Here is a 72,089-nt window from a genome sequence, read left to right on the forward strand (position 1 = left end):
TATGAATAAACGTGACTCTTGAGTTTTGACAACACATATATGATACATGGATAGGCAACACCAGGCCACCCAATAGGTATAAGAAAACATGATGACTTGGATATACCTAAACCAGTAGAACGCAAAATTCGATGTAAATAATCTAAAAAATCTTATCAATCTTCTCTGTGCATACTTTTTTAAAAAAAAATAGAAATAGATATTCTCTAATTTTATTGCATATTTGTTAAGGAAAAAATCTGCCACCACAAATCAGGACATAAAGTTTGCATGTGAATCAAAAATAATATGATCCAAATTATTACATTGTGTTTTCCAATTTCTTAATTACATAAATATATCACATAGCTAGACATAAGTTGTAACAGAATGGTTATTAAATGAAGATGAAATAGCCAATTAGACATCTTGGGTGTGTGTGTGCATATATATATATATATATATAAAAGGTTCGGTGGCACATGCATTGGTGTATGTATTGCACAGGTGAATGTTTTTAAAACTTGAAGGTTGTTTTAGGAAAAAAAAAGCCTGCTTTGAAAAGTGAAGAGATCTTGAATTATTTATGAAATAATTTAAAGAACTATATAATTACTTGCCCCTTTTCAATATTTTTAAAAAAGAAGAGAACTTGAATTACTTTCTAGAATGATAAAAATGAAAAGGCTTTAAATCACGCTGTGGAATATGATATAACAAAAATTGACGATATTTTAAATAAATAAAGAATTACAAAAAAAATGTAAAGCAGAAACGCAAAACTATTTTAGACGTCAAACTCAAGAAAATAGAAGTTCATCATTCATTTTAGCAGGACATGGGCATTGAAAAAAAAAAACATATGCATAAAGGTATAGGATAACATACCTAAAATCGGCTTTTTCTTTATTATATTCCAGCATATTGAAAGTATAATTTTTTTCTTAAAAAATAATTGATATATGAGGCTATGCATCTTTTTATAATCTCAGCATAATTGCCCCATTTTTTCCCATCTCAAATTTTATTTTAATAATATCATTTATAATATAAGTGTATCAAATTTTTTATAACATATGTATATCAAATTCATACTAATGAATATTTATTAATTAGCATTAAAGTTATACTAAAAAGAATAAATGTTTTGGTTTTTGAAAGTACACCTTGTATGTTGCACAATAGTTTAACACCTACTTATTATCAAACATCCAAACAACTGACTAACACGGAATGAGACTTGACGATCATGATGCTTCACATTAGGAGTTTTTTTTATTATTTTTAAAGTAAGCTAAGGCGGGATTCAAAATTAGTTCATTCACGTTGTAGGTTTTCTTTTTAGCACTACAACAATGGCAAATTAAAGAATCAATTAATGTTCCCCAAACCAAAAGTATATTTGCAAAAGATAATAGGGACTTCAACTAAAATACATCATCTTTCATATAAACAAATATTTCTTTATGCCATAAGATTTTTTTTTCCTGAAGTTATGCGTTCAGCTTTCTTATTATAATTAAGTAAAATATACTTGCAATATACTTTAATTTATGACTTTGTACAATTTATTCTGATCAATAAATGATAACAGTATATTTTTTAAAATACATTGTAATAAACAAATATTTTTTTAACAAACTAAACGCATGAATGAATGTTTTCTGGGATGAAATTTTTTTGAAAATGCCCCCGGGGGCTATGAAACTCAAGTTTTCAATAAGATAAATACTCTGGTGTTTGAAGAACTTATTGTTCTAACTTCTTTTTTTTAATCATTACTAAAGGGAATTCTAAATCAATGTTTTATTTCGTAAATTCATAAAATAATATTTTTCATTCTAATACCTTTTTTTATACAATATGGACATTAAAGTATCTCAGTATTAACATGACAATGCCCCATCTTATTGTTATTCTCCATTGATGAGTCATGAGTCTACCCGTGCATAGGTTACGGTGTTTAAATAACGTTTAAATTATAAAAATAATTTTTTGGTTGGCACATCTAAAAGACCATGGAAATGCCTTTCACATGAGATACTCTGGTAGGTTAAATTTGCTAACATTATTCTGTGATTTCTTTTTCTATTGATTTTTAATAACTGTTAATGTACCAATAACTATTAATTTTCTTCAAAAATAAAAAAACAAAGAATGTGATTGCTCAAGCTTTTCAATTATTAAAAATTCTAATTTTTAATATTAAATCATTTAGTAGAGAAATTTATTCGTTTATTAAATTTATTAGCTCTGTTTCGGCAATTTTCTTGCCAATATTTATTGATTCACTAGTTCATTAATTGAATAATGATACAGGTTCAAATTTGTTGCCATTATGCGGTGGTGTTCATTTATTAATCGGTTATTAAATCTATGAGCATTGCTTCCACAAATTAATGGAACTACTCGGTTTTTTTACTATTGATAAATTGTTAATTATTACTGGACTAATGATTATAAAGTGGTAAGATGGATTGTTAGTTGATCACCCAGAATGTAATCTGTAAACTTATTCATAAAAGAAACAGATTAAATATACTTTAAATTTTTTGTGGTGAAATATAGTTTAAATTTTACTATTGTACAATTGTTAACTTTTTTTTTTTCAAAAAATAGATAGGTACACAGAAATTCCTTTTTTTTTTTTTTGGTGAGGAATGCATGCCCTGTGACAATGTACTGCGAAAGGCATTCGATTTTTTTTTTTTAAATTATCGGATACCTTATTATTTAAAGCGAAACTTACAGTAAAATAGTTTGCAATAAATACTTTGATCCTTTTTTTTTTTTTAAATAACCTCCGTCCTATATTTTACTATAAGTGTAGATAAATCAGTGATAAATCTCATAATAAAAAATAACTATATTTTTAAAATACATACTAACAAATGAGGTTTTTGGATAGAGGAAAAGTAAAACTTTTTTTTTTTGTTACACATATGTATCTTACTATTGGAAGCAATCTTATTCGAGATACTGTCAAGCACTAAATATGGGCACTTCTTCCAGCAGGAATTTGAACCTTGGTTCATCACGTTGTGAAAATTAGTCTCTTATGTTAGATTCAACCCCTATTAGTAAATGAAACTTTCTTTAGTTAAAATGGAACCACAAGTTTATGCAGTGAAAATTAGAATTTTACATCCAAGCATATGCACCTCCTGTAAATCTCATAATTGTTATCTACTAATGGGTCATCACATGCAACGCATGGGGTATAGTATCTAGTTAACTATAAAGTAATGGGTAAAAGTGTATTCAATATCCCGATTTTTTCTTTTTAGGGTAAAGGTGCAATTTTAACCCTCAACTTATTTTTTAGGTGCATCTAGGACCTTGATCTTTTTAAGAGTGCAATTTTGCACTTGATCTATTTATTTTGGTGCAACTCTACTCATTAGTAACGGTGGCTCTAAACGCTGTTAACACATAGGCATTTTTTTGGAAAAAAAATTCCACATCAGAAGGGGATCTGGTTGACGTATAATAATTGGGATTAAAATTTCTGCATCCTAATTTATTTAGAGGTTACCCAAAAACTGAAAATAAACCTAGAATTTGTCTTTGTGCGCCACTTTGGAAAAACCAAAACTTTACTTGCCATTGTTTATGCGACTTGAAGATTAGCATCCGAAGAAGGAGAAGGTGACAAATTTCAGTGAGCCAAGTTGTCTTGGTTGGGAAAGGCAAGAACTGATTTGCGAGATGTGCTATTGTTTTCATTCTATGGTCCCACAGTAAGAATTGGTTTGTTAAAGGGGATTTCATAATCAGAAAATGTTAGGAGATGTGAATCTAGGAGATGATGTGGAGTGGGACGAAGATGATATGGCCAACTATGTGTCAGTTGATAAAAATGATATGGTGCTCCATGTGTTGATGAACGAAGACGATATGGATGGCGTCGATTACTTCGATGACGAGGTAGGGACGAAGCAGCATCAAAGAATAGGACATGAAATTCAATATACTGGTAAGACTCATATAGTGTAAAGAATTTCTAAAGTAGTTTTAGCATGATAATCAATTGCTGTGATCTGAAGTGGATGAATTTCTGAAATAAGATGGGATTCTAATGTTATCTGTAGTTATCGTAAAAGTGGAAATGCTGGATAAACTGAGTTTTCTGTGTAGTAATATAAGGGACTTAAAGAGAAAAAGGAAGAAGACTGGGAGGAGGATCACTAACTTCATATTGTTATTACTATTGAATAGGAAATTTTATTATGGTAAAAGAGAATGCTTCCCACTACTACATTTTCTTATTAAATAAATCATGTATTTTTTTTTGGCAGTTTAACATATACCATTTAGAATTAAAACTGAGCCGTAGTGTTTATGAATAGCATGGCTTCATACATACTGATTTACACACACGCATTGATGATTACGCAAAAACGATCTCAATTGTGGCGTGAAATTTAATTTTTGTCTGCTACTATACTGGCCATTATGTCTAGCTAAATATAAAATTTGTTTATGCCATTTATAAAATTTGATGAATTCGAATGATAAGTTTTTATTTTTTGTAATGCTATATTGGCCTCTCTTTGATTTTGATAAACTAAGGAAAAAAAATATAATTTGCACTTTTTTTTCTTGTAGTAGATGACCAATTCTCCACTTGTAGTGAGGATGGAGATGGTGAGGAGGAAGAGTCAATAAATGAAGAATGTGAAAGTGAGGAGGGAGAGTCAGGAAGTGAGGAGCTTGAATATGAAGAGGAAGAGTCAATAATAAGTGAAGAATCTGAAAGTGATGAGAAGGAATTAGTGAGGCTTGGTGACAATCATGGATCAAATAAACGACCATTCTTCATGTTACACATGACATTTGCCAATGTTCAAGAAATTAGGAGGGCCATTAACCAATATACTATTGTAGAAGGGGTTAAATGGAGAATTAAAAAGAGCGAGTCCTCAAGAATTAGAGTTATCTGTGAAGAGGGTTGTCCTTTTGTTTTTTATGCTGCAAAAGAGAGGGATAACTTTGGATTGAAGGTTAAAACTCTATGTTATGAGCATAAATGCCTTAGAGTTTAGAAGAACCCAAGAGCTAATGTGAAGTGGTTAGCTGGGCACTTTAAAAGCAAGATTCAGGAAAGCCCACAATACAAAATAAGTGATATGAAAAAGGATGTAGAAGCTAAGTTTAAACTACATATAAGCATCCATAAATGCAAGCGAGCAAAGAAGTTGATAATGGAGGAAATGGAAGGAAGCTATAAGGATGAGTTCACAAATTTAGAAGCTTATTGCAATGAGTTGAGAACTTCAAATCCAGGGTTGGATGCTACTGTTGAGGTGAGCAAAGAAGAGTTAGAAAATGGGAAGAGAGTATTTAGGAGAATGTATGTATGCTTTAATGCTTGTAAGGTATGTTCAATGTCCTTTTTTTCTTTTTCTTTTTTTATAACAACTAATTGTAAATAAATTTGATCAATGCCATTTTTGATTTTTCATTCTTGATGTATAGGTTGGATGGAAGGTTGGTTGCAGACCATTTATTGGGATTGATGGTACCTTTTTAAAAGGTAAAGGAAGAGGTATTCTTCTCATTGCAATAGGGATTGATGCAAATGACTCAGTATATCTAATTGCATTTGGATTGACTCAACAAGAAAATAAAGTAAATTGGAAATCGTTTTTCCAATAGCTTAAGCAGTCACTAGATCTTAGGGATGGATCAAAAGTGATATTAATGTCTGATATGCAAAAAGTAGTGCTACTCAATTTATAAACTTTCATTTTATCATATTATAGTTCTAATTGAGTCTTTATTTTCTAGGGATTACATTTGGCTGTTGAAGAGGTTTTACCTCAGTCTAAGCACCGGTTATGTGCTAGACATATTTACACACATTGGAGCAAACGGTGGAGGGGACGTGAGCTGCAGAAAAAATTCTTCTCTTGTGCATGGAGCACCTTTGAAGAATAGTTTAAAGACAACTTAGAACAACTAGGAGGGTTGAGTAGACCAGCAGTCCAAGCAGTTTTGTCTTACAATCCACCACAGTAGGTGAGAGCCTATTTCAGTAATAGGCATCAAACATGGACAATAGATAATAACTGTAGTGAGAGCTTGAATGCATGGATATACGAATATAGGTATCTTCCTGTTATTCATATGTTTGAAGGGATAAGAGAAAAATTAATGATTAAATGGGCTGACAGTGATAAAATTGTGCAAAAGTGGAAGAATGATTTTAGCCCAAAGTGTATTGAATTGTTTGAAACAAATAGGCAATTAGCAGTACGATGTAGAGCTGTTTTTAATGAGGATGATGGGTATGAAGTTGAAGAGGGGTCAAATAGACATACTATGTTTCTAAGTAGGAAGTTGTGTAGTTGTAGGGCATGGGAATTAACTGGAATTCTTTGTCAACATGCAATTTATGCATTTTATAATGAAAAAATTGAACCTAGCAGTCACATATCAAAATACTATCACAAAGCCTCCTACATTGCGAGCTATGACATGAAATTTCAACCAGTTAGGTGTAAACAATTTTGGGATATAGAGAATTTTCAACCTATGGACCCCCCACCAATGTGTAAATTTCCTGGAAGACCGAGGAAGAAAAGGCAGAGAACTGAAGAAGCAAGCAGGAGAAAGAACAAAGGTATTGCTCAACAAAATGCTTCACTTGAACAGTTTGCAACACCAAACCCAACAATTGAAAAGTTGGCCAAGTCAAGTTCAACTATGCACTATATGTATGCAAGAAGGGCACAACAAACTAACATGTAAGGATGTAAGTATGCCCTCCAAAATTATATTTTTCACATGTGATGTCTCGTTGAATCTCAGTGTAGATGATACATAATTTGTCTTCAATGCAGTGTCCTCCATCAACAAGCACTGATAGTATAGGAAAGAAAAGAGGAAGGCCTAAGAAAGCTAGTGCCAATTCTAGTCAACAGAGTCACCAACTCAAGATGCACAATGTCAACCAATTACATGAAAGCCTAAATTCCAAGAAAGGGGTTCCTTCAAGAAGAGAGCAGAATGTGGCCTGGGTGTTAGACTTGACTTGCAAACTGGAGGAGTTGTGTTAAATGTAAGTGGATATTGTGTTATACATGCGAATGATTTTTGTCTTCCATAAATTTGATACATGCATGCTTTTTGGTTATTGATTTCTATCTCTCTAATTAGTAGCCCATTTTGTAATGACTAGTTTTTCTTCTATCTTTGCCTTGTAGTGACCTGTTTCTATTCTATTGCTTCATTGTGCTTACTATCAATCCAAGAAATGTCTAGCAATGAAGTATATGTTCACTTATCCTATTTTCTTTTTCTAGCCTGGAATGCCATCCGAGATAGTAATCGAAGAGGGGAATATTGAAGAGCACATGGAACATTATGTAGATCCTGAGATACGTTATCCTATTCCAAATGAGAGGAAATTAAGGAAGAGCTACCATCCAAAAGTTCAACAAAGGAGAATTGCATTTGTTGGTGATGGTTCCATTGTCTTACAACCAAGTCAGCTTCCATTCAACCCACCAGGCCTAAGATGGATGGGACAATCATGTTTGACTACTTCACAATTACAAGCCCAAAGGCAGAAGATGTTGGTTTGCAGATAGCTAACTCAAAAAGTGCTGGCATATAGGCCTACTTTTTAGTATATTTTGGTCTCAACAATGTGAATTTCAAGCTGTTAATTATGGTACTTAGAGTCTGATGAATATATTTTAGCAAAATGTGAAGACCGTATATTTTGATATCATAGAAATCATCTATTATCTTTTTGGTCCATCTATTATGTCATTTTTATGGGACATGACCATATGTTACGTGAATGAATGAGACCTTATCTTACATGAATGAATGACTATTATTATCATGTCCATGTTACAAGCTATACCTTGACAAATTAGAGAATATGCTACTTTTGACAAGACTTGAAATTTTTTATCTTAATTAAATTTGCCAATTGTTTTTCTACAATTAATTAACTTTAAAATTTATTAATTTAATCCTTGCTTTCTCCAGTTGGTTTTAAAACTCACATATTTAATTGAACATGTGGAAAAAAAATACCACATAAAATTATATATATACCATATATGTAAAAAAAAAAAAAGATCAAAAGGTATATATTTCATATATAAGAAAGATATACCCTCACAAGTTAAACCCCACATTGTCATTATGTGACTCTTTAATGGTAAAACCTTAACAAATACATTTCCCACCAAATTAAACCAGCCTTACTAATATAAAAAGCAAATAGTCCTCAAGTCATTTGTACTGATACAATTACTTCCCTCCAAACCAGTTTATTGCGGCAATTTCTTCAAATGATGTTGCAATAGACAAACTATTCTTCAAATTGAAATATAACATGACGGCAACCTTAACATAGGTGCAAAATCAGTACATTTGGAACTCCAATTTCATACCTTACATAAAATTTCATTACATGACAAATCTAATAACTACATCAGCACTTTGCAGCCAAAAAACAAGAAGACTACATCAGCACTTTGTGACCCAAAAAAAGAAGACTACATCAGCACTTTCTTCAAAAATATACATATGAGAATAAACCATGATAAGAAGATAGCAACTATGAGCATTTTAATTTTGGCTTCTTCTTCCTACTTTCGGCTACCACCTCCAGCTTGACATATCTCCTCTCCATCTTTTTCACCACTTGATATATGCGACATACATTTGCACCCCAAGCCGCCCACCAAGGAGCAAACAAGTTGCAAAAATAACACCTTCTTCGACTTGCATACTGCATCTCTACTCCGACTTGCCTCACTAAAAGAAACTCTTCTTCTGCCTAATGCCATCGAAGATGAGTTTGATTCACCCATCGAAATTCATTTGCAATGACCCATAGATGATGCGCATTCTATTTTAGTGGTGGTAGTATTTTCCATTTATCATTGTCTTTGATCACTGCTGCACTACTCAAATTGCTTTTAGGTTTTCAGTCACTTCTCTTCTTCACATTTCGTTCTCTTCTGGGTGTTTCTTTTTTTGGTCAATAACCTAACACTTAATCCAATTAGATATTATGTGTCACCGTAATGCCTATGTGGAATTTCCCCCCCAAAAGAATGCCTACGTGTTAACAAGGTTTAGAGCCACAGTTACTAATGGGTAGAGTTGCACCAAAATAAATAGATTAAGGATAAAATTGCACATCCAAAAAGATCAAGGTGATAAGTGCACCTAAAAAAATAAGATGAGGGTCAAAATTGCACATTTACCCTTTTTCTTATGGTGCACCCAACACCCTCATCTTATTTTCTAGTGCATAGTAAAAAAAAAGCTCACGGTATTGAATGGATTATAAAAACGACTAAGGTCTTGAATACACCTTTACCATAAAATAATTAGTATCATAATAATATAATAAAATCATAAATAAAGACCCTGCAATGTGAAAGACCAAAACAAACCCCTATGCCTGTGGTGCAGAAGGCACCATCCAACCCAACCACAGCTCTTGCTTTGTAGGGAACTACCTTCCTTCCCTGTTGTTGATTGTAGCTCTTAGTTTACTCTCAGTGTACAATAAACCCCAAAATTTTCTCCCTTTACCTTCTCAAAAACCTACTTTTATCAGGTAGATTTTTTGCCTTTCTGACTGATCTAATGGCTAATAAAGAGTTTCAAGTCCCACCAATGGTCTTTAAATCGGGCGCAAACTCCATGAACGACAAGGTTGGTTTCCCGCAGCAGCGGGTTCCTACGGCACCATTTCAATCTCGCTTGTTGATGGTGGTGATGACAATCGCGAACTTATAGCGTTTGCGTCTTTCTAAATTTACACTCTGCTTTCACTTTTTATCAGAAGGCTAGCCTTTGTTCTTTGGAAAGGGATATGATGTCATAACACTGTTTCTCGAGCCTTGGAGATACCCCAACTATAGGCTTGGCTTGCAGTATTTGTGTGATTGAAGCATGTATCATGCTTCTATTTTATTTTCTTATCTAACCTTTCTTATTGATTTCTAATTGTCCATTCTCGATCTTCCAATTATGGTAGTGCCTTGTATGGTGTGAGTTGACAAGTTAAACAATTTCAAGATTAAGAGCATGTTTGGATAAATTCAAATCATATTTTGAAAAATAGCTTTTAAGAAAACGTGATTTTAAGAATAGATTTTGAAATGATAGATTTTATAAAAAAGTGATTTTGATAAAATGAGAATGTTTGGATAGTTGTTATCAGAAGCACTTTTTAATGTACAAATTACCAAAAAGTACTTAAATTAATATAATAATTACATAAAAGATAGATTTTAATTTATAATTTCATTTGAAGTAATAAATTTGTTAATAATTTTTTTGCCAATATAATAAATGAAATACAAAATTATAATTAATTAATTGTTAGTATGTGTATATATATTTATAAAATATAAAAGCTGTGATTTGTTATATTTTATTTGTTATTTGCAGAGTTGAGTGTTGAATTTGTTGTCTAAGCTAAAGTGTCTTATGCTTTGAAGCTTCTTCCACAACCAGGCGATGACGGAAAGGCCAAAAGGAAGAGATTAACTTAGTAGATAATAAAATGAGGATAAATTATTGATAATGTTGGTACATCTAGCTTAGGTTTAATATATTTGAACTATGCCATAGCTACCTGTATGGGTCTCATCAGAAGGTTGGTGGCCATGTCAGAGTTGGAAGACATTGTTTTGGTTTTGTAGATTGAAGATGAAGCTCCCTTGAGTAAATTAAATTCCTTCTCTTTTCAAGATCGTACTTTTGTAGATTATTGACTATTTAATAGATAGATATTGTTTAGGTATTATGTTCATATGATGATCTAGAAATGCTGGTGACAAGGAAATATTAAGAGGATAGAACATATTAATAAAAACCGATTGTTGTCAAAGCACTTCAGGTTTTTTGTTATTTGGCTCACCATTATTGTAATTTTCCTTAGTACTGTTATAACTGCAGACTTGTCAGCAACATGACATGACAACATGGAAATGTTGGTATTTTGTTTATGGGCAAAACAATATTAACATTTTGTATTTATCACTTCTAAATGATAACAATGTCAATCTATTTAATATTTTGAAGTTAATGAGAAACTCAATCATAGTCTTGTGATTTCGCTTACCAAACTTGTTAGTTGACTTACCATTCTTGTCATTTCGCTATGAAATGTGGAAATAATAATGACTTTTCATAAAACATAATGTTATCATAAACCCAATCGCAGGCTTGTCATTTTGCTTACCTAACTTGTGATTTGTCTTACCATTCTTGTCATTTTGATATGAAATATGGAAATAATGGCAACTTGTCATGAAATTTAATTTCATGAAAAACTCAATGACACACTTATTATTTCACTTAACACATTTGTCATTTGGCTATGTAATGTGGAAATAATGATAATTTCTTAGTAAGCTCATTTCATGAGAAACCTAATGACAACACTTGTTATTTCGCTTAACCACATTTCTACTAAAACTAAGGTTACTATGAATAGCTTTTCAATACTTGTCGTTTTTCATACTAAACTTGTCATTTCCTACACTTAACATGTCATTTGTAAATAAATTATGAAAATAATACCAATTTCTGTCAAAATTTAAGTTAATATGAATAGTTGTTTAACACTTGTTATTTCACATACTAGACTTATCATGTGCAAATAAATTGTTGAAATGCTGCCAATTTCTGCTAAGACTTAAGTTAACGTGATTAGTTTTTCAACATTTGTTATTTCCCATGCTAGACTTGTAATTTTCCATACTAGACTTGTCATTCGCAAATAAATTATGGAAATGCTACCAATTTTTGCTAAAACTTAAGTTAATATGAATAGTTTTTCAACATTTGTCATTTCTCATGCTAGACTTGTCATTTCTTGTACTAAACTTGTCATTCATAAATAAATTGTGGAAATAATGTCAATTTCTACTAAAACTTAAGTTGATATGAACACCTTTCTAATACTTGTTATTTCTCATACTAGACTTGTCATTTTTCATACTAGACTTGTCATTTGCAGTGATTTAACTGATGTAATTTCGTTGACTTATCTTTGTATCAGCAATGATTCTAATTCTTAGATATCATTTACTTTTTCATCGTGCATAATTACTTTATTTCTGCTATATACAATAGTAGTTTTTGATTTGAGTTGTGATGAGCCAGAAGTTGGTCTTTCAAGCATGAGTGGAGATTTTGTTCCATAAGTAATAGATATATACTATATTAGAATGAGATTATGGACTAAGGAAAGATTGTTCATAGAATCTTATCTTTATATGGTTTTCTCAAGTATTTTTTGATGTTTTGCAACACTTTTATCCTCACTATGCATGCATTTATAATTTTTTTTTTATTATATTGGTTCATGCATTGCATTTTGCTATTTAAGGGGTAAAAATGGTCAATTCTCCTTCCTTAATTATAATTGTCTTCATCTATAATTTGTTATCTTTACAAAGCTCCCTTGTTGTGATTTTCACGCAACTAAAGAAGGATCTAAGACCCAAGATAAAGCAATGATGGAGCCACAATATTACAAGGACCAAAACACAAGAGTTTGGAGTGTTCTGCCTCCCTTGGTCGCGACACGGATTGCTGAGGTCGTGATCTGGATGCTCTTTTAATGAAACTATGCGTTTTGGAATTAAGTCAAGACTGAATGCCCTCTGTCTTCCTAGGTCGCGACATGAAACTTTTGAGGTTTTGACCTGGACCCCCAAGTCATGACCTGACACTCTTGAGGTTGCGGCCTGAGTGTGTTAAGTGCAGCTGTGTGTTTTGGAATAGGTTTCTGAGTTTCTACACCTAAGAGGGCAGCCACCACGAAGACACACTTTCCCATTCTGCAGATTTGCATAGGGTTGAGCTACCATCATCTCCTCTCAAGTCTCTATTAATCCCACATCTAAAACCTTCATTTTTCTTATCTCTTCATTATTTTCTGTATTTCTGAACCGATTAAACCATTATAACTATCTTCTTCTCTATTTTTCCAACCCCATTTTTAGCATCACCCATGGCTGTTCATACCTGAAGCGATTGTGATCAGTTTGAAGACATGAGAGGCTAAACCCTTAGCCTCTCAGTGATAGAAAATAAAGCTTGAGCTCCAAGACTTAATAGGGGAGTTATCAGTCTAAATTTGTATTTGATTCTGTGTTAGAGATTTCTAGATTTAGGGATTTCTGCATCTGTTTCAGACTTGATTTATGATTGTAAATCTTGTGTTTAAACTGTTGAATGTATTTGGATTGGATGCTGTTAATGTTGGATCATTTATATAAATATATCAGTTTTGAATCCTTGTGCTCAATTAATTATTAGTGATCATTAGTGATTAATCTGTGTGCTTGGTATTCTATGATTGTCAATTGACTCTCTGAGGGCATTTACATCATCTGTTCATCTAGACTCTAAGTGTTTTCCAATAATGTTTTAGGAAATGTTAATTAACTTTGATTAAACCGAGTTTTCATCTATTAAGACTTTGGACCCAAATGATTACTTGGGGTTTTCTTCAGACTTAGAGACTTTTTAAAACTCTTAATCATTTTAAGGAGCAGTGATAGCTGAGTTTTCATCATCAAGAGACTGTTTAACCATAATTTCTTTTTAATCCAAAACATTTCTGTATTCAATTAAAACACCAAAAACATTTAATTCTCTACATTTTATATTTATTGCACCACCTGTAAACAATTGAAAACTCCCATTTTCTTTATCCAAATCATCATGTTTTTTATTACCAATCTAAACTAGTTTGTTTTCCAATAAAATGCTCATCGAGAAGAACGATTGGTTGCACCCCATACTACATTATCTGGTGCAATCACAATTTTTGATGACTCGGAAGACGACATCCCAGTTCGATCAATTGTGGATAAGGAGAGCCTTTATATGAAGAGCACTATATTAGCATTATTTGTTTTGTAGGAAATTAAATCTGAAAGCTTCATTGTTAACATGTTTTCATTGCTACCATTGCAAATTAATAGGTTGGGAAAAACATGGAAGAAAGTTACGGTTTTGGAGCAAGCAACCAAGTAATCTTTTAGGCATTGGTGGTGGCTTAATAAGTTGATGGGGGAGAGAAGAGAAGGACGAGGAAGGAGGAAAGAGAAGAAAGAAAGAAGGGTTTTTTTTTTTTGGGGTTTTAAGCTTGATTTGATAATTACAATTTGAGATCTGGTTTCTTTAAGCAATTTCTTTATTCAAGTGTCTATTTCGCGATTTCGCTATTTCAAAGGTCTTTTATTGACATTTTTTCCTTTTTTTGGGCCAAAACTATAAGAATTAATTTATTTGCATGGCTATAGGTATTTTTGCACATGCAAAAAAACATATGGTGTTTGATGTACTTTGATTAAAAGTTTATAAATAATTTTACATCTTTACCTTTTCTTTTGTTTTTTTGAGTTAAGGATATTTTGGTACTTCTATATTATTAGCTTAGGCCTTAGGGGTGTTCATGAGGCCTGCTGGCTCAGTGTACCTACTCAAGCTTGGAAAAAAAATGGCCCAACACTTTTTTTCCCCCTATTATCAAACACTCTTAGCGACATCAGTATACATATCATTGTAGGGATCACAGGAAGTATACGATCATGAGCTAGGGTGTTTGAAAGATTTTTAGGTATCAATGCCACCTTGAAAGTCACAAAAATGTGGTAATATTGCCTTGACTGTTAACCCAGTTAATTTTGATCATTAGTTTGACCAGGTTGCTTATGTGGCGTGCCACATGACATGCCAACTCATTCTCCCTTCCTCTTTTCCACCTCATCATCCCCTATTCTCTCTCTATCAACTTCTAGAAAATTCCTCTCTCTCACTCACCTTCTTTCCAATCAGCTACTTGACTCTCTTCTTCACCTTCTAATAAGCTCCATTGAAGAACAAAAGGCATGGCATCTTACACCTCTACCCAACTCTTGCCAGTCTTGGCAAAGAAGAAAACTAGAAGCACCAAAATGGCATTCCCTCCAGCTTCTCTGTCAAAGCATGTGAAGACCCAATACAGTAACTGACTGTGATGGCAACCAATTGTTTTTGTGACTTTTAAGGTGATATTGAGAGTTAAATAACTTCTGGACACCCATAAATTCTGACTGTATACTTTCAAGGCAAATTGGTACCTTATATCTATTATCATATTTAGTTAAATGAACAGTTAACATGTAATAATTAATGGTCATGACATTTTTGCAACATTTTGATAACTTTATGTATCTTTTTATACTAAAATTTATTTATGGGGGCATGAGCACGTATGGGAGGTGGGTGGGTGGTTGGTTCATGACTATATTTGCAGATTAACCTTTTACTTTATTCTCGTTTTATTTGACTTCATTTCGTTTGTTTCTTTCTCCATTGCAAACACACGGTGCCGCTTTGGAGATTAAGGGCCTATTTGAAAAATATCAGAAACTATAGTTTTGGGATCAAAATCATGGTTTGAGTAAAAAATTTATCAAACGGGAATCAACAAGTCATGATGTTGGATCAAAACCGTGGTTTCAAAAAAAGTGAATTTATTCTGCTTCTAACTCAAATTAAAGGATATGATTGTGCCTGTCAGAATAGATCTCAACTGTAATATGATTTTAATATCCTTCAATTATTTTTCTGTAAACATATTTAATCTTATATTTTTTAAATATATATACATATGTTAATTATTTACTAATTACATTATGTTATATATTATTAATTATGTTGGTAAAAAATATATTATTAAAAATTTTAGTCCTTCAAAGTAAAATATATTATAAAATCTATTTTTTATGTAATTATCATATTAATTTATACTATTTTTAGTAATTTGTACATATAAAAGTACTTCTGATAACAACTATCTAAATATTCTCATTTTATCAAAATAATTTTTTTACAAAATCTATTTTTCATAAAGTCTATTCTCCTAAAATCTATTATTCAGAAGTTATTCTTTAAATTATAGTTTAATTTCATCCAAACATCCCTCGGGCCGGGTACCAGCACGAGAAGCTGAACCCCTAGAGGGAACGACAGCGTTTTGATAGGTGCAGAATGTTGAATCGCTGGACCGAGCCAAACACGAGTTCTTCGAGCTATGTCGGAGGCGACGGGCTAGCAAAGGGCGAGTGGAGGGACTGGATGAGGGGAAGAGGCCGACGAATCTGTTCTTATTGGAGAGGAGCAGTAGCGCATTGCTCTGAACTAGAGCTGGAAAGGCCATTCTTCGAGCTGGAGTTCCATTCTTCTTGATAGAGAGGGTAAGCCGTCACCGTTGCTGTTTCAGACTTTGGAGGAACCACGATCGTCTGCGATGGAGCTTGGTTCTTGTTTAGCCGTGCTTTTTTTTTTTTTAAATTTCATCACAGCTTCACCGTCTTCACTCTTCACCAACGTTCATTCAGTTCTTCTTCCTTTCCATTTTGATTCTTGATTTCGAATTTTTCGTTGCTGTGCTGAATTTGAGTAAAGTCATGTGTGGCTAGTGTGTTTTTCAACCTAGAGGGTATATGAACTTGCTACTGGATTGACTTTTGTTTTCACTTTGATGATGCTTAATTTTGGTTACTTAATCTTGTTTGTTAATGTCTCCACGATTGAGTATGAATTTGAGCATTAGTATTTTCCTTGGCAAAAGGGAGTTTTAATTGGGCTTAGAGATTAAATAATAAAGGATTAGATTGTGATATATTCTGTAATCAGGATAGACATATAATTAATTACCCCGTGTAATTGTTGACGAGTGAGTTTGACTTGTTTTTCCTTTTGAATAATTGTGTTAACATAACATATTTAACTTGAGAGAGGTTATAAGTAGACCGATAGGCATTTCTACCTAATTATACTCTAGATTAACAAAGTTAGCATTTAAGCTATCAATTAAGTGAAAACAAGGTTTATGAAGCTAGTAAGGGATTAATGACTTTTCGTTATCCAATTTAATATTTGCATGTGTTAATTTGTTAAGTTCTTTGTTCATTTAGATTTTGAATTTCATTTCACTCAATCTAAATTCAATTTTTTTGTTCAACTTAAATGAAATGAGAAAAATTAATGCCTAATCACTAGTTGACTTAGTTTTTTGTGGGATCGAGCTTGATCTACCATTAACTATTTCCAACCCGTACACTTACAATGCCTTTCAAAATTTTGGTAGCACTACTTTGCCGTGGAAAGCTCTAGCAATTGTTAGTTGTTCTCTATGAGCTTGATATTATGTCAATTACAAATGGTTATCAAATGATTGTGGCTTCCTTTTGGCAGATAGAGATACAACAGGTAGCTCTTAAAATGTTGGCTTGCAAACCAGAAATAGGCCAAATAAATGTTAAATTTGAATTTTTCAGTTTTTTTTTTATTATGTCTGAAGTTTTTTCATTTTTTTCCACTATATCTTGTCATTTGGCCTGTGGAATCACTTCTAATTAAGATTGGTTGTGTTTTCCTCTCCTGTTTCATTTCTTATTTACTTACCGCAGGTTTTTGAAGGGGTTAAATGGGTGATCATCAAAACCATAGAATACTAATGGTTTCGGATTTTTTCTATCCCAACTTTGGTGGTGTGGAGAGCCACATATATTATCTCTCACAATGCCTGCTGAAGTTAGGTCACAAGGTGAGAGAACAGAGTTGAATTTGTGAATTCATTGTGTCCTTAGAATCTTCAAACCTTTGGCCATTGGCAGCGTTCTTTTATAATTGTCTTTGCTGCTTGAGAGTGGAAGGAATTGAGGGGAATTATGAAGATTACTAATAAAAGAAGGTTTTCTTATGAATATTCTCGTTATGGAAGCTATAAAGAAAGATGTAGCCCCATGCATGATTTCTTGGAGACTTTCTTTAGTGTAAAAGTGCAGAAAATAATTTGCCTTTTGATATGGTTTTGTATCTTATATGCTTTGTTCCATCGAATTTATTTATTTGATTTTAAATTAGCATATTGAGTTTTGGGGGAAAGCTACTTTATCCATAAATTTCAAATTATCCTAGCTTATAATGTGGATAAAGTTGGCTGTTACATGAACTTTGTAACCTATGCTTTTTCAGGTGGTGGTTGCAACACATGTGTATGGAAATCGTTCTGGGATTAGATATATGACTGGAGGCCTGAAAGTCTACTACGTACCATGGAGGCCATTCTTTATGCAAAATACACTACCAACAATGTACGGGTTACTGCCAATTATAAGGACTATCCTCATTCGAGAAAGAATAACCATGGTGCATGGACATCAAGCGTTTTCAACATTTTGTCATGAAGCTCTTGTGCATGCAAGAACCATGGGATACAAGGTTGTGTTTACAGATCATTCGCTGTATGGCTTTGCTGACATTGGAAGCATTCATATGAACAAGGTCTTGCAGTTCACCTTGGCAGATTTGAGTCAAGCCATATGTGTTTCACATACGAGCAAAGAAAATACTGTGTTGAGGTCGGGCTTGCCACCAGAAAAGGTTTTCGTTATACCTAATGCTGTTGATACTGCCATGTTCAAGCCAGCAGATGAGCGTCCCAGCATAGAGGAAATTGTGATTGTTGTTATAAGTCGATTGGTTTACCGGAAGGGTGCTGATTTGCTTGTTGAAGTTATTCCAGAAGTATGCCGCTTACATCCCAATGTGAGTTGATAAAGAGCTTGTTAATTTACCTGGCATAGGAGAACTTAGAAAATTCTTGTGGATGATTGAGGTTGATCATATTTGTTTAAAATTAATGGAGATTTAGTTTCTTTAGGCAAAGCACCTGTCCCATCCTTCTTTTAAATGAATGTGTAGAAGTAAACTAGACTTTCAGTACCTTATAAGATTTGAAGTCCATCGATTGTCTTATGAAGAATTTTTTTATAAATGGTCTATCATGGCCCTAGTCCTAGTTTCAGGATTAGTATTAATTGACGCACACAAGAAAGGGGGGAAAATAGTTCTGCTGGAATTTTTTTTTCTTTTTTCATTTTCAGTTTTTGATAGCTAACAACATGCATTAGAGCATCTTTTTCTAGAAACCTCTTATTGCTATTCTTAAGTTTTTTTTTTTTTTTTTTATCAGTGCCTTAGAGATGCTTTTATGGAGGAGCCATATTCAGTAACCCTAAAATAAATATAATGCTGTTAGGATGAATTTTAATATTTAGAATGGTTACATAGCCATAGAATTTCAAAAGCATGACACATGATTGTAGGTCCGTTTCGTTATTGGTGGGGATGGAGCAAAGCGGGTGCGGTTGGAAGAGATGAGAGAAAAGCATTCTCTTCAAGATCGAGTTGAAATGTTGGGAGCTGTGCCGCATGACCAAGTTCGTTCTGTTCTAATATCTGGACATATCTTCTTAAACAGGTATGATTTTCTGAAAAGTTCCCTCTTTTCTTTTTTGAGTTTTTCATGTTTTAAATGCTCTTTCTGATGCAAAAGTTTTATTATGATGTGTTAGTTTTAATTTGAAGTAGAAATTGAACTGTGTAATTGGAATGACTTTCATTCTTAGTATTGAGGTTCTTAGGTTTTGCTAGTTATAATGTGACTAGCCAGCAGGCGTTTTCATGTTTAGGTTCTTGCACCATCTACAAAAAATAAATCCAATTGTTCTTTTCATGCTTGTTGCTTCTAGCTCTAAATGACATCCTTAGGAAAGTAAATGCTTAAAAATCTGTCTCAGTTTGGGGAACCTACACTTTGGTGTTTTATCCATTGAGACTGTTGCAATGGCTCTTCCTTTTTATGTGTTTGAGGGTGGTAGTCTGTTTGCTTAGTTTTTAAGGCTTGGAATTTACCTAATTAGTTGGATCAACAGATATTGAGACTTAAATATTCCTGTGTTTTGGGACCATAATATTGTGTCATTGATGGCCATGGATGGCCCAACTGATCCATACCTGTTATAGAAGGAAAAAAGTAAGGGAGAGGGACGAGTTGGTAGAGGGTGGAGGCGAATGGTGATGGATTCTGACAAATATAATAGAGGGGGAGGGAGAAGGCAGGAGTGGGGTGTGATTGCTAGTGATGGGAATGTAAGAGGCAATTTTGTCACTTTATATGACGTTGGCCAATAGGAGAAACCCCACCAAAAAAGAGGCTTGGAAAGAATAGGTGGCGTGCTAACATTATCCTATGTTGCATTCCATTTTCAAAGGGCAAACATGGAGGAAGATAAATAAAAGATCTTATCTTTCTATGTCATTTTATTTTTTCAAAGAGTCATTTTGTATTTAGTGGATTATTAGGATGATTTGAACCTTTTAGATATTTTGAATTATACAAGAGATCTTCCAAACTCGTTAGTAGTTTGTTTTATTTTACTTAGGATTTAATTATTATTCTAGATATATGAGTTGCCAAATAGGAATATCAAGGATATTATTTATTATCCTGTTATTGTGTTGCGGTATCCTTGATTTCATTTAGTTAGATGGCATCTTATTGTTTATATCTTTAGAATATTTTTTAATATTTTTTTAATATGTAGAGTCCCATTGGGGTCTATTTAAAGACTAGGTTGTATTCAGTTATTGAGAAGTTATGAATGAGAATTTTCTTTTGACAAGTTGATGGAGCCCAAGCCAAATGATAAAAATCTAATGCTGAATTTGTATTAAATATTCAGATAGTTGGAAGAAAGAAATTTACGGCAGAAATAAAGCTCAGACTCCCAGACAATAAGCTATTGGAAATGATAAAATGAAGAAAGCTGAACTCACTCCAACCCAACCTCGTATTTGAGATGCCAGTGCTCTCCCTCACTAAACCACAATCTGCTTAAAACCCACATTGAGCCCTTCTGCCCAAATATATATATATATATATATCACAGAGCACTCTCTCCCCCCTTCCTTTGCATAAACTCCACACACTCCTCACTTAGGCTTGGCCCATTAATTGTGGGCCCGTATGCTTCTAGGTTGCAAAAGTTTGATCAATTCTTGTGCCTTTTAGCTAAGGATTTAGATACAAGTTCTTCTAGTGTTTTTAACTTGTCATATTTTCTATTTTCAAATCTCTATTCTGTATTTTCTGGGTTCTTTAGGCAGGTTCCTATAGGAATCAGTATAAGCTAGCCTCTCAAATGCTAGTGTGTAAGGGGGAGAGTGTTCTCTGTTCTGTTTTTCTTTTCCTCTGTGACCAACTAACTGAGGTCTTTGTTCTTATATAGATTGGAGGCTTACTGGTTATTCTGTTTTGTTCACAGTCAGTTTCACCATTTTAAACCTGGTTCGTATGGGACACTCCAAGGGATGGGCGAAACATGTTATTGACCCTGATATAGCTGATTGTTGTTGTGTTAACTAGCAGTTACTCAAATGTTTAACTAATGAATTCCCTTGTTCATAATATTTAGTATGATGCGCCTCAATTTGTATGAGAACCTAATCCAATCAAGGTGTGGTGCAATCTGCACCCATAGGCTTTTGCACTTTGAGGTTATCAGGCTCTTTTCATTCTATATGGATCGTGATTGTTAGCTGTTTGTGTTGCTTTAAAGGCTAGTCACTCTTGAACTTTCTATGTTTTTGCTCATTTACTCATGGGTCATCTAGCGTGCACAATGTGGGAAAACACACAGGTTGAGCCATGGCATAAATTCAGTTCAGACAATTCATATCTTAACCAAGTTTGGTTCTTTTACACTTTGCCATTGTAATTTTTGTGTCAAAATCATGAATAAGTATTAAGGATAAGAACTGTTGAATGATGTCCAGAAAATCGAAGCCCATGAAAGGCTCATTAGTTTGTTATTAGTTTAATGTTAATTTGTTATTTGAATATTTTGTTTCTATAAGATATTTTTAGGAATATAAAATCAGATAATATATTTGGTTTTATCTAGATTAGATTTATTTTATCTAGATTCATCATTTTTTAAATTTTGTAGTTATTTTAAATTTTCAAAGCTGAGAATTCAATAGCTCAGTAGGTTTATTCTAAATTAACATGGTATCATGAGCCATGGAATTTATTGTGCGATTGCAAGCCCATGATTGGTGTCTCACCTCTTCTCACCTATGATTGGTCGCTCACCTCTTCTCATGAGAGCCATTTTCCTGCCTCAATTATGTGTGTTAGCACCGAATTCTAATGGGCTTTGGGCCCAAAACCCTAGACTTAACCCTAGGTTTAGACCTAGTTAAGCTAGTTATCTAGTCTGCCACAATTAGAGAGCTTAATTAGGGATTTAGAATGTTTTAAATTTTGATTTCTGATTCTCCTATTATTTCGGCTAGGATCTCTCCAGATTCTTCTCTCTCTACCTCCTCATGTATTCAGTTTTTCCCTATTTATTCTGTTGTAACATTATGATGAAATCAATAAAGAATTATTATTCAAAACCCTCATGGTATCAGAGCCATGGTCATTTTTGGCTCAATACAAGAGGCTAATGATCTGCAGCTGTTAATGACTAATCCTCTAGGGTTAGCAGCAACAACCTCGGCGACCTCAGCAACTCAACCTGCGGCAGAAGCAAGCCCTGTGTCTATTACTATTCATAGACTCAATGGACAAAACTATATCCAGTGGGCTGCAAGTGTACGCTTGTTTGTAATGGGAAAGGGCAAGTTCAGCTATCTCATGGGTTCCATAGAGAAACCAGAAGTAATGGACCAGAAATATGCAGCATGGGAAGTCGAAAACTCCATGGTTCAGGCATGGCTAATCAATTCAATGACTACAAAAATTAGTTGTCATTTTTCCTTCTTCCAAACGGCTCAGGAGGTGTGGGAAGCAGCAAAAGATATGTTCACTTCTCTCAAAAACAAATAAGCAATTCTGGAACTTGAAAGTTTTCTTCACAATTTTAAGAAGAATAATCTTTCTGTAGCCCAGTATTACACTAACTTGTTTGTTAAGTGGCAACAGCTTGACATGTATGACACCTATAAGTGGAAGTGTTCAAGGAATGCTACCCTATATGAAAAAATAAAAGAAGAAAAGAGGATTTTTAAGTTCCTCTTAGGTCTGGATGCAGCATTTGAGGATGTAAGAGGCAGAATTATGAGCCTGGAAAATCTGCCCCTTTAAGAGAAGTGTTCTTCATGGTGAGGAGTGAAGAATCCAGAAAGAAACTCACCATAAATGAAGGCATAAACATGGCAGAATCTCAACCTAATGCTCTCTTCTCACGTGACACCTCTAAAGAGGAGGACAAACCTAAATCAGGAGGGTGAAGTGATCACTGTAAAAAGAAGGGCCATACACGAGAGGTATGTTGGATAGTGCATGGTAAACCTAAAAAAGGAGAGAAATAGGAGAACAAAGGTTATACTGGAACTGTTGAAAGTACTCCTGAACCAGAAACTGAATTGAATAGAGAGGAAGTTGAACTACTCAAGAAAATACTGGAGAAACACGAACTTAGAGGGAAGTCTATATGATCAGGATACATTGTTCACACAGGTAAAACAATCCTAGCTTTAAAAACTGATGTACATTGTCAGGACTTATGGATTGTAGATTCAGGAGCAACAGACCACATGACTGGTATTGTAGACTTGTTAACTAATATAAGACCTTGTACATTGAATATTCGGGAAGACTGTTAAAGTAACAGGTTTTGGGACAGCATACATAAATGAAAAATTGATCTTGTATAATGTTTTCTATGCTCCTGATTTAAATTGTAGTCTCCTCTCTGTTCGAACTATAATTGAAAGCCATAAGTGTAATGTGTATTTTTTTGCTACTGTTTGTGTTTTTAAGGATCTGGAGTGGAAGGAGACGATTGGCATGGCTAAGATCCTAAAAGGTCTCTATTACTTGAAAACCACCAAACAAAAGAACTATGCTCTATTCAGCACAAAGATCATTTCTGCTTTTACTAGTATTTTGTCTAATAAAGACTTATTGTTGTGGCATTATAGGTTAGGCTATCCCAGTTTCAATTATATGTTCAAACTTTTTCCTCGGTTCAATAAAGGTTCAGTTGACTTGTGAAATTTGCCAATTAGCCAAACACACAAGAGCATCCTATAAAAGTAAGCCTCACAAGCTATCTCAACCCTTTAACTTGATCCATCTTGACATTTGGGGGCCAGCTCGTATAACTTCCATGACAAATGCCAAGTGGTTTGTAACCTTCATAGATGAACATACAAGGGTTACCTGGGTATACCTTATGAAAGAAAAATCAGATCTTGCATCTACATTCATTTCATTTTACAAAATGGTTTCCACATAATTTCAAACCCAAATCCGAACCTTGAGGAGTGATAATGGGAGGGAATATGTGAGTAACACATTACAATCTTACCTGAGAGACCATGGGATTCTTCATCAAACCAGTTGTGTCAATACCCCACAGCAAAACGGTAGCGCATAACGCAAAAATAGACACCTACTTGACATTACTCGTGCCATTATGCTAACCCACCATGTCCCAAATCATTTTTGGGGAGAGGCAGTACTTACTGTTACCCATCTTATCAATAAAGTGCCATCCAAAATCCTGGATTTCCAAACTCCCATGAGCCTACTCAGTACATTATATCCACATGCCAACCTCACCTCCCATATTCCACCAAAAGTCTTTGGGTGTGTATCCTATGTCCATATGTCTACCAGGAGTAAGTTTGAACCTAGAGCTATAAAATATATTTTCCTTGGTTACTCCACCTCTCAAAAGGGATACAAGTGCTATTCTCCTACTCTTAGGAAATTTTTTGTTACCTTAGATGTGACCTTTGATGAACACCAATCCTACTACTCGAAATCTCCCATTCAGGGGGAGAACAGGAGTGAATGGGAGCTTTTAGACACTGCAAACAGACCTGGTACAAATGAAAATCAATCAGACAGCCCAGAAACCACTGCAAATAGACCTGTTTCAAACCACTACCAATCACACAGCCCAGAAACTGTACCAGAAATTGAATTTGACAACATACCTACCCTTGTTATAGAACTTACCTTGGAAACTAGAACAGACAGCCCTGAAACTAGTCATAACAGAGAAATAAATGAGTCAGAAGAAGAAGACAAAGAGGATAGAGATGTGCAAGCACCGAGGGATAGAGATCCTTCTAGCTCACAGCAATGCCAAGAGTCCACCCAAATTCCAGAATCTGATGACACAGGATGGCCAATTGCTTTGAGAAAGGGGGTAAGGCAATGTACTGTACATCCTATAGGTCGTTATGTCTCTTATGACCATTTATCTACTAGTATGAAAGGTTTTGTGACTAAAATTGATGAGGAGGAAATTCCATCAACATTTAAAGAGGCATACAGTGATCCAAGATGGCGAGAGGCTATTAAGGAGGAGTTAAAAGCTCTATTGAAGAATCAAATGTGGATTGTAGAAAAGTTACCCACAGGAAAAAAGGCTATTGGGTGCAAATGGGTGTTTACTATCAAGGTCTCTATTTAGGAAGGCATTCTTCACATCTAATTGGTATAGGGGCCATTCGAGATTTGCAGCTAAGGATAATAGAATCCTTATTGTATTTATTTTTGCTACTGGGGCAAACGTTTCTTGGTAGTCAATTCCTTGTGTTTGTGAGTAGCCCTTTGCTACTAGCCGGGCTTTGAACATACATTCTAATTGTGTATGTAGGCGACATAGTGGTGACGGAATGATTTGGAGGAAATAAAACAACTCAAGAATAGACACTTTGTATCTTGAGTGCTTCACAAAGAGTTTGACAATGAGTGTAGCCCGAGTCTTTTACCATCTTAGTAAATTGCTCAAACCAGGTCCTAAGAGGCTGCTTCAACCCATATAAGGACTTGTGTAGTCTACACTCCAGATTTTTACTCCCAAATTCTGCAACTGTATTTGAAGTAAAAGATCTTGTTAGTCTTAGATATTTTCTGGGAATGAAGGTTGCTCGGTCAAAAGAAGGGATTTCTATATCTCAGAGAAATATACTCTTGACTTGCTTAAAGAAACTGGAATGCTTGGAGCAAAACCATCCTCTACTCCGATGGATTCATCAGTCAACCTAGAGTACAAGAAGGATGGAGTACCTATAGACGCTGAAAGGTACAAAAGGCTAGTTGGGAAACTAATCTATCTATCTCATACTAGACTTGACATGAGCTATGCTGTAGGAGTGGTTAGTCAATTCGCATCAAAACCACAAGACCAGCATATGGAAGCAATATACACCATGCTAAGATACTTGAAGATGACACCAAGTAGGGGAATTTTCTTCACAAAAGGAACAACACGAGATATTATAGTTTATACAGATGCAGACCATGGAAGAGATCTAGTTGATAGAAGATCTACAGGAGGCTACTTTACATTTGTTTGGGGTAAGCTAGTGACATGGAGAAGCAAGAAGCAGACTATTGTATCAAGAAGTAGTGCTGAAGCAGAACTAAGGGCCCTAGCAAATGGAGTGTGTGAAGGAATGTGGCTAACTCAAGTTTTAATAGAATTGAAGATTACTATAGTTCACCTATGAAGTTATGGTGTGATAGCAAATCAGCTTTGCAAATGGTCCACAACCCAGTTCATCATGATAGAACCAAACATGTGGACATTGATCGGCACTTCATAAAGGAAAAGGTTGAAGCAAAGATAATTGATTTGAATTTTATAAGATCAAACTTACAAGTGGTAGATGTTCTCACTAAACCACTTGATTAGGGTCAGTTCGAGTTCTTTAGAAGCAAGCTAGGCATGAAGGATATCTACTCACCAGCTTGAGGGGGAGTGTTAGTGCCGAACTTTGGGCCCAAAACCCTAGCCTTAACCCTAGGTTTAGACCTACTTAACCTAGTGATCTAGTCTGCCACAATTGGAGAGCTTAATTAGGGATTTAGAATGTTTTAAATTTTGATTTCTAATTCTCCTATTATTTCGGCTAGGATCTCTCTAGATTCTTTTCTCTCTACCTCCTCATGTATTCATTTTTTCCCTATTTATTCTGTTGTAACATTGTGATGAAATCAATTAAGAATTATTATTCAAAACCCTCAATGTGCTTATTTTGATTGTCTCTGTTCACGATCGCATCCTCATATAGTTCTATATTTTTTCGGTTCTCTACTTGCTTCCTAGTGTGCGTTGCTCCTTTTTGCTTACCCATGTTATGCGACTACTCTTCCCTGTCTCATGGCCGATAATTAGCTTCAATTTGACCGGTATGGCGCACACATGACCAGTGCCAGTAGACTTCCTTAATGGTTGGTCTACTCAACCTGCCATGACTGAATTCTAAATTCGTCTCTTGGTGTACTGAGAATAGTCAGGTAATGTCATGGCTTATTAATTCTATGACTCTTGATATTGGAAAGAATTTTATGCTTTATACTAGTGTTAAAAGACATATGGGATGTTGCTCGGGAACTCTATTCTTCTACCTCTAACGTTGCGGTTCTCTTTGAAATCAAAAGACAACTCTTTGCTATCAAACAAGGGGATAAGATTGTTACTGTCTAGTGTCTACTACAATACCCTAAATCAACTTTGGCAACAAACTGACTTGTACGAAATCCATCGATGGTCATGTCCTGTTTTTGCCAAGTATTATCAAAAACTCATTGAAACCGAGCATTTACAAATTTCTCTTTGGCCTTAATCCTGAATATGAGGATGTTAGAAGTCGTATTTTGAGTCTTCCTGACTTACCCTCTCTTCATGAGGTGTTCTCTACTGTCAAATGTGAAGAAAGTCGCAAGAGTCTTGCAGGTAGCTACTCCCTTTTGACCAGTGAGCCCTTTGTTGTGGTTGCCTGTGTGTCTTCCTCTATGGATAACAAACCATGCCGGTTTTGTGATCATTGCAATACTAAAGACACCTGTTGGAAACTACATGGCAAACCCAATCATGACAAACAAAATGATAACAAAGAGAGGCGTGGCAATTTTGCATCCCTCGATGATATTCCCCAACCTGATTTCACTAGTTAAAAGAACAACTTGATCAGCTATAATGTCTCCTTCTTGCTCACGATCAATCTAAATCCCCTAAAGTGGGTACCACTACCGGTTAAGTAGCCACCAAGTCAGGTATGGGTTCTGTGCTTATCCTTCTGTTCGCCATGATTCCGATTCATGGATAATTGATGGTAGAGCTATTGATCAAATGACAAGCAATGTTCCACTATTTAGTAACCTTAAATCGTTTCCTGAACCTTGGATTGTTGGATTCCTCTCATATTAATGTTTCTAAGATTGGCATTATCATTCTGTCTCCTACTCTTATGATAGAGAATGTTTTATACGTTTCCTGCTTAACTTGCAACCTTATAACTGTTGCTAAAGTTACCACCTATAACCAAGTTGATGTCAACTTTTGGTTGTGTGATTGTGCTTTTTAGGATATGAGGTTGGGGAGAATGATTGGTTGGGGTGAGTGTGATGATGATCTATATTAGTTCAACCAATAGAGAGTTGCCGTGATGCAAGCCTAAGCCGCAAACCTTTCCTTGTGTGATCCTTCTCAGTTTGTACTAGTTTTCTTTTTGAGTCTTTTTTAGATGACATCAAGCTTTTGCATTTTCATTTTGGTCATCCTAGTATGGATTATTGTAAAAAGTTGTATCCTTATTTTTTGAATAAAGACCTTTCTAATTTTTCTTGCGAAATCTTTTCTTTGGCTAAACATACTCGTAATTCTTATCCTGCCAAGCTATATAAGTCTTTGCATCCTTTTGAATTAATTCATAGTGATGTATGGGAACCCTCTCAAATTAGAACAACAAATGGAGCATGCTGGTTCCTCACTTTCATTGATGATCACACTTGTTTTACTTAGGTTTATCTCCTAAAAGACAAATCTACTATTTTTCCTGTTATCTAGCAATTTCATTCTATGGTTAAAGCTCAATTCCAAGCCTGCATACAAATTTTTCGTACTGATAATGCCGAAGAATGTTTTAGTCACGCTTTCACCAACTACCTCACAACACATGACATCCATCTCAAAACTCCTGTGCTTATACCCCTCAACAAAATGGTGTTTCAGAATGCCAAAATCGCCAACTTTTAGACATGACACGGTCCTTTTTGCTTACCTCCAACGTTCCTAGCCACTTTTGGGGTGATGCTATTCTTACCTCTACTTACCTTATTAACTGTATGCCTTCTCATACTCTAAACTTCTCCACGCCTCTCCAAACTCTACTTCAAACTTACCCTTCGTCTCCTCTTATCAATAACTTACCCCTTCGAGTCTTTGGTTGTACTGCTTATGTCCATTCTCATCACCACTCCAAACTTGATGCTTGTGCTTTCAAGTGCATTTTTCTTGGTTATTCTCCTACTCGAAAGGGGTTCAAATGTTACTTTCCACCTTCCCAAAAATATTATGTTTCACATGATCTCACTTTCGGTGTAAAACTTCCTCACTTTCACAAAATGCCCATTCAGGGAGAGTGTTCTAGGATTGAATGTCTGTTTTATGATCCCTTTTTTGACCTTACGTCACAACTTGAGCCTTCTCATATCCAACCCTCTTATTTTCAACGTATTGTCAAGCCTGGTCCTTCATCACCTAACCTAGCTTTGTTGATAATGGTTCCAATAGTGAGATAAACATGAATAACAATTTAGACCAACCAGAATGACGTAGTAGCTCAATCAAACACTTGCATAGTGCCAGAACAGTAGCATGAGGAGACACATACCTTATGCCAATCATCTGCTCCAACCTCAAATCCAGTACATGATGACCTAAGTTGGCCCATTACATTGAGAAAATGGATAAGATCTTGCACTACTAAACATTCCATTGGTAATTTTATATCTTATGAGAAATTATCTCCTATCTTAAGAGCTTTTACGCTTTTACAGCTAGAGTTTCTAATGATGATATTCCCAAAAACATACACAATGCCTTGGAAATTCCTGAATTGGAGAAAGGTTATTAATGAAGAAAGGAATGCCTTGGCAAAAAAATGGCACTTGGGAATTAATTGAGCTTCCTAAAAGGAAGACAACAGTCATATGCAGTTGTGTTTTGACCAAGAAATACAATCCAGATGGCTCCGTAACTAAGTATAAAGTTGCTAAAGGTTACACTCAACAATATGTGATAGGCTATTAGGAGACATTTGCTCCAGTTGCTAAGTTTAACACAATCAAAGTATTACTCTCTCTAGCTGCTAACTTTAATTGGCCCTTGCATCAATTAGATGTAAAGAATGCGTTTCTCCAAGGAGACTTAGAAGAAGAGATCTATATGGATGTTCCCCCTGGATTTAGAGATGGAGAAAATAAAAACAGAGTTTGCAGACTACGAAAGTTGTTGTATGGTCTAAAACAATCACCACATGGCTGGTTTGAAAGGTTCACCAATGCTGTAATGAAAAAGGGATATAATCAGCGTGAAGTTGGTCATACCCTATTTGTTAAACATATTGGTAGAAAATTAGCTATCTTAATGGTTTATGTTGATGGTGTAATTATTATAGGGGATGATATTGATGAATTGGAAAACGCAAAAAAGGTTCCTAGCTGTAGAATTTGAGATCAAATATCTTGGATCTTTATGTTATTTTTTGGGCATGGAAGTTGCTAGATCAAAACAAGGTATAGTTGTATCTCAAAGGAAGTATACTCTTGATCTGTTGAAAGAAACAGGTATGCTGGGTTGTTGACCAGCGGCAACACTCATGGAAATGAACCTTAAATTATTATTTGAAAGGTAGGATTGTCTTCTTGTGGATAAAGAAAGGTACCAAAGGCTAGTGGGAGAGTTGATATATCTAGCTTATACAAGACCTAATATCTTTCATGCAACAAAAGTGGTAAGATGCTTGACTAGGCATCCCAATAAGGATCATATGAACACAGTCAATAGAGTATTGAGATATTTGAAGACTACTCCAGGAAAAGGATTATTTTTTAAGAACAATAGTCAAAGAGGAATAGAAGTTTATTCAGATGCTGATTGGGTAGGCTTTTTGAAGATAGGAAATTCACTCCAGGTTATTGCTCTTTCGTATGAGGTAATTTGGTGACATGGAGGAGTAAAAAACAATCTGTAGTTTCAAGAAGCAATGCTGAAGTAGTGCATAGAGCATTAGCCCAAGGGATATGTGAAGCGATATGGCTCAATAGACTCTTTAAAGAAATAAAGATTACACGAGAAGGTCCAATGAGGGAGTTATGTGATAACACCTCTATTATCAAAATTGTAAAGAATCCTATACATCATGACAGGAGGAAGCATGTTGAGATAGATCAACACTTCGTTAATAAAAACACAGAAGACAAAGGGTTGAGGTAGTATACACCGCTTCTAGTCAACACTGACATCTTGACCAAATCGTTATCAGTAGCAAAGTTTGATGATTTCACGAGCAAGTTGTGAATGATGAATATCTATTTTTCAGCTTAAGGGGGAGTGTTGAATGATATCCAGGAAATCCAAGCCCGTCAAGGGCCCATTAGTTTGTTATTAGTTTAATATTAATTTGTTGTTTCAATATTTTGTTTCTATAAGATATTTTTAGGAATATAAAATTAGATAATATATTTGGTTTTATCTAGATTAGTTTTATTTTATCTAGATTCATAATTTTTTAAATTTTGTAGTTATTTTTATTCCTATATGTATTGACCCTAGCATCAAATAAATTTTGGGAAAATGACAAAAAAAGAAAATTTGTAAATGCCAAATAATTGTCAACAAAAGTTTGTTGTCATTTACAAATTCAGTGTTATCAATACCAAATAAAGTATTGTTATTAAACTTGATTTAGGATTTAGTAATTTTGAGCTTCTTTTTTTGTCATTCTCCCATAAATTTTCGAAGCTGAGAATTCAATAGTTCTAAATTAACTAGAACTGTAGTAGGTATTATATTGTAAACTTTTCGTTTTAACAAATGCAATTCTTTTGTACCTTCTGTCCATTCTTTTTGGTCCCCTACTGTTGCAGTTCCTTAACAGAGGCATTTTGCATAGCTATATTAGAGGCTGCTAGTTGTGGATTGTTAACAGTTAGCACACGTGTTGGAGGTGTTCCTGAGGTATGTATGATTGATATTCTTTCTTAAACTGTTCAAAATGTGAATGTGTCTTTGAATCTTTTTTGAGGCTCCATGAACTTAAGTTTCTGATCAATTAATCATTGTCAAAATAATGTCATACTGGAATTTAGGTTGGTTTTACTTTTTCGCTTGTAGGTTTTGCCAGAAGACATGATTGTTTTGGCGGAACCTGATCCTAGTGCCATGGTACAAGCGATTGGTAAAGGAATCTCTATGTTGCCAGAGATTGATCCACAAGTGATGCACAAGCGGGTGAATATCTAGTTTCAAAATTCTTTCTCTGAATGAATGAATCAGTTTATTATTTTTTGGCTTTGTTTTATGCAGATGAGGGAGCTCTACAATTGGCATGATGTTGCCAAAAGGACTGAGATTGTATATGACCATGCTCTAAAGTGCTATAATCAGAATCTGCTGGAACGTCTTTCACGGTATGCACAGAATATCTCATGTGAAGTGTGATTAATACATTATTGTTTGAGCAAGTTTGTTATTTATCGAGTTTTACTTTATTTCTCTAAATACTTGAAAGAATTTTTAAGTTTTCCTGATACGTTAGTTTTCCTCGGTAATGCAATATATTCTGGGATCATTTATCGATGGCACTAAATCTTTGTCGATTCTTTTGCTGGGGTAGCTAAGTATATAGTTCAAGTGTAGAATTGTATTGATGATTGAGAAAGATGGTTAGGTAGTTGGTCCAATCTACTAGGCCATAATATATGAGGTCCAGCAGTCATAATAGCGTCAGTTTTTTGGTATTATATAACATTTCTTGATGCGTGTGGCCATTTTGTTTTGCTTTATCTACTTCCTAAGAAATCAAATGCTCTCCAAGCCTTTAAGAACTTCAAATCCTGAGCTGCAACTTGACATGAAAATTTAGTCTTCGAACTGACTTTGGTGGGGAATCAAGAGCCCTTCAGTCATACTTGTGTGAATGTGGTTTACAGCAGCCTTTACCTATCTACATACAAGCAAAATGGTTTGGTTGAAAGGAATTATTATCAAGCGGTTGAGATTGGGGTTACACTATTAGCTTAAGGATCTCTGTCCTTGTGTTATTGGTTTGAAACTTTACCATTGTTGTTCTTATCAATGGATTCCCTATCAGGGCATCACAAGGAAACACCAGGCAAAAAGTCATTTCATAAACCACCTCACTACATTATCCTTTGAGTGTATGGATGTGAATGCTTCTCCTATTCGAGGGTCTATAATACTCCCTAGCAGACGTCAGATAGGCTTCATCTGTATTAATTTGGTACATGCGACGATATTGAGGGTAGACTTACGTTGATATGTCACATATACGTGTCATGTCATGTGATCTTCAATGAAGACGCCTTTCCTAGCTAGACTCAACATGTACTTAAACTATTCATGATATCAGTTCATGTGGTCTTCTACCATCTTTATGTTATCAATGCTCACCACACCTCCATGTACATGGTCTTCTGTTAAACATATTTTGCCATCATATTGTGGAAGCAATGACCGTGGAGTACCTTTGTCGAAGTCACTCTCTGTGGTTCCTACTTCTTCTGCCTCTAGAGCAGAAACTACACCTATAGGCACTAAGGAGCATATGTTGGATGCAGTTGCTGCCTCTTAAATCTAATTCATCGTTTGGTTGTTTGGTCAAAGGTAGGTATTTCTGCTAATGAAGGTTAATCCTGTTCGTACCCTGCAGTGGCCTAAGTTTCAACCTTATTGTCAATATGAGGTTTTTCATGGATAATTGCCGGTACCTTTTGTAAGTTCTTTTGAGCCATGAGGAGTTTCTGGTACCCAATTCGTTGAAGCTTTTATTTACCAAAACAAAGAAGTTCTTTTGAGCCATGAGGAGTTTCTAATACCAATACATTTTGCTACACACGCTGATTCATTTCTATCTTGTTTTCACTAACACAGTTTGATCCCAAGTGTGTAGCAACAGGCAAGGAAGAGTATGACACTTTTAAGTTTAGCTCGGAAGCTTGTTTCATTGCCATTAGATGGGAAACCTATTGGGTGCATATGGATATCTAAATCTAAATTTAGTTACAATGCATGTTGATGGTACTATAGCAAGGAATAGTGCATTTTTTTTAGCAAAAGGTACTTGCAAGAGTCTGGCGCAAACTAGACAAATATATTTGTCCTGTCGTAAAACTACTCACAGTCAGGACTCTTCTCACTATACCTGTGACTCACCATCGGAGATTGCATTAGATTGTGGGCTTTAACAATGTTTTTCTCAATGTTGATCTACTTGAAGAATTGTTCATGGATACCAGGATTTGAGCGTCCCTACTACTGATACCTCAATTGGTATAATTTATGTAAGCTTACAATGGCTATTTATGGGCTCAAACGAAGCCCAAAAGTATGGTTTCACAAGCTGAATAATCTCCTTTGCTCTTTACAGTTAATCTCTTCCTGGGCAGATCATTGCCATTCATCTAGCAGTCCCATGGCAGCATCATCTATCTTGTATCTGTGGATGATCTGGTTATTACTAGCAGCGATGAGGTAAAAATTTGCATCTTACAAGCCAAATGAGTCACAAGTTTTCTACTTGGTGGCTACATCTTGGGGATTGAATTTGCTCATCTTAGGTTTGGAGACTGGAATCCTCATATGGAAGAAATACAATCACGAATGGCCAGATAAAACTTCTATGCTTCCTGACTAGCCTTTTCCCACCCCTATGACATGAAATACTTAACTATCAATAAATGCTTGTCAATTGTCATGTCTTCTTGGATGTTGAGCTATATAGGAGCATTTAGGGGCATTGCAATGTGTTACACAAGACCTGGCATTGCTTGTACTGTTAATTGGCTTAGTCAAGACAAACTCCCTAGGGCACTCATTCGAAGAGAGTTTTGAAGTAATTTAATATTACTCAGTCTGATGCAGATTGGGAGAGCGACATGGCTGGTAGGTGATCAACAAGGGGTTTTTCAACATTTCCTGGTTGTAATTCTATCGCTTGGACTTCTAGAAAGCATCATGTGATTTTGGATTCACAACTGAGGTTAAATACCCAAGTTTGGTGGATGCTATCATTTATGCAATGTGGGTAGCTCTTTTAAACGAGATGCGAATTCCTCTGATGGATGCACCATCTACATGGTGTGATATAACTCAAGAACTGTGGCTTTAGCTGCCAATCCTTTGTTGGACACTAAGACCAAGAAGTGGATCTAAATTTGCATTTTACCAGAGAAAAGGGACAGATGGAATATTACAAGTTAACCAAGTTTTTCTACAGATCAGATGAAGATGGCCCTTAGATATAGATAGGTTTTGTTTCACTGGAGGATTTTACTATCACTAACGAATCTTTTTCTGGTGGAATTGCTATGAAGCTGAGAGTTGTCTGTGTTATAGTCTTGTAATCTTCTGTTTTGGCTTGCTGTTGCCAGACTTGTCCCCTTGCTACTTTTCTGTTGTGCCCCCTCCCCTCAGTTTTCTTTCTTTCCTTTTTCTTTTGGCCTTTTTTTTTTTTTTTTTTTTTGGGAGGGCGTATAATTCAGGTTGGAATATTCATAAATCTGCTATTGTCTAATTCTCTGTTGCTAGCAGATTGATTTATGGTTTGGGAAGGGCAGGAGTCTGATTATATTTATAAATTTCCTCTTCTTTGAAAGAAATATTGCTGCCATATTTCTTGTGGTGCTGATAGTCTAATATCTTTTCTAGATACCTCTCATGCGGATCATGGGCAGGCAAGCTCTTTTGCTTGGTTATGATTGTTGGCTTTTTGTTGTGGCGTCTGTTGGAACTATGGCAGGTAGGAGGGTGCTCGGGTTTGTGTTTGGGACAATTACTGTTTGAAAACAAAATATGAATGATTTTAGTTTAGGACCAAACGATTCTGAAATTTCAGCAAAAGACCAAAAATCCATAACTTTATTTTGAGCAAAGACCAAGTATCCTTAACTAATTTGACATTAATATTCCAAAAATTGACATCGAGATTCTGAAATTCGAGGCTAATATTTCAAAATTTGGCAACAATATTCCCACGTTGCTTGCTGCTAAATTTTAGAATCAGTGTCAAATTTCATAATATTAATATCAAATTTGGAGCATATATCGTCAAGTTGCTTAGTGCTCTTTGGTCCTTTACTGAAAATATTAGTGTCAAATTTTAACACAAGTCTTTTATGTTAAACTTTAGAATATCATTGTTAAATTGAAGAATATCAGTGTCATATCACTTAATGACGGCTGGTCATTTAATGGAAGTTTAGAATCTTTTGATCCCAAGCTGAAATTAAATCCATCTTTTGATGTCAAACTGTAATCATCCCCATGTGTTGTTGACATTGTCAATATATGATTCGGTGGTGATATATCACTTTCCTTGGGTATTACCATTAGCCTGCAGATGAGATTGAGGAGGTGCCGGATGTTATTCTTCCCGACAACCATCATGAAGATATGTTGCAGCCCATGAGATGAAGAGCATGGTACGGTAATAGGGGGTAAATTCTATATGCTATCCTTGAGTTCTATTATTGAAACAATAGGCACATGTCTTCTATTTTCAAAACTTGTACGTACCTCTCATAAAACAAGAATATAAAGGGGAGAATCATTGAAAGGTCCCCAAGAAGAAATCTAATAACCAAAAAGTCCCATGAAATAATTAAATAATTCTGATTCCCAAGGGATTTAATGGTGACTAATTGTGCAATTAGCCATTTGCCCTTATTGATTAAACTGTGAATTTGAAGGAAAGAAGGAGCTAATTCTCATGCTCGTGAGAGAAGATGAAGGAAAGAGGGTCGCACTCTCGTCTTCATCATCGCCATTCTAATGGAGGTGGAGCTCTTCTCTCTATCATCTCTGCAATAGAGATTGGCAACATTCACCTCCTGGCTAAAATATGGAGAAGTTTGTTTATTCTCATGAATCTTGCGCTCGATAGTTTGCCATGCACTAAAGCATTCTTTGCCTTGTTAAATCCATTTCTTGCTGAGCTGCTTAGTGCTTTTTGCAGTTTTGGATCCAACTTAGCAGCTACTTGGGAGACTGCATCTTATGGACGTTCAATCCAATCAAATTTAGTGAGCCAAAAAATTTGACTGTTAGAAGGATAACAAGAATTCAAATGAGACCTTGTGCTCTAGATGTACTTCTGTTAAATTCAATTATAACCCCACTCAATAGGATTCCCCTCGCATGGGATGTGTTGTAAGATGCGTGTAATTATATAGAAGATGTAAATCTGTTTTGTACTAAATTTATTGGATGAGTTATAAATTTTGATATAAAGCTGCCTGTCATTTTAAGTACACTTATCATTTCAGGCATTCGTGACAATCATTACGCCTTAATATTTCCTTACTGCTAAAAATCATTAAAATTATCTTTTCCATATATAAATTTACATATTCAGTAATAATATGATGTAACTTTACTACCTTGATGTAATCTATTTTGGTTATAATATGATGGACAAGTTGTATGTTTTGATACAAGGCCACTTGTCGTTATAAGCACTTTCATTTATCGTTGCAAAAACTCGTCAATAGTTGCGTCATTTCCTCGTTGCTACAAATTTGATGTGATGTTATATTTGATGATATAATCTGATATGAATTTATATATTGTGAAATAGTATGCTTTGAAATTATATGTGATATAATTTATTTTGGATATAAAGTGATAGGTAAGTTATAAACTCTGATATAAAGTGAATCTTTTGGGGTAATTTATTGTTATGTATTCACAAGTTTAAATTATATATGATAATATAAAGTAGTTTGTCTATATCGGATGACATGTCATTATATATTATAATGCTTTGGCCAAAAAAAGAAGAGGAGGAAATTGATATCGGACCTGTCATTTTATTCTCCAAGGAAATTGTTGCAGATATAAAACGCATCCTTGTGAAGTACTGAAATTAACCTGAATTAGGTAGGCTACTAAAATTTCTTTTAGCAGAGGTCTCATAGATTTCCTAGAAGGACAGAGAGATTCTTAAGGACTAAATCGTAAAGGAAAAGTTTTCTAGGACTGAGAAAAGAGGAATTTAGAGACTCAGGGCCTAAGAATGAGAAATAAAAATAAATATAGGCCAAAGGTTATGTTGGAGGCCTCAATGAGGTGAATTTTGAGGTTACACCAAATTAGGGGCAAAATTGTAATTTTGCAAAGTTTTGGATTGGTAAGGGTAAAAATGAAAATTATGCCTGAAAATCCCAGAAAATGGGAAATAGTAGGTTAAGACCTGAACACTTTAAGAAAATTTCAAAAAAATGGGAATATGATTCAAAGGCCTGTATGAGGCTAAAAATGATGAAAATGCCTCTAGAAGGAAATTGTGGAATTCCCAGCGTTTTGATTGATTTGGAATATTTTCAAAAATAAATTATTTCAAGTATAGGGAGACTTTAGATAATTGGAAACAAATGAAAAAAAATACTTGATTAATTATCACAGGTTTTAAAAATAATTTCTTTCCCAAAAAGCAAAGAGGTTTGCTTTAATAGAATTTAAAACCTATTTATACACTATCCAGAAAAAGTCAAAGTCAAAGGTCTAGAGGTTGACTTTGGACTTAAGAAAAAGTAGAGGAATTTCCTGTGATGAATAAATACTATTAGTACCCGGAGATAGATTCTCGGAGTTGTGAACCGATAGAAAGAATTCGGTCAAGATCACTCCGAAATAAATATTTTAATTATTTTAATGGAAGAACAGGAAAGAGTATCACTCTCTCTTTGGGCATGTTATATGATGCAATGTGGAGGAATGTCTAAGGATTGTATTTTGCACGAATTTTATATTAATTTCCTCCCTATTTTTATGCCATAATGATGAAGGGACATGGGAGAGAAAAGTGTACGGTTAGATGGGGAAAAGACGGATGACACGTGTATGGTTGGATGCAAGACATATGTACAGCCGGATGTAAGATGCGTGTATGGTTGGATTAGAGATATGTGGCTTGATGATGTAAGCATGAAGTCATCATGATGAGATAAGCATGATGTCATAGGACACTTGTCACCATAAGATTAAAAGAGAAAATGGATGGTCCAGATCAAGCCACATGTTTTTAAGATAATGGCCCATATTCAGTCTTATTTTCTATAAATACCCCCTCCTCTCCCTCCTTTTCGTCTAACCTAGAGGAAACCTTGGGAAAGCTCTGGCAAAATGGTTTCTAAAGAGAGAAAGAAGAGGGAGAAAGAAAGGCCAAATGGTCCATACAAGATCAAGCTCTAAAACAAGGTATGTTTATGGTTTTGATGTAGTTTTCACTACCTTTATTGTTGTTGAGCTTGGTTATGGATTTTAATGATTTTTGGGAGCTTATAACTCTAAGGGGAAATGCTGCATGAAATTCTTAAGAATAGGGAGAGATGAAATTGGTGTTAGAATAATGTTTAAAGGCTTGAAAGGAACAAGAATCAAGTGGCTTTATGTTGAAATTAATTAGTTGAATTTCATGATTATGTAACTTGAGTTATATTTCAGTCTAGGCTAGTTCATTGGGAAGGAGTTTGATTTTGATTATTTTGAGCTTGGAAATAGATTCTACATGCAAAATTGTGCGGGAATAGTATGTGGAATTAATTTTAAAAAGGTTGGAAATCAAGCTCAAAAGTTAGAAGTCAATATAACTCAAAGAAAACAAAGTGTTGATGTTGTTGATTACCATGGCTCTAATAAATGAATGAAAATGATGTGTTGATGCATTTAGGGCCATCAGACATCACCAAAAAGGAATGGTAAAGGTTGAACAAGCAATCTTAATGGTTGGTAGCAAAGGGAGCAAGAGGAAATAAAGAGAAAGTTTAAAAACACAAGGTAGCAAACTTTATCTTACTCTTATGTGCTTGGTATTTGCTTGCATGTATAACATGTTTTTATGTTATATGATTTTATGAACTCATGTGTTGTGATTGTAAATGTGTTTGAAACATGCCATAGGCCTATGTGTTTTATGATAAATGCATGATGATTTCCAAACATGTCATTGTGTTATAAAAATGTTAAGTTGTAAGCATGTTATAAATGCCAAGCTTGCCATGGATATTTGGGTGGTTATTGTTTGCCACTGAGATTCTCTTAAATCTCATCCCCTCCCTAACCAACCATTTAGGTCAAGTATGATGGATAATGATTGCATGGAGGAGAGCATGAGAAGGAAGGAGAAGAAAGTGGAGAATTATTCATGTTAATGAATAAAGCTATTGGTTAATGTATGATTCTCCTATTGTGTAAATTATGTATATGAATGTCGATGATCCGATGTATTGGTTTTGAACATTTATAGCATGAATGGAAATGTATAAGAATGAATGGGAAAGAACAAAGCCAAGTTATGCATGCCAAAACAATAAAAAGAATTAAAGCAAGAATTATCTAATGGATAAAACGAAGGTCATGGAGCAGTCAGCTTCCAGCTTCAGTTTGAGCTATCAAATATGAGTTAAGCCATGAAACTTAGTAGACATATTATACACATCCCAAGATTTAAAATGATAGGTATATTACCTTAATTGGATGTGTATAGTAAGAGATACAAATTTCCAAAATTGAGCCAAGAAAACTGAAAGTTCCAGAATTTATCAAATGAATAGTGATTTTCATAGATTAAACTATATGAATTGGCTTGAGATAAGTCTAGTTTGATATTTTCTCCTATAAAGAACTAAAAGAGATTTGACTATAATTTTGGAGCACCTCAATATGATTTTTACAGAATTAGTTATGATTTTTCAAAGTTGGACAAAAAATCTGGAATTTAACTAGTGAACAGTAACTCGTGAATCAATTGCAAATCTTCAATCTACGGGCTTGGTTCGTGAAGCGCTTGAACCGTAATGCTTCCAAATACGTACTCTAAGAGGTTAAAGAAAGGATGTTTCATATTACATGCACAAAAAGGCCATGCTACATTGGTTTGTCAATTACATTACAAAGGTAATTCCTAACTACAAGCATCCAGTGTTCAAGTTCTAGAGTTCTTTTTGGGAGTACATCGTGTAACCCACATCATCCATGAAAGTACATGCCCCTAACAAAAATCCTTGCAAGTAAATTTCACATTGTTATTCAACCAAAAAAAAAAATTTCACATCATTCAAATTAAAGATGAAGGACAGGTTATAAGCAAAGATGGATAATGACAAAAATGTTCAAATACAAGCTTCATAAATATACTTACTCCATACTAAGGATGAATATATGAGCCAATTCAATAGGATTATCAACACAATCTCACTTATTTCTAAATAATAGTGTCCCATCTGCTCACTAATATTTCTAAATAAGCCAATTCAATTGCATCTAGTGGACGTTCAATCCAATCAAATTTAGTGAGCCAAAAAATTTGATGGTCAGAAGGAGAACAAAAATTCAAATGAGACCTTGTGCTCTAGATGTGATTCTACAATAACAACAACAAGCCTTATTCCACTAGGTGGGGTCGGCTACATGAATCGTATGATGCTAATGTACTTTATCAACAACCAAGTTTTTAGGTATGTTGTTGATCAGGAGGTCCTGTTCAATGACCTTGTTGATTGTTCTTCTTAGCCTTCCTTTGCCTCATTTTATAAGACTCCAAACTGTCTGATCTATCCTTCTCACCGGGGCTTCCAATGGCCTTCTTTGCACATGCCCAAACCACCTTAAGTGATATTCAACCATTTTCTCTTTGATTAGTGCCACACCTACTCTTGCTCGAATAATTTCATTTCGAGCCTTATCTTTTCTTGTATGACCACACATTCATCTCAACATCCTCATTTCTGCTATCCTTACTTTAAGCTCTTGTTTTTCCTTTGATGCCCAATATTTACTACCGTACAACATAGCTGGTCTTATGGCAGTTCAATAAAATTTTCCCTTAAGCTTCTCATGTACCTTCTTATCGCAAATAATTCTGGTAGCCTTCCTCCACTTTAACCAACCAGCTTATATTCTATGCGAAACATCACCATCGATTTCACCATCCTTGTGTATAATGGATCCTAGATATTTGAACTTTGACACTTGATGAATGATTTGATCTTCCATTTTCACTTTCAAATCACCATTGCCTTGCCTCCCTCCAAAATTGAAATGCATATATTTCGTCTTGCTCCTACTCAAGCAAAAACCTATCGATTCCAAGGTCATTCTCCATTACTCCAATATAGAGTTAGTCTCTTCTTTTGATTCAGCCATGAGGATTATGTCATCCACAAAAAGCATGCACTTAGGGATTTTTTTTTTGAATAAGCTTAGCTAGAACGTTTAGAACAATATTAAACAAGTAAGAACTCAAAAAAGATCCTTGATATAGGCCAATCTTAATGGGAAAGTCCCTTGTCTCACCTCCAGACATTTTGATGCTAGTAGTTACTCTCTCATGCATATCTTGTATGGCTTTGATATAAGCAACCCATACACCTTTCTTTTCCAAAGCCTTCCAAAGTACTTCTCTTAGCAAACGATCATAAGCTTTTTCCAAGTTAATAAAAACCATATGTAAATCCCTTCTTTTACTCTTATATCTTTCCATTAATCCCCTTAATAAATAAATTGCTTCTGTTGTGGATCTCCCCGGTATAAATCTAAATTGGTTCTCTGAAATAGAAGTCTCTAACCTCAACCTATGTTCAATCATTTTTTCCCACAACTTCATCGTATGGCTCATAAGTTTTATTCTCCTGTAGCTTACACAGTTTTGTACATCTCTTTTAGTTTTATAAATAGGAACTAAAGTGTTTTTCCTCCACTCATCCGGCATATTCTTGATGTGTAAAATTTTATTAAAAAGCTTGGTCAACCACCTTTCCCCCTTCTTGCCTAAACATTTCCGAACTTCGATAAGAATACCATCCAGTCCAATGACTTTACCATTATGCATTTTCTTAAGAGTTGCCTTAACCTCTCTAATGTAGATCCTACAGTAAAAAGCCAAATTTTGATTATCTTCGCTAATTAGCAAGTCCTCCAAGTTTTGAGTTGCACATTCGCTTCCCTCATTGCATAGCTTGTAGAAGTAAGCCTCTCATCTATCCTTGATATCTCCATCAGTAACTAGAACTTTACTTTCTTCATCCTTTATACACCTCACTTGGTCCAAATCTTTCTTTTTCCTCTCCTTTTGCTGTGCAATCTTATAAATATTTCTTTCCCATGCCTTTGTTCCTAACTCCTCATACTTCTCTCTTTGTCTCTTTCTTAGCCAGATGATACTTTTCCCAGTTTTCCTCACTATTGCACAAATGTATACCCTTAAAACAATATCTTTTCTGCCTGATTTTGTCTTGTACATTCTTATCCCACCATCAAGTATCCTTATCTCTCGGACCATGATCTTTAGATTCTCCCAAAATTGCTTTAGCAGCTATATAAACCTTCTAAGCCATCTCCTCTCCACATAATGTTACCATTTCCCCGCAACTCCCAGATCCCTTCCTCCAAAAGGGTCCTTTTGAAAGACTCCTGCTTCTTACCTTTTAGCTACCACCACCTAACCTTGGGGTGTACCGTTTGATGATACTTTTGTCTGATACTCTTAAAACGCACATCAAAGATAAGTACCCTATGTTGGGCAATCACCCTGTCCCTATGGATTACTTTGCAATTAGTACAAAGTCTTCTGTCTTGGTTGTTAACCAAAAAGAAATCAATATGTGATTTAGAGGCTCCACTCTTGTATATGATTAAATGCTCCTCTCGCTTCTTGAAGTAGGTATTGATAATCTTGAGATTTCATGCAAGAGAAAAGTCGAGAATAGTTTGTCCTTCATTGTTAAGCTCCCTAAAACCAAAATCACCATGAGCCCCAACAAATTGTCCTGTTTCCTTGCTCCCACCAATAAAAATATTTTCTTCAAGTGGTATGCTTTGAATCAATCCCTCCATATCTTTCCAAAACTTATCTTTAAGATGTGCCTCTACCCCAACCTGAGGTGTATAGGCACTAATGATATTGATAGTGTCCTTTCCAACAATTAATCTTAAAGATATGATTCTGTCCTCAAATCTTTTAACCTCCACTAGATTCTTCTTCCATGTTCCATCGACAATGATACCAACACCATTTCTTGGACTCACTTTCCTTATGTACCAAAGTTTGTACCCTCTAAACTCTGTGAAAACTTCTCCAACCCATTTAGCTTCTTGGAGGCACATGATGTTAATCATTCTGTCTCTCATAACTCCTACTACCTCTATAGATTTTGCATTCAAAGTCCCAATATTCTAGGTGCCAAATCTAATCTTGCTCTCATGAACTAACTTTTTTAACCACCTTTGTCAAGTAGAGTAAGGTAACCCTTGCTTATATAACACTACATCTAGGCGATGATGCAGCGACTCTAGCTCACTTCTCATTGTACTCGACCATACAACACATCACTTCTGGGCAACAACCTAGCGGTAGCTCAATTACTATGTTGATCCATGTTTACAAAATTCGACAGGGTTTTTACATTAGCTGTCAAGGGCCTAACACAACCCTCATCCTTTATCCGGGCTTGGGATCGGCTATACTATATAGGCGGAGTTTCTAGATGTGATTCTATTAAATTCAATTATAACCCTACTCAATAGGATTTCCCCCCACATGTGATGTGTTATAAGATTGGTGTAATTACATAGCAGATGAATATGGGGATGTAAGTCTATTTTGAACATGATTTAATGGTCAAGTTATAGATTTTGATATAATGTGACTTATCATCCTTATTTAATTATTATTGTAGGTATTCTTACTTGTCAATCGTTACTCCTTAACTTTCATATTCTTACTACCAAAAATCGTTCAGGTTATGTTTTCTATATATAAATTTATATATGGGTGAAAGTGTAAAAATACCCATAAACTAATACCAAAAGTGCATCCACCACCATAACCTTTTTCAAGGTGTAAAATTAACTATAAAAGTTAAAAACGGAGCAAAAACCCATCACCATTAGGATAACCTAATATGGTTATTTTTTTATGGTGGGACCCACAATATTTGTTATGAAACACCCAAAATACCCTAAATTGAAAAACAAATACCCCTTTGCCTCCCAACCTCTCATATTCATCCCCTGTTTCGTGTTCCTCCAATAGAAATTCTACACTTCCAAAATTCATCACCATCAACGCATCCATTAGAAATTAAACCAGAAGTACCAAAAAAAATCATCAATCTTACTAAAATCAAACTCAAAAACTACTGGCAAAGAAAAACTCATAAACAATACTCAATTTCACTAATAATATTAAACCAGAAGTAACCAAAAAAAATCATCAATCTTTCAAGAGAAGCTGCCTTGTCCTTCCTCGTCTTTCATATATGAAAGATAATAAGTTGCAGCAGATGATGGCAATGAGTTCATGAGGCTAAGGAAGAAGTTTCGACTACCTGGAGATGAACAGAAGCCGCCTCCTGTATCTTCTTCGTCTTTTAGATCTGAAAAATGACAAATCACCATAGATGATGGGGACGAACTTTGCGAGGATGCCATGTGTGACATATGTGGAAGAAGACGCAAAATCGATTTAAATAATGGCATCCTCTCTTCTCTAACTCATGTTTGTTCCAACATCCCCTTTGATCTCTCCCTCTCCCTCTCCCTCTTTCTCCCCCCTTCTCAATCGAAGAAATGGATGAAGAAAAACATAAGACAAGGTGCTGGTTCAATCCATCTCTTTTCTCTCCACTCTCGACTCCTACTCCATACTCCAAAAGAATAGAATTTGAACATCATTAAGACTCAAATTAGTGAAGTTGGGAGAAAGACGAAAGGTTTTTTCCTTTTTCTTGAGCTGAGGTATTTTAGGATTTTCATAATAATATTGTGGGTCGCACCCAAAAAATAATGGTAATTTGGCTATCTTAACTGTGATGGCATTTTTGCTCCGTTTTTGAACTTTTATAGTTACTTTTGTACCTTGAAAAAGGTTATGGTGGTGGATGCACTTTTGATATAAGTTTATGGATATTTTTGCACCTTGACCCTTTATATATTCAGAAATAATATGAAATAACTTTACCCTATTCTTCAGGTTAAAAAATAAAACTTTACATACTCTGGTGTGATATGATGCAAAATAACTTGTCATTATAAGCACTTCCACTTATTGTTGCAAGCACTCTTGTGACTGGTTGTACCTTCTCATTTCTTTGTTGCTAAAAATTTGATATAAAATTATATCTTGTTATATAATCTGATATAAATTTATACACTTTAAAATAATATGATTTAAAATTATACGTGCTAACATAATGTTTAGGATTAAGGTGTATCCAGCACCCCAAAGTATTTTTCTGAGTATATCCAGCATACTAAAATATTCTGTGGTGTATCCAACCCCCTGAGGTATTTTTTTTAAGTACCTCCAATACTATGAAATATTTTTTAGTGCATCTAGCACTATTTAGCACTCAAAAATATTTTTAGATGCATCTAGTACCAAGTTAAAAAAAAAAACTTTAAGGTATGGGATGCAATTGAAAAATATTTCAAGATGCTGAATGCACAACAAAATACTTTAGAGTATTGGATGCACATGAGAAAATACTTTGAGGTGCTGAATAAACTTTAATCCTTTATTTTATTTTGGATATAAATTGATGGACAATTTATGCTTGGATTAAGGTACAAAATTACCTATGAACTTTTACCAAATGTGCGGCTAGCATCATAAATTCTTCCCGAGTACAAATGCAAATGAACTTTTTTAAATGGGACAAAAATACCATCACCATTAACTTATACAAACTTCTGTTAATTTTTATCATGTTGGGTCCACACTATTGTTTTTAAATGATTATTTTATTAAAAAGTCCTCCCCTACTCTCTCTTCCCCTACCTTCTACCATCAGACACGTCCTTTCTCTCTCTCTCTCTCTCTCAACTTCTCAACTCTCTCCCTATTCCCAATTCCAACTCCATTGCCCATTATATATCTAGACTCCAACACCATCGCTTTTAACATAAAGGCCATGCAGCCATTCATATCCTCATCTTATCAAATTAAGAAGTCCCTATATTTAGAGTGTTGACTCTTTAATGTATGTCGTGTTAATTAATAACCTTTACCAATGACAACAATCTACCTTTTACCCCACTAATTTATTTTTAATTGTGTGTGTGTGTGTCTGTATATATTATATGCATATCATTGATGATTCAGACTTAAGGTGCCTTGAGCCAAGTAATGAAGCAAGTCATTAGTAAAGAGCCTAATTTCTTCCCAACAAGCCCATGGACTATGGTCGCTTCTTAATAGGCATAGGATTGGCAAAGAATGATAAAAATGCAATGCAAAAAGAGTTGCCAAATGGGAATTTTTGGACTGGTTAACTCACAGCGGTTGTGAATTCTACAACTTACTATTCTTGTACTCTACCACCTAACCGACCACATTCATTTATTGTGTCTTTGAAAAACCAAGAAGAAATAGCAACCGATTCAACCCAGAGAAAAAAAACAAATAGCAATTTTTTTTGGGTGAAAGGACAAAATGATATGAAAATTAAAGAAGATTACAATGTCCAAAACAATAAAGACCTACAAGATTCATAAGAAAATTTTAAAAACAAAGGAAGAGAAACTACTCTAGAATTATAACTCTTAACACAAGATAAAAGTAAAAAGATGTCTTTCCAAATTGGATCAACAGAGGGAGGACGTTTAGGTGGAATCGTGATGAAACATTTTTGCACACAGCTCAGTTAATGATTGTAGGCCTTGATGCACAAATCTTCTAGAAGTTTTAAATATGGCGAAAGTTTTTGATATAGAGAGTTGAAACAATCATCATTTAATCCACCTTTAGTACGAATTTGGAAGCACTATGGTTCAGGAGAATAATTAATTGGGCCCCGTATATTAAAATCTTGCATTTTAATTCTCAGGTTACTATTTATTTTGTAATTCTAGATTTTTGGTCCACTTTAAAAATTTATAACTAATTATAGAAAAGTTGTATTGATATGATTCAAATCTCTATTGAAAGCTCTTTCAATTCTCTATAAGATAAAAATACTCATTCAGTCATTATGGCTAGAATTCAACCACACAAAAAAAACCAACGCAATGAGTCACACACTAAGCACAACAATTATATCAATATCAAATGATTAATTGAATTTTTATTCAATCTTATAAAATTGATAAGACTTATTTAACAAAATAAGAATAGAAGAATTTTTCATTTTTTGCTTTTTGCTTATTTAATACAAAATATAAGTGAAGTGATAGTGTTCATATGGTTAAAACAATAGTTTACAGTTTTTCTACTCTAACTTTGATCAATCATAACTTTTAACACATATATCTATTTTAGGTGATCTATCACTCATTTTGAAAGTTTAGGATGTGTACTAGTTACTTCTGAAATTTCAATGACACAATTATTCGTTTGCATCACTTTTACTCTCTCTCAAATTCGTGGTTTTATGTTAGGATGTTTATCCCTTCATTTGAAATTAAAAATTTATAATGATTTCTTTGCATACATACAACCATTCTAACATTTCATAAATTTTTGTTATACATCATTATACTTAATCTTACATGTCATTTTGATCATTCATCATTACATAACATTAATTAGCGTGTTTAATCATACATCAACATAAAGGGAAGTCCTTATATAACATAATATATGAATATTTCTTCAATTCTTCTCATTATTCTCTTGATCCACATCTTGCATTCTTCTTTTATGCTCAATATACCTCAAACAATTATCGCCCAAACATAAATGGCATAGTTTGACATTTATAATGTGCTTGCAAACTAAACATCTTCATAACATAATGACATGTTTGGAAACTATCATACATTAATCATAAATCATATATAACAGGCTTCAAGTATTATCACATTCATAACGCATGACTTTATAAAATCACATAAACATAACAAATATATTATACATGCAAGCAAGTACCTAGCACACAAGAGTAATGTCAAGTTTGCTACCTTTTAAGCCTTCACATTCTTTCTCTTGCTCCATATGCATCCAACCTTTGAGTTGTTTGATCGACATTTCCATTAATCTTCCTTAACCTCTCATGCCTTTAAATACATTAACACATCATGCATTCTATCCATTAGAGCCATGATAATAAGCCACGTTCAAACATAGCTCTCATGAACATATATTAACCTCTAACTTTTGGACTTTCAATCCAATCATTTGAAAATTAATTCCACATGCTATTTTTCTTTATTTTTGTATGTAGAATCTTTCTTCCTTGAATTAGCTTGGCCGAATACTATAGGTTTTTTAGGCAAATTTTTTTTTCTCCAATTCTAATGCTTCTAAACTTACTTTCTCACTTTTACCACATACAATTTTTCACGTTAAATATATTAGAATCATCAAAATCATTAAAATTCAACCTTAACCAATACCTTAGTCTTGGCTGAAATTATACAAAGGTTAAGGGGAAGTTGGATTCTTTCTAATTTTATCGCAAATCTACTTGATTACTGCTCTTTTCTTCCTCTTAACTATTAATTTAACTTTAATCAATCTTTTTCATAACTTAATCACAATATGCTAGCACCTCATCTTATGGTTTTACACTTCTGAAACTCATAAAAAAAACCATAACCAAGCTTAACAATACAAAGACCAACATAAACAATATTAAAATCCATAATCTTACATTGTATTAAAGCTTGGCTTTGCCTGGAATTTCTTCCTCTTCTTCTTCTTCCTTCTCTCCTAGGTCAAAAATTTCATCCTCCTCTCCTTTCCTCTCCGTTTGGCTGAAAATCTTATTATAGGGAGGGAAGGGTATTTATAATGCCTCTCAAGTTAACCCTTCACACTTTGCCATTAATCTTGCACAAAATTACAATAATTATGCGTCATCTTTTCCAAGCCTCCATCTAAGTTCAAAGACTTTATTTTGCCTCCAGAGTTGAAATTAATTACCATAGCCATCTGTCATCACCTCCAAACTTCCATGTGTTTTAACCAAAATGGAAAGTAGTTTGAAATCCAAAGAGGTTTCTTTTCCAATGACTGGAAAATTTCCAGCAACTAACATATTCATTTTGATCCTCATAATGAAGTTTTTAACAAGCTTAAAGAGTCTAATCTACTTGCTTTATATTTAGAAACATCAAATAGCAAGTTATATGCGATTTCCCCTCCAAATTTCAGTTCCCAACATTATTTTCGAAGCCTTACAGCTTCCCAAATAACGCGCGCACACACACACACACATACCAGCACTTTATCACACACCTAACCTGAGGAGCCTTTAAACATTTTTCCAACTTTCAAAAACTTCTAAACAGTCACCTGTTGAACTCTGAAATTTTTCAGATTTAAGAATGTTTTCTTGATCATGATAAAACAACATTTGAATGCATTAAATAGTGGGTTCTAAATCAGTTCCATCTTCAACAATTAAAACTTTAAGGCTTTCAACGTCATATGACCCAACAGCACACATATATTACCCAAATAGCAAAAAGCTCTTCCGATGTCTGCAAATATTCAGCTTTAAAGACAAGAATTTAATTAACAACTTTCGAACCCAATTTCCGCTCCTCATTTCACAATTTCGACAAGCAATCCCACGGTTTCCATTGATAACATTTAAATAGCTTAACCACATGCTTTCATTAACTTGGAAACTGTTAGCTATCGTAACATTGAGGATCCTATGTGATATTCCTAGATAGAACCGGATTAAACTTCTCTACATTCATGAAGCTACAAATTCGTTCATCATTCTTACAGCAATATTCCACATGTAAGCCGCAAAACAACCGTTACAACCTGTTCACTTATCTCAGATTGTTTTCTCAAGCACCCATAACGTGTTCTTTCCTTTCACAAGATGTACCCATTGCCATCCTTCAAAAGCAATTCACCCTCTGTTTCAGCAATCACTAAGATACTAACTTCCCTCCAAAACCTAGAATTTTAAACCATCGTTATTCTTCTAGAACATGGCAAGTAGAAGAAAGAAAGGTAGGAAGTTGATCAGAAAGCTTACATTAATTGAAATCCTTGCATGCAAGAAATTTTACCTTTTGTAACATTCTGAATTTTGGGCTCAGAGGTACAAGAAGTAGTCTAAGACAAGAAGGCTATTTGACTCCTTTTGGTAGAAGTCTAGAGGTTCCTTGGAGGGATAAGAGGATTCTTCGGGACTAAATTGCAAAGTGAGAGTTTCCTAGGATTAAGGCTAGAAGAAGAAAGAGACTCTTATAAAGTCTCGGGAGTCGATAATCATATCCTATAAAATTTAGCCCAGCAAACAAGGGATGTAAAACTGTTAGAGGGTCAGAAGGTATAGTAGAAAGAGAGGTAAAACAACTTTTGAGTTGAGACCCAGGTAGAGATTGGACTGTTATTTTCAAAAGTTCCGGTCAATGAAGGGCAGAATGGAAAAGTATGCCCAAATTTTCAGATCAAAAAATCATGGAAAATGAAGTAGAGAGTTTAGGATAGTATTTGAGGCCCCAGAAGTGTTAAAAGAGTAAAAATAATTTATTATAGAATTTTCTGTATTTAAAGGTATTTTTGGCTAAACAGTGAAACATTTGTCAAAATTAATTATGTAAAATATATAGAGGCTTCAATAATTTAAGAAAAATATGGGACAAATAGTTGAGGAAATTATTTTTTCTATTGAAAATGGCACCAAAATGATCCTTGAATATGGAGGAAATTATGCAAGTTGTCATATGGGAAATGAATAAAATAATGTGTTTAAAAATCATACGTTAACAAGTGGCATAACACTTGGCAAGATTATAAAGCACATAGCCTAAGATTTGCAAGCAAGAGGGTTGAATGGATGGTGGGAGATTTGACCATCTACCCATTATAATTTTAACCAACTTCAAGGCAAAAGGCTTAATCACAAGTCTATAAATATCCCCATAATGTGCAAAATTGAGAAAGCTAGAAGGGGAAGATTTTACTCTTGAATTAGAACAAAGAGAAGAGAGAAAAGGATGAGCCAAAGTGTAAGAGGACTTAGGCAACTTCAGGCATCCATTCAAGGTAATTTTAAGCATCCATTAAGGTTTTAATTGTCATGATTTGGGCTTCATTTATATAGAGTTTAGTGGTTTAAAAATCTATGGAAAGTTGCTGGCCAATTTGGTTTAGAACATGATATGATTGAATGGAAGTTGAACTAGGAATTAGTGGTTAGAAATAGATGAAAAACTCGCACTTGTGCTTGATTTATGGAAAATTCCAACTCCCTATGTTGTGTATATGTCTCGACGTGGTAGAGTTTTTGGGTCTAGGGATTGATTCAAGTTGACTTGATACTTCTAAGGTGTTCAAATAATAAAATTGTATAGGAAAACACCAAGAAAAAGTGTTTGGAAGCATTGGTATTGAAAATAGAATTTTGAATCCCTTATACCCTATCTCTCGGCTAAGTGGAATTCTATAGGGAGGGATTGGATTTTGATAAATCTAAATGAAAATATGGATTCTAAATAAAAAAAATCATGTAGGTAAGGCATATGACAATGCCCATGAAAAAAAAATGGTAATGACCCTAAAATTAAAGGAAAGGATTAGGGGAAAATTGAAAGAGTTTATGTATGAAATGGTTTGTAGTGTGGAATGCCCCTCTTGAATGCTTGATAGGTAAGAGGAGAGCTCTAAGAGCAAGGAAGGGAAGCAAAGGTTAAAGCTTGAAAGAAGGAGCAAGAACTTATAATTTAATATTAACTTGCTTTATGTGTTGTTTGCTATTTATGTTATGCCATGAGGTCATTAAGCTAGATGTGTTATGATGTATACAACTCTTTGAATTTAATGCCTTGGTAATATGCATAGTTAAGTTGTGAAATGGAATGGTGTGATGGCATGCTCCTTTTTCATGACATGATAATGAAATGACTTGCATGATGTCACATCTCGCTGAATTTAGGATTGATACAAGAGATAAAAAAATTTGGTTAAGGGCCAATAGGAAAAGAAGATTGGTTAAGAAAATTAGGCATGGTATGAGACCTATAAAGGGTGTGGATCGACATGTTTAAATTTATCGGTCCAAAAAGGGTAAAATGGAAAATTTTGAGGAAAATTCTAGAAAATTTCCTAAAAATGGAAAATTAGTAAATTACAGGTTTTGGAATCTTAATGGAGGCCCTAGAGGTAAAATTTTTGTGAAAAGGAATTGTTACAGAATTTCCCAAATACAGATGTTTTTCGAGAAAACAGTGAAAAATTGAAAGAAACTAATTATTTTAAATAGCTAGAGGCCTCAATAATTCCTAAAAAAATATGGATTAATTATATAAATATTTATGGGAATTTATAAAATTGGTTTTAGGCCTTGGAAGGTCAGAGATTAATTTTAGGGAATTTATTTTCCCGCGGTTACATTGATAAAGGCTTAATCAGGAAAAATTCAAAATAAATAGCTAAAGATGGAGAAAAATTTTGAAAAATTTCAGATCATATTCTCATAAGAAAAAGGGATTTTTCATGGAGATAAATGAATTTTTAGAGGTCTAGAAAAATTATGAAATATTACTAGTGAATAGTAACTGATAAAATTTTGAAATGGTTTGCGATTGTGATTTAGATTGTGCGCCATCTTTTTAGGCCATCCTAAACCATGTGTAGGCCCCACATTGGGCATAAATTAAGCCCAATTTCATGAATTATCTGGACGCTTCATTAAATATTAATAAAATTTAATTCTTACATAAATATCAGTAAGAAAGTTCTGGAGACTGGATACTTGGCAAGATCTGAGAATTAGAGGCTTGGATGGCAGCCACATGGCCACTTTTGTTAGCCAAATTTTGGCCATTGATTAAGGGGAGATGCCAGATTTATTTCTCTATAAATACAACCTTATATTGTAATATTTCTGCCAAATTAGAAAACCAAAGGGGAGGTGTTGCCAAATTGAATTCTTGACCTTAAAAGATAGCTTCCAACTATGAAAATTAAGGAGAAAGTGTCCAGATTTGATTAAGGATTGATTGAGGTCAGTTTGAGCTTTTTTTAGTTGAATTTAAAGCTTATTTTGGTTGGAATTTCAAGTTGTCTTCCAAGGGTAATATGCTGTACAAGTTCGGTTGACATGAAGAATAATTAAGGGAGGATAGAAACCATGATTTAAGGCTTGGAACTATATGTTTAATTGATGTTTGGATTAAGTTTTGGAAAAAATCAAAGTTAGAGTTATATAGTACCCTATTGGCCATGACTTGTTCTTGGGGTAGGAGTTTGTTTTAATGTATTTTGATTATATTAATGAGTTCAAAAGGTGTTTTTGTGTAGGAAAACACTAAGGGAAAGTGTTTGAAATCATTGGAATCAAAAATAAAATTTTTAGAACTTATACTACCCTATTTGGCCAACGTAAGATGAAAGGGAAGAAGTGTGATTTTGATAAACATGAATTGATATTTGAATTCTGCATAAAAAATTGTATAGGAATGGACCAAGATATTGATGGAAATTAAGAGGGAATAATTATGTTAAACATCAAAGAAAAGGGGGGAATTAAAAAAGTTTAAGGTTAAGTGTTGTATTTAAGTTGAATGATTGTTAATGTGGCTTGGAATTACACTTGAATTGATAGGTTTTATGGAGGAATTCAAGGAGAGCATAATTCCCTGAAGGAGGTCAAATTGTATCAAGGATTAAGAGGTAGCATTGAATTATTAATTTGATTGTTTATCTTGCTTGTTTAGTGTGTTTTGTTAATTGCCTTGCATTCAGGAATCTATGTGATGGAGTGATTGATTTGGTGATACTTAATGTGCTTTGGCCAAATGCATGATTACATGTTAATGTGAAAGTGTGTTTGATTTCTTTCTTGATCAAATGCATAGTATGAAATTACATAATTTGAGGATGTCTTAAAGTGCTATTGCATAGCACATTATTCCTTGCTTGATGAACATGAGAATTATAATTCATTACTACTGAGATTTCAATGAAATCTCATTCCCCTCAAAGTACAAATAATCGATAGGAACCCCAAAGGATATGTTCAAGAACAGGGAGATGGTATATCGATGGAAGGAATTATGCTACAGAAGTATATGGAAGCTACTTACCATCTTTGTATATGTATGACATTGTTATGTAATCTTGTGTATATGTATGGATTGTATTGAAATATGTATCAATGGTATGGATACTTTATATTTGAACAATTGCTTAAGAAATCATGGTCAAGTATGTGTTGTATGATTAGAAAAGCTAGATGAAAGGGAAAGGAAAAGGAAAAGAAAAGGCAAGAATGGTATGAAAAAAGGGATAAAAGTTGACTTTTGGGGAGTAAAGTTTGACCAACGTGATTTTAAGCAATTAGACGAATCTAGATCTAAAATTTGACATGCTTATAGATCTCATGTTTAGCTTTAAAACAAGTGGTAATTTATTGAATTTTGGAGTTTTGTACAGAAAGATATGCTCTTCCAAAGTTGGGCATAAATCTTGAAAAATTAGAAAATGACCAAATGAATAGTACCATTTTGAACGAAATCTGGGGTTGATGCATGAGACAATGAGCATTTTTGCCTTTGGAGAGCATGTTAAGAGCTTTCCATTGAACTTGGAACCACTTTGTTTTGATTTTTCTACAATTAGTTATGAATTTTCAAAGTTGGCAAAAATTCCAGTGAATAGTAAGTAATAACTCGGAACCAAAGTTAAAATTTTGAAACTTTCTCATGCTTAAGTCTTGGATAATGGTTCCGAATGGTTCCAATTGTTATATAATGGGGTAATAAAGGAGGCGTGACACTTGAGATTTGCATACTGAACATAATAATGCATGAGATGTGTATTGATATATAGCATGACATGCATTGCATTATTGACATTTTGTTGTGGTTTATTACTACTGAGATTTTCATAAAATTTCACCCCTTTCATATTTAAATTATACAATCTAGGGACTGGGAAGCAAGAAGCAAAGGCAAGAAAAATTAAAAGGACATAAAGAGTTAAATGCGTATGATTTGGGGTATATTTGCCATGAATATTGTATGATTTCAAATTATTATAAATGGTTGTATGAACCTATGGCAATGTGCTTATGTTAATTATGGTTTTATTATGAGAATATGCCATTATGCATGATGATTGGCTTTCTTGGCTTAAGAATGGCTAAAATGGCCTATTGAATGGCATAAAAGGAATTAAAATTGGTTAAAAACTAGCTAACTTATTGAGTATGTGAGACTTAGAAATTGGAGTAGTCTAACCATAAAATTTGGTATACCTATAAAGCTTATTTTAAGCTTTAAAATAAGTGGTAGATCACTCTAATTAGAGTTTTGTACAAAAAGTTATGCATTTTCAAACTTAAGGCAAAAAACTAAAAACAAAAAAAATGATTGAATGAATAGTATCACTTTGACTTAAAACTGGACTCGAATAGTGGGGTAATGAGACCCATGAGTGTTTTTCCCATGCAAACTATTAATAGAGCTTTAAATAGAATTTGAAATCAGTACGTTTCAAGTTTTACAATTAGTTATAATTTTTCAAAGTTGGCCAAAATTATAAGGATTGCTGTGAATAATAAACTGAGAATAAGATTTCTGAAAGATTAATTTTCTAATCTAGTGGCCAACAAATATAGTTTCAAATTCTTCCATTTGATGCATTATTAGATACCAAAGTAAGATGTTACACCTTCTCCACTTGCTCCTTCTCCTATTTTCTCTCTTTCTTTCTCTCATTCTCACTCTGGTTTAGCGTTGCAGAATGAGAAATAAGAGATTGAATGGCATTGAAGAAAAAGGGAATTAAATGAGACAAGAATAGGTTACATGAACTTGGGCCTAGAACTGGGAAAACAGGCCGCGCCCGTCAGGCTGGCCTGTTTAAGACTGTTTAAGTTGAGGGTCAGACTTGTAATTTAGGGTCTTCAGAGGGAACTTGGACTAAAAAGGGCCAGCCCTTTAGGGCTCAAAAATAAAAGGGCCGGCCCTGCAAGGCTGCGGGTCGGCCCGTTTAAGTCCGCCAACAATAATTTTTTTCTTAATTTATATTTTTTTTTCTTGACCCTAACCTAAGTCCCTAACATTTTACACACTCTTTCTCTCTAAGTTTCACTTTCAGTCTTTCACTTGCTTTCAGCTCACACCTCAATATCTAATGATAGTAAAATAAATAAAAATATATTCTCAATATCCTAAATCAGATTTCAAACTTGTATTTATTTGAGCCAACAGTTATATATTAAAATAGACAAAATATATTCTCCATATTAAAACAAAAATTTTAATGATTGAACAAACAGATACATATCAATTTGTATATATGTTATAAAATTTTAATAAATAAGTTAACACTTTTTCTATAGTGACTATATCATAATTTTTACTTTATATTTAAATAGAGTTAGACAAGCGAGCTAGACAAAACTAAAGAAGACTAGACAAAAGCAAAAAAAGGATGACATAGTTAGCTCATTGAAAGCATACTATGGATCAATCCAAAGTACTAAGATATTTTAGACTTCCCATGAGATTGTGTAGTAAAGTGATTTTCACAATTAAAGCTTGAGAAAAAAACATACTACCTCTTATCTTAATTATAAGACCTCATTTGACTACAAACGAGGTCTTATAATTAGGATCGGAGGTAGTAAGTAGACAACACAAAATCAATCCCCAGTGGTTGCTAAGTTGAAACCTCTAAAACAAACTTAACATTGATACTTTTAAATAAACTTGCTAGTGGCCAAAAATTCAATTCAAAAAGACGGAAGAAGACATATTAGACTCCAATGTAGCGAAATAGTATTGAGAAAAAATCATTAATATTTTTAGAAGTTAAGAAAAGCCTGTTACTAGTGAAGCACAATCAAATATTCTTACAATTGATGATAGTGATGATAAATGTTTGTCCACTTTTATTTTTTTAGTGAAAACATTTGTCTACTTTTAATGGAACTTTTGAATGTTAATGTTGTTGACTTGTTATGTCTAATGGATGTTTTAGATTTTTTGTATGTTGATGGACATTTAGATATGATGATCTTTTGTATTTGTGACTTAATTTTATTCATATTTATATCTTTTACTAGTAATTTCATTGGTTTATTTTTATTTTTTGATAAAACATATGAAAAATATGAAAAATAATTTTTTTTAGACGAGCCAGCCTTAAGCCTATCGGCTTAAGGGCTGGGCCTAGCAAATTGGGGTATCTTTGAAATTTCGGTCCTATAAGGCTGGCCCAGTTTCCCAAGTCTACTAGGGTCACTCATACCAAATTTTCGGTTCAAGCCTCTACTTCTTTTTTTTTTTTTAATTTCCTTTATCCCAATTACACATATTTGACTTCATAACTTCACAGGAATATACCAACGGAGTTGGTCTAGTAGAATGGGTTAGTCCCTCACAACATAACGAACCAAAGTTTGAATCCCTGCTGAGAGAGGTATCCATATTTAGTGCCTGACAGTGTCTGTAATAAAATTAGTTTCAATAGGGGGATGCCTATACTTTAGCGAGGAACAAAAAAACTTTAGAGGAATATTTACCACATATTGGGCCTCTAGTATTGAGCTAGACATTAGTCTAATTTCATTTTTGGACTTTAGTAGATGAAATTACCTTTTTGCCCTTCATTAATCAAGATTGAACTTATTGAATAAATCTCAAAAATTAATTGTTGATACTTTATATAGATTTTCTTCCTCCATTATCTTCTTTAGCCCATAAAATGGCCTTTCTAAATGTTTCAGTCCATTTTTTTTTTGAATTTTTAAAGAAAATAAGCTTTAATTTTGTAAGTTAATCTCTAACACGTTATAAGGATTTTACGGCTTAAATAGCTTTCCTAACTCATAAATCCTTAATAGCCTATTTTTTAGAAACTTAAAATTAAGGATGTTACAATAGATTTAAACATGCTTTTACATGATAATGTTTAGTTGCAAGCATGTTATGATACCAAGCTTTACCATGTATACTTGAGTGATGGTATTTTGCTACTGAGATTCTCCCAAATCTCACCCTCTTCCTATCTAACCATAATAGGTATTACGGGTATAGAAGGAGAATGCATGATGTGGTTTAAAGAGAATGAATCAGAGAATTGAAGAATTGTACTTTATATTATGCTATGTATTAATTCTCCTACTATGTCAATATTTGCATGAATATGTCAATGATGTTGTGTAATTATGTATGACATCTATGGCATATAAATATGAGTATAAGAAAACATGAATATGGTTTATATAAATGTTGGAATAGTTATATGTATGAAAAAAAGATAATATTAACAAGTTATGTGAAAGTATAAAAATGAATATTGCAACAGATATGGTATAAAATTGAGGTAAGTTAAATATAGAGTAAGTGATTAGATCTGGCCATGACATTTTATGAGTAAATGCTACACATCCTAGGGCTTAAAGTGAGTGGTAGACACTTCAAGAAGATGTGTGTTACGATATATAATTTTTCAAAGATAGGGCAGAAAATCTAAAAGTTATAATTTCTACCCAATGAATAGTAAATTTACAATTGAAACTGAGAAAATATGATTAAGGCACCGTTTGGATGACATTGCAAACCTTGGTTTGGAAGCCCAAACCATGGTTTGCACAAAATGCCATCCAAACAGCCAGACAAATTAAACAAACCTTGGTTCAGGTAAAACCATGGTTTCAACCGGCGCAACCATGGTTTGGACGGCAGCATCTCTCATCTGCTTCTCGGGTCCAATTGCTGAAACGAACGATGGGCCCCTCCACAAATGACGAAAACCTCCAATTATTCGGTGTTCAATAATTGCTCTTCTTCCTCTCCTCGTTCACGCCTTCTCCCCAGTCGGTCCACACAACACCCCACACAACACCATCCAAAACGAGTCCACGGTCTTCCTTTCCTCCTTCACAGAACGAGTCACCGCCGGTGAAGAAGTCGCCATCTAGCCACGGTTTGAAGGTGCCAGTAAGAGAAATCGCAGCTCCATGGTTGAAGAAGATTGCAACTATTTCTGGCGCTCAGGTTCGGTGTGAAGCATTTGGCTGTGGTCGGTGTTCCCTGGCTCAGATCCGTCACTCAGGTAAGGTGGCTCAGATCCGACGTTTTCTTCTTCTCCATAGCCTCTGTTTCTTCCACTGTAAATTATTCGGCGTGTTGCGAGCTAGACCTTCTTCTGCTTCTGGGTCTTCTTCTGCGTTCAATGAAACCGAAACATAACAGGGTCTTCTAGTTCCCTTTGTCCCTCACCTGTTCGGCGCCTTACCCACAAACTCCATCAATCTCTGTTATCTCTTTCTCTCATGCTCCAGCTCTGCCTTTCGATAGTCCCTTTCGCTCACAGCTTTGTCGGGTTCGATTGATGTGTTGGATTGTTTTATATCTTCTGATTATATTTTCAGATAATTGATGTTGGATGGTTTATTATATTTTCAGATAATTGATGTGTTGGATTGTTTTTTGGGTAAGGAATCGTGAAATGAAAACATGCATTGGGGGTGTTTCTTGATAGGATGTTGTATTTTCTGATAACATGGACCGGATGCGGCCTTTGAACATGATATTCTTGATAGGATGGGCCTTAAGCATGATATCTATAATCGCTATGCCGTTTGTCATTGATGCTGATTTTGCTTTGCCATGAGAGTTTTTACCCGTTAATTATCCGTTTGGAAAAATTCAAGATCGAGGTTCTGATTAGTTGAATATTGATGTTGTTTAGTAATCTTGCTTATTAATATTAGGTTGGTTTATGCGTGGCATAGGACAGAAATTATTCGGTTGGTTTGAGCCTGATATATGGTATTTTCGGTTGGTTTATAATGTCTGATTTTTTTTTGGTTCTAAGATCTGTTTATCTGATGCACAAATATACCAAATGCAAATCTTTGTGTTTAATGTTTGAATCATGATAACAAAAATGTTCAACATTCATAATTTTTGTCGCATCACGGTTTGTCGTCTGACTGTAGTAAATTTTTTTTTTCAGTGCTGGCTTGGGGTGTTTGGTTGGTGCTGATTTTGCTTCATTGATAGTTGTGGCTGACGTTTTGCTTTCAGTGGTGGGTTGATTTTCATTCATGGATTCATTTGTGAAGCTTGGTTTATCTGATTTCGGTTTGCTTCCTTTGTTGAAACCGAAACATCGTGCTACTCTCAGGGATGGTCTTTGCTTTCGGGGCCAGAGGATCAGTTTTCGGTTCATATAGTTTGACTAGTTTTTCTAGAGATATATTTGTAATCCTTATGTTTTATTTTTTGTAATCCTGTTTTAAACAAAATTATAGGATGTTGTATTTGTGGTAATTAAAATTAATTTATTTAATTTTTTTCTTGTCATGAAAGGAATGGGGACATAGTTTCATTTTATGTTGGATTAAAAAAATTAATTACATGTTATAAAAACATAGAATGAATTTCTTTTTGTTTTAAATAAAAATGAAGGAAAGAAAAATGTTAATATGGTATTCATAGTTGATTTGGGTAACAATGACAGTTGTTATTTCAATTGATTTTGAGTTGATTAACCTGTGATGACTGAAGAGCTGTAATTGTGCTATAGCATAATGGGTAAGAATACGGTGAAAGCTTCCTGGGACCTATGAACCACAAAAGTGTTTATTGACCTATGCATTGAACTTGTGCAACAAGGGGAAAGAAAAGGTACTAGCTTAACAAAGAAAGCTTGGGATATTCTTGGTGATAAATTTACTGCCAAAACTGGAAGTGTATAAAAAAGCTCAATTTAAGAATAAATATGATTCCCTACGAAAGGAGTGGCAGACATGGGATAGGCTGCTTCGTGAGACAGGATTGGGATGGGATACTGAAAGGAATACTGTCAGTGCAACTGATGATTGGTGGGAGAGAAAAATAAGGGTAATTATTGAACCTTTTGATCTTACATTTTCTCTACTTGTTAATGTTTTGTGTATATTTACTATTTTTTGAATATTTTATGATATTATTGGTGTCTAATGTGCAGGAAGTTCCAAACTACGAAAAATTCAGAGAAAGAGGACTTCAATTTAGGGATCAATTATTAACTCAACTATTTGGGAGTGTGGCTGCAACTGGACCACAAGCATGGGCACCTTCTTCCATGACACTTCCAAGTAAAGGAACACTGAATGAAGATTTGGAAGAAGGGTCTGGAGATAGTGATGAAATTTTGAGGTGCACCAATTGGTATAAGTGGGGAATTTAACTCAGTGAACTTCAATGACAATAGTGGAGGTAGTGGGGGCAACACTGAATTGAGGCAGGATAACAGTGGTGGGGGTACGAGCAGAGGTGGGAGTCGACCTAGTAGTTCACTGGGGGTCAGAAGGAAGAGTGAAGTCATGAAGAAACGCACATCTCCCTCTATGAAAATAGCATGCACTTAGCAAGATTGCTGAAACAAATATTTCTGAGGCTGAGCGTGGCAATGAGGTCATTTCACGAGTAGAAGCTAGAAGGTTGGAAGAAGAAGCGCGTGCTTATGAGATTTCAATTAGGGGAGTCCTGTCTCACCTCAAAACAGTTCTTGAAGTTGTCAGTGATCCTGATTTCTTTAGACGGTGCACACAACTCCTTATGGAACGGCCGGAGGCACAGGAAATGTATGCAGCTCTGAAGGATAAGAAGGAACAACTTCTGCCTATTTTGGAGTTTTACACTAGGGATTTATGACTTGTTTATTATATTAGACAGTTCCATATGTGTATCGTTTTATGTGACTAGTGGATTGTTATATGAATCAGACAACTCTGTTACTTTTATAAATATTTCGTAATTTCTACGTAGGAATTCTAAACTTTATGTGTATGTGCACAGGATAAAACAAATATGGATGATGAAATTAAACATGTGGAAGAGCATGCTAAGGGACGAAAAAAAAAGGGTTAACAAAGTTGCAGCATTGGTCGGTGCATACGCTACTTTGAACTTGTGTAAGGAGCCTCGGCATGCAAGTGCTTATACAGGTTGCTTATGGGTAAGGGATGTTTTACATGGCAACCCCAGTCGTTGCTATAACATGTTTAGGATGGAACGGGACGTGTTCTTAAGTCTGGTGGAACAATTGCAACAACATGGTCTAAAAGAAACTAAAAATATAGGGTTACATGAATCAGTTGCAATGTTTTTACATACCGTTGGCCATGCACTTAGTAGCAGAATGCAACAAGAAAGATTTCAACATTCAGGGGAGACAATTAGCAGACATTTTCATAATGTCCTAATGGCATGCTGTAGACTTGCCATGTCTAATATCAAACCAAAAGATCCAACATTTCGGCATGTTCATACAAAAATTCGATTTGGTAAATACTGGCCTTTTTTTAAACATGCTATTGGAGCAATTGATGGCACACATGTTTCTTGCGTTGTCAGTGCAACAGATCAAACTAAATTTATCTCTAGGAAAGGAACAGTGTCACAAAATGTCATGGCGGTTTGTGATTGGGACATGTGTTTTACTTTTGTCTTGGCCGGATGGGAAGGTAGTGCACATGATGCTCGGATATTTGATCATGCCCTCACAACTTCTTCAATGAACTTTCCCCATCCACCTGAAGGTATTTTTTTATTTCCTACATTTTTTTTATATTTAGCTTAACAATAAAAACATAATTTACAATAATTTCATTTTTTATATAGGAAAATATTATTTGGTGGATGCTGGATACCCAACACCGAATGGATATCTCGACCCATACAGACGGGAGCGTCACCATCTGCCTGATTTTCGAAGGACATCTGGGTTTGAAAATGACAATGAGATCTTTAACTATTTCCATTCAAGTTTAAGGAGTACAATTGAAAGAACTTTCGGAGTTTGGAAAAAAAAGTTCGCAATCTTACAAAACATGCCATCCTATGATTATGAAACACAAGTTAAAATCGTTTGTGCAACGATGGCTATACATAATTTTATTAGAACGACATCTATTACTGATCCTAGATTCGTTCAGTTGGAAGAAGAAGGTACTTATGCAGAAGATAATGATGATGGGGTTGGATTTTCACGTATACATTCATCAATTCAATCTTCATCTTACATGGCTCAGGTTCGTGACAGCGTAAGCGACGAACTTGTTAATTCAATACGAGGATAGTAGTCATGTCTTATTTATTTCCTTTTATCATAGATTGTAATATGTAGTTAAAAACAAGGGTTAATTAATCTGCAAATCCTTATAGTTTCAATCAATTTTGAATCAAATCCCTATATTTTTTTTTCTTTTTATCAAGTCCTTATACTTTTACCTATTTTTTATTACGTCCTTGTGTTTATTTTTCTTTTAATTAAGTTCTTATAATTTTACTAAATTTTTAATAAGGTCCATGTAGTTTTCATTTTTATTTATTAATTAAATATAAGCTTAATTAAATAGATTAATACTGAAATATAAAATATTAATAATTAAATTAAATTAATAATTATATAATAAAAAAGTAATAGAATTAATTAATCCAGGAAAAAATTTTAGATCAATTAAATTTTTTTGCTGAAAAAATAAAATCATTATAATAATTCAATATCTTTATAATATTATTGTTTATAAACTAATATTAAATAATATATACTATTTTATGTTTATAGAATAATACTATTAGAATTTATAAAATAAAGAATAAAAAATTCAGGGACTTAATTAAAAATAAGACGAACGTATAAGGACTTGATAAAAAGAAAAGTAAATGTAAGGACCTAATTAAAAGCAGGTGGAAGTATAAGGGCTTGATAAAAAGAAAAAAAAATATAAGGACTTGATTTAAAATTGGTTGAAACTATAAGGCCCTGTGAATTAATTATCCCTAAAAACAAAACCTATTACAAATGCTTTGTATCGATGCATCATCTTAATGATTATGACACTTCTTTATTTATATTTATTTTATTAATATTATACCTTATATTCTCAAGCTAATTATTACTTACTTTAATAATTAATAAATTGTTTTAAGACGTGTTTATTCTATTTTATCAAATAATATCATCCCATTTTATGTTTATAATCTTCATGAAAAATACATGACTTTCTTTTTGCAACAAAATAATTCATCTTCTCTAAAAATATTTTCACTCTTATATTTTATGAATATATATGTGTGGTGACAATTAATTAATTAATTGTATTAAACATCAGAGGTTATTATACATATAGTATGTTATGACAAAAAGTAGTTGTGAAAAAATGTTATGGGATTTCACGTTTAAAATCTTTAAAGAAAATTAATATTTTTTTGTTATAAAAAAAATCATTTTTCTATAAACATATTTAATATTATGTTTTATAAATATATGTACACATATTAATTATGTATTAATTATATTATCTTATATATTATTAATTATGTTAGTAAAAAAATTTTCATTAACAATTTTATTTCTTCAAATCAAAATATATCATAAAATCTATCCCTTATATAATTATCATATTAACTTATACCCTTTTTGGTAATTTCCACATGTAAAAAGTGCTTCTGGTAATAATTATCCAAACACTCTCACTTCTCAGAATCACTTTTTCTCAGAATCTATTCTCCAAAATCACTTTTCCAAACCACGGTTTGGTTTCATCCAAACACACCCTAAGTTAATGAGTTGGATAATATTTTTTCTTTGTAGAGAATTGAAAAAACTTTAAATGAAAACTTGAATAACCTCAATATAATTTTTATAGAATTAGTTATGAATTTTTAAAATTAGACTACAAAACTAGAATTATCGAATGAATAGTAACTCAATAAATAAAATGCAAGATTATAGTTAATGGGTTTTAAATAATGATTTGCTTGAATTATAGTGCTTTCAGATACATACCAAAAGGATAAAGTGACGGATGTTTCAACACGTAGATGTAATTTTCCTTCACCTTGAATAATTGGTGATGTTAAAATGAATGTAACAAAATTAACATTGAATTTCCTTTTAAAATATATATGTTAATAAATTTTGATGAACTTCGTATAATAGCTATGTACTGAATCATGCAAACCGATGCGATTTATTCCTTATATGGTCTTAGCCTTTGCTTTATTTTAGTTCTTATGTACTTTCATGTTCTTTAGGTTGATAGCCCAAACCGTTCTGCAACATACAACATAACCTGGTGGATTTATAACGCAAAATAGTAAACATGGATCTGACGCGACCAGGGGGCCACCGGTGGTTGTCTTCAATTCTCGATCAGCGGTAGAAGCAATAATAAGTATTATATTGGATGGTGATAGATGATTTGAAAATATATGCAAATGCAGTTGAGCAAAACTCTTTTCTTTTGTCCTGTTATATAAATAAGTATTATATTGCCTAAATTAATGCACATGTGCTGTGTTCTCTCATGGACATATGTCACCACATTTAGTCTTGCTTTTCTTTTCAAAATGTAGTAGGTTTATTGACAGAGTGTATTTGATTGACATTGAGTCTTGCAAGTCTTCTAGAAATCTATTAGGTTTATATATTCGCATTAATAACATGGTAATGTATATGGTCATGGGAATGCTGGCCAACTCGACAAGGTTTAGGATTCATTTTCTTATATGTGAAAGCAAGAAAGGAGGAGAATAATTTAATTTTATACTGTAAGTTTTTTACTGACAATATATCATTAATTTGAAATTATAATCTCCATTTAATTAACATGCTATTAATCTTTTTATTTGTCCATCCTCCCACTTTAAATCCAAATGCACAACGCTAAAAGTAGAATGTGAACAATTGAAGAAATGTATTTAGAAGGTATTTAGTGGGAGTTGTTACTCATATTAATCACTAAGTTGTCATTCTTCATGTCAAATTTATATTCCAAATTAACTCTCTGCAGAAAACGGAACTTCTGCAAAGTAGGTAAAAACATATCCTTCTTTCATACTCCTCCGGTCCTAATTATAAGACCCAATTGACTTATTTGAGGAGATTAAGGAAGCAAGTTAAGTTGGTTATTTATAATAAATAAGTGTTGTTATTCCTAAAATATCCTTGCTAATTAAGTATATTGGCTAAAACTATCATGATTAGAAGGATTATCTTGGAAAAAAATGCATAAATATAAGAGACAAAATGGATTGGGTCTTATAATTAGGACCAAATAAAAAGTCAAATTGGGTCTTATAATAAGGACCGGAGGAGTATTATCTTTCACATGGACGTAGGAGTTTTGATTTTCAAGTATTTGCCGAGAAGCTTATTCACATCACAAAGGGAAGAGTTCACTTATGCAACAATGTACATGGGACCTCATTATTCAGAAATTGTAGACATATTTTCATCTCAAATATCCAGAAATTGTTGTTAATTTATAATGACGGTTTATATATCCAGAATAAGGGAATTTAAATCATTCCTTCATAATGAAAGAGCCTTCTTCCTAAACCAAATGTTATAATATGAACTACTATTCTCCTCATTAACTTTGTTTTAATATACTTTTCTCCACATAATATATGCAAGCATGTGGACAAATATATCTTATGTGAAAATTTTTAATTGACAGCCATTATTTTTTTATATCTAGTCATACTTATCCATTCTTTCTCTCATAAATAGCAGTATAGCACAACATATTTCTAAGCCCAGGACTTATGGTTCTCAGTATAATGACAAGTCTATTGTGCTAGAAGTTCATTGATGCAGTCCTTTTCTCATTTAGAATCTACAAAGCACATAAAATGTTGGCAGCAGCACCAAAATTCTCCAAGATCTAGCAGATCTTCCACCTCCTTTATAATGCTAGGCAAACCCTGTTGACAGCAACACCTGCAGAGAACGGTAAATCCGAGTCGTGTCTTACAGACATTGTCCTTAAGAGCTATTCCGCAACTACCGACAAAGCAAGAAGCGGCGCTCCCCAGGATTAAACGGATTCTTCCTGTAAGAACAGGGTGAGCAGAACAGCAAAAGGTAAAAGAACTCAGTAAGGTAGAACACCAGAGGAGGGAAGAGAGTTGCCAGAAAGCTCAAAGCACAGCAGTCCCCGTTTGAACTTCCGTCTCATGCCCCTTTTATAGGCTACGGATCACAATACCATTGGGCACATTTAAACGTGCTTAATGATAATTAACTCATAATTAAATGAGCGGTTTCAAGTAGTAATTAACTTGTTTAATGACTATTTAAGGAGAATAAAGTCTTCGGTTACGAACATTGAAGAGGCATAATTATAATTAAAATTTAGATGGATATTTCCAATAAAGTGCCCAGTACCGCATTTGACTCGTGCACAGGGGGATAGGGGAAATTGCCGGATTTGTCTCCGGTGGCCCATTGTGTGCGTAAGTCCACTCCTCCTCTTGGCCCATTTGGTAGCCCAAGACCACTTATTACTTGGACCCTCACAATCCCAAGCAATGTGGGACTCTTCCTTTGACACACCCATACATAATATTTACAACAATCCCCCACATGTGTCAAAGGAAGTACCTTTAGTTGAGTTACACACATGAGTATAACCATTGTATCTGGTGGTCCTTTGGACTTAAAACCCGACCTAGACCAATAACACTTAGTACACAGAGATATTGGTGGTCCTATGAACTTAAAACCAACACCTCTTAGGCGTATACTAGAGGCATTATTAGTCAGATTATACCCCCACATTTTCGCTGTTAACGGCGTTTTTGCGCGTTAAGACGGCCATGCGCGTGCCTGGTGCATAACGAATGCTTTAGAGATTTTGCCACGATCTCATAGGAGCGGCCCCACTCCACATTCGTAGAGGTGATTTCATTAAATGTACCTGCAATGAGCACATCATCCCGTAGGATTATGAAATCATTAAGAGCTTTCACTCAGCCTCACCAAAATGCATTCTAGCACTTTCTCGTGCCATAGGAAGGGACTAATAATTTATTTTAGTGCTAGCAGAATTGACAAACAACTTGTTTTTACCCATTGAACCTTCTTCATGGGATCACCAATCACAAAGGTTGGGTTGCCATCGCTGTCAATTTCAAGTGGCTTTAGTCCCATTCCCCTTGACTGATTTGTTTCTTCCTAGGGTTATTAACGAATCCGCTAGGTCCACTTTGACCTCATAAAATTGATTGAGATACCTCTGCAATTTTTAAACATGCTTATTCATATTGTATCTCAAGTAATTTCCATTTGCACCATTGTTCTCTCTACAATGGTTATTGCCATTTGGCAATCACAACTCATTGACAAGTGTCGGTTTTACACCAAAACATCTGCTAAGAAATTTTCAGCATCTTAGCCTCTAATCACCACTAAAGGTGAATGATCACTAGTGAATTTTTCTCATATAAACTGAAATTCAGTTAACATCCGTGTATCTCTATATCACGGGAATCCACTGTACATGACACCAAAATTTATGGTATCCCTCAAGTATTTCATTTTATATCACAGCGATTAATTATTTAATGCAAACAAATTCTCAAGAATTTGTGCATACACAGGTTGAGCTGCACAACTACCTCAAACAAAATATTAGCATCACAAGAAATATTCACATATTGGTTCTCAAAAACCAAGCTTTAGAAACATTTCTCTCAAAATCTCATTCCTTTATGATTTTAGCACTTAATCCACATTCAATATTCACAATAGTTGTGCATATTCATACATATTTATATCAAGATAAGTTATTTATCCTCAAATAATGATATTATGAAAATTAAAACACATTTATCTTTACACTAGATAAATGACTAAATTTTCATACCCACATAATGCTTGTTTTAAGCAACACAGAAAGATTTGATAATTCACAAAATTTGCTCTCAATAGCAAATAACAAAACCTCCACTTTTTTTTTATTTTAAAAATCACAACACACATATTGAGATTTGCAAAATGAGACTATTATAAATTAAAACATATTCTTCTCCACCAATATTATTTCTGTAAGGTACCCCACATTTTAGGCACCCCCACACTTTCAAATATTTCATTTTTATGGGAAAATCATTTCATACCTTATCAATAATAATTCTACTTAAATTAGAACTTTTCTCACAATATTTTTTTACTGCACACATATAGCAAACCATATATCTAAATACTAAATTATTTGAAAACTCCAAATGCCAATGCCAATACAAGTGTTTTTTTTTTCTCCCGACATAAAAGCAACATCACACATTATAGGTATATAGTTACTGTAAATGATCAGTTATAGTACTTTGAAGAAATTATTGTTGGCATACTAAAAGTGATCATTTAAATCATCCCGATGAAGTAATAATCGGAGGTTATCAATTATTGAGACCAGATTAATCATATATGTTGAACAACCCAATGAAGCTTTCAATGTGGAGGAATAAAACCCACCAACGTTAACCATTTTTAGAACACATGAAACCCAATGATGCATGTGGAATCAATGCAAAGAGAACTAACGTATGAAACCAACAGCATATTTGCTGGAATAAAACTAGAAGGTTACCAATCATTAAACCAAATTAATATACTCATTAAACAGTAAGTCCTCCAATGGATAGGAAGTAAATTATTTTGTTGACACAAGTAAAGTAATAACACCTATTGAAACCAATTTATATACTCATCAATTAAATGCAATAAAACCTTTAAGACTGCAAGTCTCCAACGGATGCAAGAGGTTAAATTCACCGACAGTAACATTCACCCAATAACTCAACGTTAAATTTCATCCTTGATATTCGTAAAACTTGAATGCTTGTTACGTAACCACTCTAAAATTTATGTACTTTAAAATACGAAATAAAGATTCCATTAACATCTTCATAACAGAAATATATAAAACATTCACACAAAAAGTAATTCTTCCGACTGACATATACTAGTCAGATTTCCATATCACATGCAAATTTTAATTTGCATATTGACAAAGCCTCAAGCTTTAATTTGAATGTCAAATAAGCAGTTTCACACAACTGACATGTAAATGACTTTAAACACAATGAATTCTCGTTAATTCACGTGCTAGATATCAACGCCAATGCTAATTTTCACAAGCCATATAATTCTTTTGATTAATAAACACATCAATATTTGTACTCTCAATTTGCAATAATTTCTTTTCAACCTTGATTAACACTTTGCTAGCACACCAATGTGTATTAAATTAGAAGAACATGTACCTGATGAAGCTGAGAGTATTGCAACCATCTCGTGGGAAGCACGCTCAACAACATTTCTACACAATAATGGCATTCATGCCTCCAAACTCTTCATCCAGATATAGTATCCACAAGGTCCAGTGAGTCTGATTAAAGAGACAAATTTGGCACTCGGGTTCTCAACCGTCATGGCCAGCTTAATCATATAACACACCTCAAAACCCATCTTTTCAAGAATATCATCAGACTCACTATCTCAACTCATGCTTTCATCGGGTTCACATTTACCACCAATTCATATCACCATATTAGGGGGTTGTGCCCAGGTATGTGAGTTAAAACTCAACACTCAATTCATCCCTGGCCTCTATAATTACCAGGGGTCAACATGAGTTTAGCACCTGTTTACTACCATCTCAATAAAAGACAAAGAGGCCTCAAAAACGTCCTAGAAGGAATGTACAAAAAACATGTGAGACCAACTCAATATTCCTCTTGTGCAAGAGAAAATAGAAATGAAATCAAAATAGGACAAAGTTCAGATGCCTCCCTGTCCGATAACTCTATTGCCAAAACAATTGATGTTGCACTAGCTCTTAAGATTGTTGGCGGTAGCACCAAAATTCTCCAAGATCTAGCAGATCTTCCACCTCCTCTATAATGCTAGGCAAACCCTGTTGACAGCAACACCTGCAGAGAACGGTAAATCCGAGTCGTGTCTTACAGACACTGTCCTTAAGAGCTATTCCGCAACTACCGGCAAAGCAAGAAGCGGCACTTCCCAGGATTAAACGGATTCTTCCTGTAAGAACAGGGTGAGCAGAACAGCAAAAGGTAAAAGAACTCAGTAAGGCAGAACACCAGAGGACGGAAGAGAGTTGCCAGAAAGCTCAAAGCACAGCGGTCCCCGTTTGAACTTCCGTCTCATGCCCCTTTTATAGGCTACGGATCACAATACCATTGGGCACATTTAAACGCGCTTAATGATAATTAACTCATAATTAAATGAGCGGTTTCAAGTAGTAATTAACTTGTTTAATGACTATTTAAGGAGAATAAAGTCTTCGGTTACGAACATTGAAGAGGCATAATTATAATTAAAATTTAGATAGATATTTCCAATAAAGTGCCCAGTACCGCACACTACAAAAAAATATGTCAATTGTAGCGGTTAGAGTGATACATTTCTAGCGGTTTTAACCG

The 72,089-nt window shown here is 34.2% G+C and overlaps 1 protein-coding gene across 21 annotated transcripts; it reads left to right on the top strand.

The window, feature by feature from the left end:
- The first annotated feature begins 16,077 nt into the window (after positions 1-16,077).
- Positions 16,078-37,191, top strand: LOC114754134 (phosphatidylinositol N-acetylglucosaminyltransferase subunit A). 21 transcript variants are annotated; one of them, XR_003741112.1, is made up of 11 exons: positions 16,078-16,226; positions 17,445-17,581; positions 18,013-18,585; positions 19,146-19,300; positions 31,787-31,877; positions 32,034-32,150; positions 32,226-32,329; positions 35,589-35,679; positions 36,273-36,376; positions 36,629-36,788; positions 36,895-37,191. XR_003741112.1 is itself a non-coding variant. In XM_028942881.1 (10 exons), the coding sequence occupies exons 2-9, from the start codon at positions 17,462-17,464 to the stop codon at positions 36,351-36,353; spliced, it is 1,332 nt and encodes a 443-aa protein (XP_028798714.1). In that variant the 5' UTR covers positions 16,078-16,226; positions 17,445-17,461; the 3' UTR covers positions 36,354-36,376; positions 36,630-37,191. The 21 variants fall into 21 exon arrangements, 13 of the variants coding, with proteins under 13 accessions (XP_028798714.1, XP_028798715.1, XP_028798718.1 ...); XR_003741111.1 differs by having other exon boundaries at positions 36,273-36,361; XR_003741110.1 differs by having other exon boundaries at positions 36,273-36,361; positions 36,629-36,716.
- The last annotated feature ends 34,898 nt before the right edge of the window (positions 37,192-72,089 follow it).

The sequence above is a fragment of the Neltuma alba genome, unplaced genomic scaffold (genome assembly GCF_004799145.2).
Source record: "Neltuma alba isolate B1F8T4 unplaced genomic scaffold, ASM479914v2 tig00010087_pilon, whole genome shotgun sequence".
Classification (NCBI taxonomy): Eukaryota; Viridiplantae; Streptophyta; class Magnoliopsida; order Fabales; family Fabaceae; genus Neltuma; species Neltuma alba.

Bases quoted from the DNA above. Each gene is read 5' to 3' on its own strand.
- LOC114754134 (XM_028942881.1), top strand. From the start codon at position 17,462: ATGGGTGATCATCAAAACCATAGAATACTAATGGTTTCGGATTTTTTC. The intron at 19,301-31,786 runs GTATGATTTTCT...CTACTGTTGCAG, and splicing joins GGACATATCTTCTTAAACAG to TTCCTTAACAGAGGCATTTT. The intron at 32,151-32,225 runs GTGAATATCTAG...TGTTTTATGCAG, and splicing joins CACAAGTGATGCACAAGCGG to ATGAGGGAGCTCTACAATTG.